General features: G+C 54.4%; 3 protein-coding genes across 3 annotated transcripts; all 3 read left to right on the top strand.

The window, feature by feature from the left end:
• Nucleotides 1–10,481: 10,481 nt before the first annotated feature.
• On the top strand, nucleotides 10,482–11,812 carry PRRG3 (proline rich and Gla domain 3). The gene is made up of 3 exons (XM_074147399.1): nucleotides 10,482–10,503; nucleotides 10,593–10,753; nucleotides 11,276–11,812. Exons 1-3 carry the CDS (start codon nucleotides 10,482–10,484, stop codon nucleotides 11,810–11,812), a joined length of 720 nt encoding a protein of 239 aa, XP_074003500.1.
• A 2,894-nt stretch (nucleotides 11,813–14,706) lies between these two features.
• LOC141464461 (mitochondrial fission factor homolog A-like) lies at nucleotides 14,707–26,381 on the top strand. Its single transcript, XM_074147398.1, has 7 exons — nucleotides 14,707–14,781; nucleotides 18,021–18,311; nucleotides 18,877–19,043; nucleotides 19,817–19,905; nucleotides 20,850–21,011; nucleotides 23,628–23,706; nucleotides 24,172–26,381. The coding sequence occupies exons 2-7, from the start codon at nucleotides 18,116–18,118 to the stop codon at nucleotides 24,301–24,303; spliced, it is 825 nt and encodes a 274-aa protein (XP_074003499.1). The 5' UTR covers nucleotides 14,707–14,781; nucleotides 18,021–18,115; the 3' UTR covers nucleotides 24,304–26,381.
• Nucleotides 26,382–29,177: 2,796 nt separating this feature from the next.
• Nucleotides 29,178–35,694, top strand: CNGA2 (cyclic nucleotide gated channel subunit alpha 2). Its single transcript, XM_074147501.1, has 6 exons — nucleotides 29,178–29,559; nucleotides 29,771–29,881; nucleotides 30,408–30,578; nucleotides 32,922–33,029; nucleotides 33,450–33,556; nucleotides 34,250–35,694. Exons 1-6 carry the CDS (start codon nucleotides 29,447–29,449, stop codon nucleotides 35,692–35,694), a joined length of 2,055 nt encoding a protein of 684 aa, XP_074003602.1. The 5' UTR covers nucleotides 29,178–29,446.
• The last annotated feature ends 32,848 nt before the right edge of the window (nucleotides 35,695–68,542 follow it).

The following is a 68,542-nucleotide window of genomic DNA, read 5'->3' on the forward strand; positions in this document are numbered from 1 at the left end:
AATTGTCAGGGTAGGTTTGCCTAACTGGGTCAGGTGTGTGGCTTGCTGTCACCTTTGTGGTCAGCCTTGGTGTCCGGCGGGTGACTGTGTGCCACCGTCCTCGTGTCCTCTTTGGGCCGTGTCACCCGTGCTGGGGTCGGAGGGGCAGCGGAACGCCAGCAGGTTGAACTCCCTGTGCCCACAGGGTGAGCTCAGGCTTTCGGTTTGCTCCTCCTGGCCCTGCTTGTCTTCCCCCGGGGTTTGTTGTTGTAAGACTCCTGGCCCAAATGAGGAGCAAATGGAGACGGTAATGAGGGCTGTGCTGGCCCCGTGCCCCCTCCCGCTCGCCGGCTGCCGCAGATGGAGAGGGGCAGGGAGGGCCCCTGGTGACAAATTGTGCTCAGAGCTGAGCAGGGTCCGGCCGGCATTTGGACAGGGGTGTTTGGATGCTGATAGCAGAGCTACAGCAGGGACCATTTGCTATTTTCTTTCCTTGTCCCAAATTGGAACCCTCCCAGGAGCAGGAGGTGACCTGTCTGACAGCGGCATCTCACCCCGAGCGCTTGGGCAGGAGCAGCGGGCAGGGACGGGATGCGTGGCAGTGCTGGGGTGGGGTTGAGCCTTGCACCCTCCTATCAAGGAACTTTTCTGTACCTGCTGGCATGGTCCACATCTCAAAAAGCCAAAGGAGAGGGCAGGGAGCATGGGCAAGCACTGCAGGAACAGGGCCTGGCAGCTCCTCAGGGCAACCCAACCAGGGGCCGGGGATGCCTGAGCAGGACCGTTGCCCTGCCTGCGCCTGGGGTCCACTCCTGCCACCCATTTTCCCCCTCTGTCCTCTCTTGAGCATGCCATCACCTGCCTCCTGGTTGCTCTGTGCTTGCCATCACTGCAGCCCACCACACTGTGCCTATCACGTGCCAGTCACCCTGTCCCCAGGGCATGCCCACCGCATGGTCCTCATCGTGCCCATTGTGCTGTCCCCATCCCAAGTCCACCACACTGTCCCCATCCCATGCCCATCATGCTGCCCCAGCACTCCCCATCCTTTCTCCACGTCCCCCCTCCCTTATGCAAATGGTTACAAAGAGCACTTAATCATCCTTGTTAATTGTCTCTGCCCTCCCCTGTTCCCTCCTGGGGTTTTTCTCACAAATGGTGTCTAACTTTTCCCTTCTGTGTTTTGTTTTTCCACCAGGGATCGCAGCCCCTCCGCCCCCAGCCTCCCCCCGACCCTCTGTTTACACAACTGGGACAAATTTCACACCCCGGGGACCGCTGTCCCTGCACCCCTAGTCCCTCGCTCCCCTGCACCAAAGAATTTGTGAGTCACTGGCCGGGGCAGGGCTATAAAGGTGTCCTCACCAAGGGTCTGCAGCATCGGAGGGGACACCATTGACTGCCACCATGGAAGCTGCTGCCTGTTGCCTGCCTTCCCACGGGCTCCGGGTGCCTGTGGCCAGTGCTTGCCCAGCCCCAGGGCTGGAGCAAGGGGGAAGGTAGCTGGGTGCTGGGCAGCCTGGGAGGACTGGGGTGGGCAGTGGGAGGCGGGATGGGGAAGGCTGCAGCTGGATTTGGGTGAAGGCTGGTTGGCTCCTTGGTCTGATGGCGATCCCCTTGATCCTGGTGGCCACGGGTGGGAGAGAGGGAGCAGAGCCTGGGGAGTGACGCTGGGCGCTCCCAGGGGTGCTGGGGGGGCTGGAGCTGGGCAAGAAGCACTGGGGCTGAGGTGGTACGAGTGCACCCGCATGTCCCCCAGCCACGCAGCCGGGCAGGGGCTGAGCTGGGAGGGTGAGACTGTGGGGCTGGGGGTGCGTGGCTGCGGGGCGGGGGGAGCAAGGCAAGGGGGGAGCGGGCCAGGGTGGGCGGCCATCGTGCTGAACCTTCTCTCCACACCTAGACCCCTGCCTCTCTGGAGACCATGGCTGCCCCAAGCGGAGGAGGGAACCAGGCAGCGGAGGGAGCAGACGGACGCCGTGAGTTTTACATTCCCTGCTGGGTGTTCCCACCCCAAGTTTCCCTCTGGCAGGGTTGGGGTCCCTGTTTGGCAGAAAACCAGCCTCTTTCCCCAGACTCCCCCAGCCCTGGCACTGCTATGGGGCAGGACCGTGCCCACCTGCCCTGGTGCATCACCCCCTGCCCCACGCTACCCTGGCCGTGGCAGGGCCGGGCAGGTCCCCCCCTGGGCAACCACGGCCGGCACAGCTGCGCCACAGGGGCCTGAAAGGGCTGCCTGTTCCCAGCCTGGCGGGCATTCCTCAGGGGGTTAGTGGGACGGCTGGGCATGAGCTCGTGAGCACGGGGGGGAGATTACGCTGGCAAAGAGCCCGTTGGGGAGGGGGGGGGAGATGCCAGCTTCCATTGCGGGGGGTAGAAGGACCTAAACCCAGGGGCAGAGGAGGGGGGAGAAGCCAGCTTCAGGGGGCTGGCAGGTCTGTGGGGATGGCAGAGAAAGGTCCCTGCCCTCGCTGCCAGCCGGGGTCCCCGTGTGCCCCATTGCCATCACGCTGGGGAGGAGGGGGCAGCGGGAGCCCCAGGGCAGGTCCCACCCCGACTCTGTCTCCTCAGGCTTGGACTCGGGAGGCGACGGGGGACAGCGGCCCCGACAAAACGCTGGCGTTTTTCCACCACCCCGTCAGGTACGTCCCCTGCTGCCGAGCGCCCCGGCCGGCCCCCGGGGGCCATGGGCAGGCGGGGGCTCAGCCCGTCTCTCCCCACACAGGCTCCTCTGGCCCAAGTCCAAGTGCTTTGACTATCTGTACAGCGTTGGGCAGAAGCTGCTGGAGAACTTCCCGGTGCAGGCCACCCTCTGCCTCTATGAGGACTCGGGCAGCGAGGAAGAGGAGGATGAGGAAGAAGAGGAGGATGAGGAAGAAGAGGAGGAGGAGGCAGGGGACATGGCGTCAGGTCCCCCGCTGCAGGCCGGCAGGCCGGTGTGAGGGCGCGGTGCATCAGGCAAGGGTGGGCCCGGCAGCACCGAGGAGGTGGCGGCCTCCTCTACCTCCATGCAGGCAGCATGCGGGCAGGCAGCGGCCACTGGCCCTCAGGGCTAGCGGTGCCCACACCCCATCCCGCCCGGCAGCACTGTCATGGGCCGGGGACTACAACTCCCAGCAGCCACCGCGGCACCTCCCGGCAGCCGCAGCGCTCTCTTATTGGCTACCAGTCTCTCCCGGGTTGGGGGAAGATAGCGTAGCCCCGCCCACCCTCCCCGCTCCGCGTTCCTATTGCAGCAGCGGGGGGAGGAAGGCGGGGCGCGCTGGCTGCGGGGGGCGCGATTGGCCGAGAGGCGGAAGGAGGCGGGGAGAGGGGCGGGGCCTGCTCCTCCCCTGCCCGTCGGCGGGAGGGAGAGGCTGCGGCGGGGCGCGAGGCGCGGGGCCGCCATGAGGTACGGGCGGGGCGGCGCTGCCGGGGGCGCGGGGCGGGGGCGGCGGGAGGATGAGGGGGCGAGGGGGGCCGGTTATGGGGTGCTGGGGCGGGAAGGAAGGGGCTGGGGCCGGGGGGAGGTGAGAGTCGGGGGTCAGGGGAGCTGGCAGAGGGGTTTGGGGGAGAGGAGCGCTGCGGAGGTGGGGTCTGTCGGTGGGGCAGGGGGTGCAGTGGAGAGGGGATGTGTCGGTGGGGCAGGAGATGTCATCAGGGCAGGCGGATGTGGCAGTGGGGCAGGGGGTGTGGCAGTGGGGCAGGAGATGTCATCAGGGCAGGGGGATGTGGCAGTGGGGCAGGGGGTGTGTCAGTGGGGCGGGGGGTGGCGATGAGGCAGGGGGATGTGTCAGTGGGGCAGGGGGTGACAATGGGGCAGGGGGATGTGGCAGTGGGGCAGGGGGTGGCGATGGGGCAGGGGGATGTGGCAGTGGGGCAGGAGATGTCATCAGGGCAGGGGGATGTGGCAGTGAGGCAGGGGGTGGCGATGGGGCAGGGGGATGTGGCAGTGAGGCAGGGGGTGGCGATGAGACAGGGGGATGTGGCAGTGAGGCAGGGGGTGGTGATGGGGCAGGGGGATGTGGCAGTGAGGCAGGGGGTGTGTCAATGGGGCAGGAGATGTCAGCAGGGCAGAGGGATGTGGCAGTGGGGTAGGAGGTGTGGCGATGGGGCAGGGGGATGTGTCAGTGGAGCAGGAGGTGTGTCAGTGGGGCAGGGGGATGTGTCAATGGGGCAGGGGGATGTGTCAGTGGGGCAGGGGGTGCAGTGTTGGGGTTCGTCAGGAACTCAAAGCCCCGTTCAGCTGGGCAAGTTCCCATTCGGGCTGATGGGGCAGGTGAGTTGGGGGGGGGATACCCTGCTGTGGGGTGGCACTAGAAGCGGGGGGTGATGGAAATAATTTGAAGTTTGGGGAAAGCAAGGTTAATGCTGGGATGGAGGGACCAGGGGCCGGGGCAGAGTGGGGTCCGCATGCATTCAGATGGGGTCCGAAGGCTGTTTTGGGAGGGCGAGGCATCCCGACACCCCACGGGGACCCCGCGGTCCCTGGCAAGCGGAGCCGGTGCAGCCTCTTCCCCTCACTGTGGATCTTGGCAGGGAAAACCCCCAATATTGCTAGGATCCTGCTGAGCGGCTGGCAGCCGCGGCTACGTGATGCCAGGAGAACCGGCAGCCTCCCTGCGTGCTGTGGCACGTCACTGGCATCTGTGGATCCCCCCCTTCTCCCCCCTCGACCCAAACCCGTACCCCCCAGCCTGGCAAGGAGGTGCCGCCTCCCGCTGTGCCCCCCAGGCCCGCTCGATGTCTGCGGGCAGCCGGCACCGTGTGCCCCCCCCCCCACCATATTTTACCGGCACGATTTCCTCCTTTGGCATCGGTGACGGGAGCGGGGGCGGAGATGGGGGGAGCCCGGGGGGAGACACAAATGTGCGACTGCAGCATCCTTACTCTCATGGCCCGCATCCCTCACGCCTCCTCACCGTTGCCTTGGCAACCTCCTATCGATGGGGTATTTATAGAGGAGACGAACGCGTACGTGTCAGAGCGGGGGGGGGAACGACGACACCGGGACTGGGTGGGCGTCTGCTAGGTCAGCCTCCAGCTCCAGGCTTCTCTCGGCTTCCATGGCGCTGCGGGGGCAGGAGGGAGGGATGCTGCTCGCCTCCTTGGCGTCAGCGCCTGCCGCGGTCCAGCTTTTCCTGCTCGTGGGAGCCGGGGGAGGTGGTTGGGGAATTTGCGGGTGGAAATAAAAATACGCGTCTGGGATGCGTGCCCTTCTCGCAGGCGTCGCTCCTGCTCGTGGGCTTGTGTAGACCTTGGCTTACTGTTGCACTGGAATAAACTGTCTCTGAGCTCTGATGCTGGGTGCTTTGGCACTGGTATTTGGGGAAAAAAAAAAGTGAAAAGGTAAAATCTTCCTGACGCATTAAATGTGTTGCCTGATGTATGACGTGGGTTATGGAGCTAGGGATCCTGATAAATCTGGTCTTGAATATCGTTATTTCTGTGTCTCTGTTCTCCTGTCTATTAAAGGAGGAGAATGCCTGCGATAATGAGCAATACAGAGGTTTTGTGTGGAAGCTGTGGCACGTTTTCCATGCCGTGTGCTCTTTTATCCTGTGGGTTTGGGTCTCTTTGTAAAAATTGATGATAACAAAAGCAGGTCGGGTAGTCCCTGCTCAAAGCTGAGGCAGCCTGTGGGGCAACGCGTGGGTCCGGAGGCCTCTCAGATGCTCTCACATTCCCCAGAGCAGCTCAGAGAAGAGGAGTTGGGCGCACAATTTCTCGAGTAAAAGTCCTCCTGGTGTGGGCTGTGGGGCGCAGAAGGTGGCAGACCCCTCCTGTGTAATCCTGGTGCTCTGCTGCTTTCCCTCAGTCCTGCTTGAACTCCAGACTGAGGTTTGCAAACTGTTGGAAAGAAGCTGCTTTCTGCCTCTGGAGACAGCTCTGGGCTTGCTTGGCCTCTTGCCACTTCTGGGGCAGGAACCTCAGAAACCACAGGAAACCTGATGTTGGCCGGAGAGGTGGTAGATTTACTGAGAGGGGGCGGCTCTAGGTGAGGTGAGGTGGTGCCTGCTGTGGTGGTGTCCACCAGCCCTTCTGTGCCTCTGGATTCCTGCCTTTTACATCAAATGAGAAATGCGTTTCTAGCCCCCGCTGTCCCTGTTCGTGGCCCCTACTGTCCCTGTTCACAGCCCTGTGCTGTCCCTGACCCCGCTCCAGCTGAGCGGATTCAAGTGCTTTTGGGATAACTTTGAATATCTGAAGTCCTGGACCTAAGATCAGCATGCGGTTTAGTTCCTGCTGTTTCTGACTGGGGTTGCTCCTTCATCCACAATAAATCCCTGTAGGTTAGTCCTGTCCACTCTGTCTCCTGATCACAAGGTGAGAGGAGATGAGTTTGCCCAGGGTGGTCTGGTCGGTGGGGCATCAAGCACAGGGAGAAGACAAAGTGTGAAAAACAAGTGAGTGAAACTCCTCCTGCGAGCAGAGAGGGCTATACTCTGCTTCTGCAGGACTTTGTTTCACTCTTATGGGGTTTCGTTTACTTTAAGTTTGGTTTTGAAGCACAAAAGGTGCTTTTCCAGCTAGAGAGCTGTTGTCCTGGGTGTGCAGGGAGCCTTGGCACTCTTGCTGCTGCCCTTAGCTTGACCCAACAACCTTTAGGAGATGCACATGCTTTTCTTTCTGGCTTTATGGCAGTGAAGAAAACAGTATGGCCCTGTTTATTGCAGATTGTGGGTAGGAGTTGCAGAAATTTCACGGCTGTGAAATTTATTTAAAATGGGATGACTGCTTTACCTGTATCCATCCATCTCTTCTGGAAGGGAAGAGCACCCGGCTGCTCCCAGCAGCTTCTGATGTGCAGGTCATCTCTTCTGCTGATGAGATACGGGGACTCTCCCTCATCCAGTTCTTCCCTTGCTGCTTCCCTTGTCTGCAACCATCCTCTGGGCTTCTTGGGCAGGGTCCTGGCTCCCCTTGGGCTGGTGCAGCACAAGGATGGCAGAAACCTGCCCCAGGCTCTCAGAGAGGCAAGGGTGCCCCGAGCCCCTCCGGTCCCTCCAGCTGGAGTCCCTGGCTCTCTGCAGAGACACTGCTTGGCTGGGGACGGTCCCTGCTTTCTGCGCGGATTTGACCCTGGGCAATGGAGGTCTTGGGCTTCAGGGGGGTGAAATTTAAGCTGTCAGTGACTCTCCTATTTTCTTCCCTGCAGGTAGGCAGGAGCCCCCCCATAGCTGAGTGAGGCAGCATGGCAAGTAAGTGTTCCGCAGTCAAGACGGAGAGGTGGTGGTGGTGCTGGTGAAGGGGGTTGTTTGGCAGCCACCTCCCAAGGAAGGGTTGCCTGTGCTTTTTGGGGGGTGTTACTCTCTGTGGGGAGCAGATGCCATCAGCCGTTATCCCTGGATGAGGTCTGAGGTCTAGCCTGACTTGTGCTTCTCTCTCCACTGTGCAAGGCGGGAGTGGAGAGGAGATGCTGAAGGGCTGACCTCTCCGGGACTCCCCGGATGCTGCAGCATATTCTTTATTTGCCTGATGCTTGCTCTGCAAGGTGGGCTTCCCTGAGGGCTAATGGCCCCTCTGCAGGGGTTGCCGGTCTGCGCTGACTTCTCCTAGCAACAGTGCTCCACATGGCCTATGACTGGCATCCCATGAGCTGCCCATCCCGGGGGCCAGACTGCCTTGTGTGGCCGGCGGCACTGGGGCTCTGCGTTCCCAGCGGATAGGCAGCTGCCTAAGTCGGCCCTGCTGGGATCTCGCTGCGTCCTGGCATCTGAAGGAGGGGCTGCTCGGGGCCAGCGGCTAAAGCCGGGCTGAGACTGGCAAGGGTGCAGGGTGGAGGATGGCGTGTGGTCTGTAAAGAGCTGGACTCAACCCCCCTCCTCCTCGCTCTTCTGGGCAGCCTGCGTGGAGGCTGCGTGCGGCGATGCGATGGGAGCTCAAGGAGGCCGGCAGTGGTGAACGGAGAGATGTCGAGATCTGGCTGGGATCTCGGGATTTGCTTGGGCTGTCGCTGGAGCCAGCTATGAAGGTGGAGGCAGCAGCCATGCTGGGCAGGAGGAGGACCCCCGGGGTGACAGGTATGCTGCCTTTCCTTCTCTGGGCTGTGCTAGGTGGGGGAGGGAGCAGATATCTTCAGGCAGTGTTTTTAAAAGGCAGTTTTAATGTTCTTTTAATGAGGAGGGTCCCTGCCTTCCTCCACTGCTGCCTTTTCTCCCTCCCAGAGCCCAGGTGCTGGCTCACCAGCACTTACTGGTTGTGGGAGGTGTCCCTATGGTGACAGTGTCCCCTGTCAAGCAGTCCCCTTCATGGTGATCCTGACGTGCAGGAAGGGGATGTGGTGGTCAGCGTGTTTGCCATCACATGCTCTCCAGCAGCGTGCAGCCCTGACTGTCCCTCCACAGACACAGTCGCATGTTGTTCTGCAGAGAATGTCATTCTGCCGGGCAACAGAGCGGTGGGGTCACGGTGTGACCAAGCCTGTCTGCCACCAGGGGCCACCAGCACCTCAGGAAACCCAGTAGGGATGCGGTGAACCCAGCCCTGCTCCTGCTCCTCCTGCCTAAAGCTCTGATCCTTCCTGAGCACCGGTTCTCCAGCTGGTGTGGGGAGACTTGGAGAGGCAAAAGGGGTCAGTACCGAGGCTGCTGGGCATGGGAAGTCCTCTCTGCCCTGCGGTTTGGGGACAGTACCTGCTCAGCTGTCCGCTTTTCCTGTCAGTTGGGGGTCCAGGCTGGTTGAGAGTTGTCAAGGCTCTTGTTTCCTGAAGGCCATTGGTTTTCCTGATCTGGTCCTCAGGCATGTGGGAGCTCTTTGCACTTTCCGTGTTAAAGAGGGGAGGGAGCAGTGACTTAGTTGCTGCTCTTCTGCTATTTCTAGGTCCCTGAGGGAAATTGGATGTGGGGGGAGGCACGTACCCCCACTCAGCATGCTCTCAGTCGGGACATTGCTTGTGATACCTGCCTGCCTGTGTGTCTGTTTTTATTTCCCACCATAGCGGCCAGTTCAGCACGGCAAAGCAGGGAAGGGGTCAAGTGACTGGTATCTGCAGGGATGGAATACCCTGACGGTGAGATCTGCGGCCAAGCTTGTTGCTCCAAGGTGTGCGGAGGAAGCTGGAAAGAGGCTCAGACGCAAGTGCTGAGGAAGGGGAGAGTTGATAGTGCAGCCTGATCAAGGCGGGAGGCAAAGGAGGTGAGGCCAGACTTCTCCACCAAAGGATGGGACGTTTGTGGAATGGATGGTGCCTTTGTAAAATTTCATCTCATTCTGGAAAGGCTCAAGAGAAGGTCAGCCTTCTCAGGTTCCTGCCAGCCTGTTCCTTCTCCAGCCAGGACAGCCCTCCTCAACTGCAAAAGCCAAGGCAAGCCGATCCCTGCCCTCCTGCGAGATGCCTTCTGTGCCTCTTGAAAACACTTTTTCAGTTGTCCTTGTAAAAAAGAAAAAAAAAAAAAAAAAAAAAAGCTTTGCATAATAAAGTCGATTCTGAGGGAAGGTCTCTGACTCACATCATTCATGCTGCTCTTCATTCACACCTCAGTGGTTCAGCCCTCTGCAAACTCTCTCACTGAAGCAAGCCATTAATAAATCATAGGGGGGGAAAAATGCACCTACACAGCACAAAAAAAGCACGGTGCCTCCAAGCATGGGATGGTGCCGCACAGTGGTAGTTGCTTACACCACGATTTTGTCCCTGCCTTGACATTTACAAATACTCTCACAGATACCTTGCTGTGTTGTTTTAGAAGGATACGTGGAAGGTAAAGCAGAAGGAAACCTGCTGGTCTCTCGTAAAAGGCTCCTAATCATAGAATCACAGAATGGTTTGGAAAGGATCTTAAAGATCATCCAGTTCCAACGCCCCTGCCACGGGCAGGGACACCTCCCACTAGACCGGGTTGCTCAAAGCCCCATCCAGCCTGGCCTTGAACACCTCCAGGAATGGGGCATCCACAACTTCCCTGGGCAAGCTGGTCTCACCACCCTCAGGGTGAATAATTTCTTCCTAGTATCTAATCTAAATCTCCCCTCTTTCAGTTTAAAACTGTTCCCGCTCGTCCTATGGCTACACTCCCTGATAAAGAGTCCCTTCCCATCTCTCCTGTAGTCCCTTTAGGTAATGCAAGGGGCTATAAGGTCTCCCTGGAGCCTTCTTTTTCCAGGCTGAACAACCCCATGTTGTGACGCGTGGGGGAGGCTGTGGGGTGATGCACAACGCAGTGTGTGTTGTGAGTCCATCTGGGTGCTGGCCTCTTGTCTCAGTGGAGAGGCCTGGCTCGGTGTCCCAGCTTGCCCAGTGGTTTCTTCCTTGCCCTGCAGCAAAGGGGCAGCAAGGCCATCAAGGGCAGGAGGATGAAAACAAGTCTTTTTGGAGACTTCTGTCTCCTCTTCAGCTGTCCAATATAGTCTGCAGCTGCCGATTCCGATGTCTCTAACAGTCTCAGCCCTGCTGGAAGGATGCTCCTGGTGCTGTATGTCCCCGGCCAGACCCCACGAGCCCTGTGCCCCTCTGGGTGTGCTCTCCCTCAACGGGCACTCTGCTGTGCTAAATGAATTGTAGCCCTGGGCTTTTGGTGTTTGGGATGTCTGTATCACCAAAAGCCTGTGGGAAGCCAAGTGGGAAAGCCTGGCCAGGCGGAGGCCAAGTGTGGGGTTGTCTCTGCTCAATGTGTCTCTGCCTTGTGTTGTTGCAGTGTTCTTGGGGGCCAGGAATGCCCACTCTGTCCTGAAGCGCTTCCCCCGAGCCAACGGCTTCCTGGAGGAGATCCGGCAGGGCACCATCGAGCGGGAGTGCATCGAGGAGGTCTGCAGCTATGAGGAGGTCAAGGAAGTGTTCGAGAACAAGGAGCAGACGGTGCGTTTGTCCTGTCCTGCTCCCCAGTGGATGTGTGAGGGCTTACACCTTAGCAAGCTGGGGGCAGAGAAGGAAGGCACGGGGGGAACAGCCTCTCCTGTTCCCTTTGTCCTCTTCTGCATGCTATGGCCTTGCTTTCCAGCGTGGCTTTCCCTTCCCAGGCAATGCCCTCACCTCGCCGTTGCCAGGACACCTTGCCCACAGCTGCAGGTTGAGCTGGCACTCCCGTGGCACGCGTGGGAAATTTGTGGTGTTGTCCCTGACCCTCCAGGCTGGGGTTGGTGTTAGCCAAATGTCTCCCTACTTGGTAATGGGGGCTGTTGGCTGCTGTTGAGGGAAATTCGATATTTTTGGTGTTGGTTCCCACAGTGCCTCAGATGCTGGCAGCCCTGGTGAGAGTAGTGGGGGATGGCTGAAAAACTGGCCCTTTTGTGGGCCGAGGGAGGGCAGTGATTATTGCTGGTGGTGGTCAGGGGGTCCCACCTGCAGCACATGATGGTTGCTTCTCTGTTCCTGCCACAGATGGAGTTTTGGAAGGGCTACACCAACTCTGTCTACTCTGTCAAGGACCCCGGGCACAGCACGGAGCGCTCAGACGCTATGTACGTGGTGGTGCCCCTCTTGGGGGTGGCTCTTCTGATAGTCATTGCCCTCTTCATCATCTGGAGGTGCCAGCTTCAAAAGGCCACCCGCCACCGCCCTTCCTATGCCCAGAACCGATACCTGGCCAGCCGAACGGGACGCAGCCTCCCCAGGGTCATGGTGTACCGGGAGCGGTCGCAAAGCCAAGGGGAAACCCAGTATCAGCGAGAAGCGAGCAATCGGGTGGCTGGAGACGGCAGAGCTGGGGGCACCCCCCAGCAAGACGGCACCCTCTGCCCGCCGGAGCATTCGGTCTCCATCCTCTCCAGACTGTCCAGTGCCACCCCTCCGCCTTCCTACGAGGAGGTGACGGGCCACCCGGAGAGCAGCAGCGGCGAAGAGACCAGCATCTCCTACAATGACCCGCCGCCCAAGTATGAAGAGATCGTGGCCGCTGCCCCCGCCGCGGGCAAATAGCGGGTCTGCCTCCCTCCTGCCTCTTCACACTCTCACGCTCACCCACCCACCCACCCTCCCTCCGCCATGCCCGGGACCCCCTTCAGGTGCCAGTCGGCACCCCGTCTCACCTGTACAAGCTGGTGCCATCACACGATAGCCTTACCCTCCTAACCAAAAAATCGCTGTCCCCAAGTGGGGTGAGGCTGGGCTGCGGGGGCGGCTCTGGAGCCAGCCAGCCTTCTCCTGCCCCTCACTCCCCGCTCACGTAAGTGCTGTAACAGCCGGAGCAGAGTGGCAGCTCCTTCCTGGCTCAACGCGGGGGTCTCCCCATGGTGCATTTGATTTCTTCACTTCCCCCACCTAGAGACATCACATTTCCCACGATTGAAACAGCCTCGCTGCCTCCCTGGGGTGCTGCTCAGCCTTACCCCGTGTCCTCACCGGGCCCTATTTTGCTGCTCGGGGCCCTGATTAGGAGTTGGGGATGCAGGAGGGGGTGCGGCGAATTTCTGTCCGTCCCCACAGTCGGTGTCCGTGCTCTGTTTGGGGAGAAACTGCCTCCCTTGTGTGGATTTGCTGCCTGGTGGGAGTGGGGAGCCCGGTCCATCCTGCGGTGCCTGTAGCAATATTTGCTGTCCAGAGACTAGGGAGGACCAGTCAGGGAGGTGTTCTCTGATCTTCTAGATCCCTTTGGAAAGGGGGAAAGGCTCGTGTGTACATGAGGTAAGTGACTTTGCAGCAGCAGGTCCTTTTCCTGATACTCTTTGCTTCCCCACTATGGGGTGCTGGGCAGCTGGAGGTCTGGCTCTGGTAGAGCTGGCCGATGGGGCCATCTCTGACCTCGAGGTGGTGGTCCCATGGCTTTAAGCAGTGGGGATGCTCCTCTTTCCTGGAGCGTGGCCTGTCTGGTGCCTGCCCCAGAGGTGGGATGCCAGCACAGGGGACTGCGGATGGGCCAAATGTCCCCTGTGCTGACCCCAAACCTCTCCTCCTGCCTGGCCTCTCTCTTTGGGGCTCTTTGTCCTCCAGAGCAGGTAAAGGGGAATGTGAGACCCCACTCTCCTGCAGACCCATCTGGTGGGCAGAATGCTTGGTGGCCATGGCCATGGCGTGGAGGTCCTGCTGACAGAGGTGGCTGCAGAGGTGAGAGCTGACTGACCATGCCACGATGTGGTGATGCTGGTGGGTCAGGAGCAGGACCAAACCCTGTTGCACCTGACCACTGGGTGGTTGTGGTGCCAGGGCAGGGCAGAACAAGGTGCTTTGCTGTGGGACCAGAGTGTCCCCTTTTCCTGGGCAGCTGCTTTTGGGGTCCAAGCAGTGGGGCTGTCCTTTCCCAGTCACGTCTGATGGGTTAAAAAGGGGGTTGTGCTCACCAGCCCCCCAGGAGTAGCCCAGAAACTCCCAGCACTGCCACCCCTTGGTGTTCACCCCAGCACCAGTCTCTCCACCAGCACTGAAAGGCTATTGTACATCCATCAGCTGCCTGAACCCTGCTCCGTCCCAGTGATGCTTCACAGAAGGTGTCCTCAGCCCAAAGCTGAGGCTTGGCCCTGTTCCTGGGGCAGGACATGTGGGGTTGGCAGCTGCTGGCACCTTGTCTGTCCCCTCCCAGGCCTTTATTCTGCCTTTCAGCCTTAGCAAATCGGGGTTATGGGAAGACCTGACAGCGAGCGTCGGGGTCAGAGCCTGGAAAAAAACGGAGGGAGACAGAAGGGCTCTCTGCATCCTCTGTCTTTGATGCTCGGTCATTATCCCTGCAGTTTGTATTCTGTAAAACTTGGTATATTTCTGTGCAAAAGAAAAAAGGTATTTATTAAAAAACCCTCACTGTCTGAGTGGCACAGGGTGGCTTTTTCCCACAGGGGGATGTCTCACTGGGCACAACTCATGGGGGTGCTGGGCGTCAGCTCTGAGGGGCGATGGAGGCAGCTGTGGGATGATGGCACCGCTACCCACGCTGGGCACGGCTGCAGCACAGTCCCCAGGGAGGAGGGGACCATCTCTGGAGGTTGGGAACGAACCCCACACATCTGACAGGAGACTTTGACTTCCCTGGGTGCGTGGTGCAACCCTAGGTGGGAGCTGGAGGGTGTCCTGTGGGCCCTGAGCAGTGGGTAGGTGAAGGGCGGAGGGATTTCCTAAGGTCTTTGAGGGGATTTAGGTGCACAAGTTGTCTTGCTGTTCCTCTGCGTGCTCCTAAACCTCTTAGATAATCCCCTTTAAATAGCAAGACTAGGGCAGCGTGGGATTTATTTTAAACCCTTTCAAAACGAGATTTTACGGTCAGGTCTTGGACTCTGTCCCCATTCAGAAGTGTTTAAAACTGTCGTTCATCCCAAACGGATCATTTTATCGCTGCCTGCTCCACTGACAGGCAGGGGAGATTAACTCTGGCGTTTGGATGGCCGCCGTCTCCGCTCCTGCCCGGGGGCTCCCACGGTGGCGTGGGGACACGCCGTGGCTGTGACCGCCCCGGGCAGTGCCAAGGGGGGCCGGGCTAAGCCCCCACCTTGAAGCGTGGGTTGGTTCGCCTGCAAACACCCCCTGGGCTGCGTGTGCCTGGGGACGGGGCAGGGCGAGGGGGGGGGGACACAACCTGGTGAAGCCCCTGGCTTTCCTTCTGTCCCCCGGTTGTTTTGCCCCTGGCGAGAGCAATCCTTGCCCTCCGGCAAACTTGGTCGGTGCTGGCAGAGGCTGACCTGCCGGGGGGGGGTCTGGGGGGGGTGTGTGTGTGTGTATGTGTGTGTGTATGTGTGTGTGTGTATGTGTGTGTGTCCCCTTTTCTCTCGGGGAGGCGCCGCGCTGATGAGCCGCATTTCGTTAATTAGCCCGGCTATGGCTTTAAGGGTGGCGGGAGGGCTGCGGGGAGGGCGGGTTGTCCCGGCCGCCCCCGTCCCGCCCCCGCTGGCAGCGGGCGCGGCTGTGGCTGTTTACAGGTCCGACAGTAGCCTTGGACTGCAAAAAAAAAAAAAAAAAAAAAAAAAGTAAGTGCCCCCCCGCCTTACCCCCCCCCCCCCCTTACCCCCCTCCCCTTTGCAAGCCGCAAAGCCGGTGGGTGCCGGAGCCGGGGACGCGATGGGGCTCTGCCGTCAGCCTCGGTCCCGGGGGGGGGAGCACGTCCGGCAGCGGGTCCCTGGGGGGCGAGGGGCGGGATACCACCCCCGGGAGGGCATGGGAGCCCCTTCGTGTCCTGGAGCCGCCCCCCGTGTCCTGGAGCCGCCCCCCAGCCCCGCTCCCGTCCCGCCTCCCACCCTGGGGGTGGCCGGCTCCCCTCACCCGCGTCCCCTGACTTGAGTTTCTCAGCGCCCCCCCCGCCGCCCCTCCCCGGGGTGATCAGAGCCGGGGTGCTGCCTCTGGGGTCCCCGGAGCCCTTTGCTCCTCAGCGCATCCCTAAGCCGAGGCCGGGGGACGCGGGGGGACGGGGAGAGCGGGAGGGGGGGGGTCACCCCGGCTCTGCGGCTTGGCTGTGGTGGGCGCCAGGACCCCAGCCGGGTGACAAAACCCGTTCCCCCCCCCCCTCGCTGTGACGTTACAGCCCCAAACAGAGCTGTGAGCGAGGTCAGCTCCACTAGCAGAGGGCTGCGCACCCCAGCACCCCATCCTGAGAGGTGAGGGGCGGGGGGGGTGTGCTGGAGCAGGCTGGTACCCCCGCCTGCCTCGTAGGGGGCTATGGAGCATCTCGGGCTGGGGAGGGAGAGAGGGAAGTTGTGAGGTTTCCCTCCCCAGGGTAGGTTTTCCCGATTTGCAGGACTTAAACCTACTCCCAGGCTTAAGTGTGCCGGAAATTCCCTGTCACTGGAAATGCGAGGAGAAGCGCCAAAGCAGAGGCGGAGAAGCCCTTTTCTTCCGCCGGCGAGGGGGGGTTGCTTGGCAAGAGCTAGAAAAAGCCCTACAGAAAGTTAAAGGAGGAAATCCTGCCACTTAAGCATTTTGTACTTACGGGTTTTGACAGCTGATTGTTTTTTTTTTGCTTTTTCTTTTCTTAATAGCTCAGTCTCTCTGAGCCTGCTTCTCTCTCCCCTCCCATCCCTCTGCTCTTTGGGAGCTGCAGCGGTTTCATAGGTGATTAGAAAATGATCCGTTCTGCCCTCTCCAGATTTATCGTTATTAATATATGCTGGTTTCCCGGAGAACAGACTGAGAAAGCAACACGGCGCGTTTGCTCCTCTAAAGCACCAAAAATGTGAAGGAGGAACCCGGTGGCCTCCATGGCTGTGGACCGTGGGGCTGGGTGTCTGATGCAGGTTTCTCCTGTTGGACTGACACCGCTTTGGGACCATTCCAGGACTTATGGGATCATCCCAGGATTTATTGTCCTGCTCCCGAGTGGGGGGTTCCTGCAAAAATCCGCTTTCTAAGAGGTTTTGGGGAGAAGCGTGGTGTGTGTGCGTTGTGACACCCATGGGTTGGTGTCACCCATGCCAGTGTTGGGTCTGGGCAGGGTGGTGGAGATGGTGTGGGGCAGTGGGGGGGCTGCTGTGCCCCCACACACCGTGTCTCGGGCAGCGCCTCTGGGGCAGACCCAGTTGCGGAGACGGGGCTGTCATCTCTGTGTGGCTGGAAGCAGGAAATCGCTGCAGCTGATGCTGCGCAAATGTGTGTCTCTCTAATTAAAAGGGTTTTAATGACAGAGGAGGAGAGAGCAGCGCGAGGCAGGTGATCACTGGAAGGGCTGGTTGTTGCAGACGTGGAGCCAGTTTTGCCACCCTCGTGTACCTGGTGTTACAGGACCCGGCTGCTGCCAGGGGATGGGGTTGGTGGCTCAGGGGCCATGTCTCCCGTGGTCCTTCAGGCTTTGGGAGGTGGTGCTGCTCCCCAAGGATTTACCCCCTGCTCCTCCCCCCTGGGTGCTATCCTAGGGGGTGGCAAGGGGCTGGGGCAGCCAAGAGGGTCCGAAGAACCCCGAGAAGCAGCAGCGAGGGTGGTGGTGGGCAGCCCTGGCTGCTGCCGGCTGGGAGCAGCCTGGTGGGCTGGAAATGTGACGTCAGAGACCCGGCAGTTAAATATAGTCCCCGGGCATGATCAAAGAAGGCAGGGCCCCTGCACGCTCCCACTTGCCTCCTCTTGTTTCACCCTCTTGAGCTTTGGAAGAGGAAAACCTCTCCTTCCTCCGGCTGTTTGGGCTGTGCTGGAGCAAGTGGCCCCTCTTAAGGTGGAGATTTTGACCTGGAAGCAAAAGGGGACCTTTTTGGGCATGGGGAGCTAAAAGGGCGGCAGCAAGGAGGGTGCAGGGGGGGCTGTGCATGCATGTGGCACGGGATGCTGGGGCAGCACTGGGGTCCGGCTGGGGTCTGGCAGCCTCAGCAGCCCTCGCTTGTTGGGGTTTTCTCCTTGGCTGCAGCTTTTTGAGAGAGAATAAAGAGTGGGAGCCAGGAAGGTGTTTTCTGGGGGGCTTCTCTCTCAAAAATGTGTGTTGATTGCCCTCTGCTCGCACCACTCGGTGAAAGCGGTGGGACGTTGGGGCCCCAGAGCACTTCTCAGAGCCCTGGGACTTGGCAAAGGGGAAAGTGAGGCACGGGGGAGTTGTCTGACCTGAGCAGCTACAAAGCCCCAAATAGTGTCCGTGTCCCATGTCCTGCTCCTGCTGTCGGCTGCACCCAGGAGCAGTGAGAGCAGGTGACTGTGTCCTCCTCGGTGCCGGTCCCTTCCTGGGAGAGAGCCGAGCCTGTGCTGGCCTGGGGGAGCTGACGTGTGCTTTCCTTTCTCCTCTGGGAGGAGGGTTCAGCATCTGGCAGCTCTGCTCGGGGCAAAGTCCATCTTGTTCAGCTTGCTGTGGATCACTCAAGGAGATGGGCGCTGGATCGGGTGGGGAATGGGGTATGGCCCTGGGGGATACTGCAGTGAAAGTGTGTGCGGAGAAAGAGTTTAGTGCTCAGTTTTTCATGTGGCAACATGGAATCTCATCACCAAAAGGCATGTTTTGTTTTTAGAAAACCTCATTTTTCCTTGAAGGTGTGTGAACACAAAAACTTTACTTCTGGATGGAAAAGAAAATTTTTTCCCACTAGTTTTTAGGATATACTGAACTGCTCTTCTCCCAGTGGTGTGCTGAACTATTGGCCTTTCCTTGCTATCAACTGAGGCAATAGGTGCTAAGCTCATGCTTTGCTCCCAGGACCTGTAGCTTCGTGTGACACCCCATTCTCTGGGAAAACTCTGATTTTTTGGGTTGTTTCTCTCTGTATTTTAGCTGTCTTGTAGCACGTGTGTTGTCCCTGTGTAGATGCCAGTTTGGAAGAGCTGCTTGCTGCCACTTGGCTTTCTTCTCTTCTGTGTGAAACCCCAGGGTGCTCAAGCAATCTGAGGAAATCAAAAAAGATGTGGCCGTTATGGGGACTGGACCTGAACCGAGTCCGCTGTGACCTGCTCTTCACAGAAGCCATCAATCAAAGGATGCAGGTTCCCAACAGGCTGAAGGTAGCAGATGGCTTCAGCCCTGTGGATGAGGAGCCAGTGACAGAGGATGTCCCTCCTTCCTTTCAGATGTACATCCCTGACAGGATTTCTCTCGCAGGTAATGTCCTGGGTTGTCTTTTGGGGTGGCTGAAGGTTGGTGGGGCTCTACAACATCCTAGGGAACAGGATCCCTTTATAAAGTCCCCAGTGGTTTGCTCTGCAAGAGGAGAGGACAGGGGCAGATATTGCAGTTAGCTTTCTTCTGGAAGATAGGACAGGATAGGGGAGAGATGCCTGGGGAGAGGTGGGCAAAGGTGACCAACAGAAGGCAGGAGGGGTCTTAGCTGCAAAAGGTGAGGAGCAAAATGTGGAAGTATCTCCGTCCACATCTCTTCCAGTTCCCTTTCGGCCTTTGGTAGGCTTCCTGCTTTGGGATGCAGACATACGGCCCTGTCTCTTTGAAAAACAGCTCCCAAACCTCACTTTCCTGGAGCAGCGTGTCTGGTTGCTTTCTGGTCCATGCCTCTCTGGGCTGTCCTGCTGCTCACACCTGGGGGACATGGTTTTTGATGTACATCTGGTAACAGACAGAGGGTTGGCTCTCCTGCATAGGTGAGTCTCTCTTCATTCCTGCCCTGAGGGCATTCAGGTTGGTTTAATTTTTCCCTCTTTCCTCTCTGTAGAAATATCAGATGCCAGTTTGAGGCCCATCCTGCTGAACCAGCAAAGGAAGGTCCCCTCTGTCGTGGTGCACATGTCCCCGGACACCTCTGCGCAGCCCACCCACCTCAGGGAGCTCCCCTTTCTGCACATACCCAGCAGATCAATCTCCCAGAAACGCAAACGATTGGTACTGTATTGAGAGCGGACGGGGGTTGCCTGTGGTGGGAAGGGGAACAATCCCAGCATTGGGTTTCTCCAGAGGTCTGTTATCAGCCCAAGCCAGAATTCATCTTCCAGAGTGCTACCTCCTGGTGGTGTACCAGCTACCTCCGCTGGTGTAGGGGTGGTGGGATTTCTTTCTGTCCCATAACTAGTGCACACCTATGTGCTAAGACATCGATTCAGCCAGATCTCCTACCACATTTTGTGAGCAGGAGATAGGCTGAGGTAGGTGCAGTCCCACCACAACCTCCTTCTGCTACTTTTGAAGTCCCTTTTGAACCACTGTTTCCCTTTGAAGTACGGGATGGAGCTATTACTGCAGTGTAACGGGTTCTGGTGTCAGAGTTGAAAGAGGATTTTAACCTTTTGTGGAACTAATTCAAAGAGAAGCCTCTGATATGGGCCAGCAGAGGCTTGGTTTGGCTGCTGGACCTGCTGATCTGCCTTCTCAAGGACTTTCACCTCCCTGAGATTCAAAAGCCATTCCTGGATATGTTAGGTTCAGGATTTTTGATCCAAATAGAGGTCAGATCAGCAGGCTCCTTGCTGGTGACTCTCACCCTGCTCTGAGGATGTCTCCCCAACCAACTCCAGCTCACTGGGGCTCATGTAGTGTTCCCACCATAGTGCTTTCCCCGTGTGCGCGGGCTCCTGATGCTCCAGACCACACAGGATACAGGGCTGGGCTCGCCCTGTGTGGTGTCTCTGCCCTAACGTGGTTGCGTTTGATGCCAACAGGGCCATCACAGCAGCAGGTCGCAGCGGGAGAGGACTCCAAGTGACTGTGCCCAGCTGCCCTTGCACAGCCCAGGCCAGCACCATGAGCGGTGAGCATAAGTCAAAGCTTTCCGGGGCGGGTGGGCATCAGCATCTCCTGATGTCTGTGCTGCTTTGATGCTCTCTGGTGTCAGTGCCCCGAGGTGGGGAGGGTATCCAGATTGGGGCAAGGTAGCGTCTGGCAAGTCCTGCTCTTCCACAAGAGAAACAAGGCTTCTGGTGTCAGAGAAGTTTGTGCCAGACAACGGAGATGGTCCCCAGGGCGATGAGCTCTCTGCTGAGATGCTTGTGGGAGAGCACGTTCCCTCTCACAGCAGGCTGGGAGCACTGTCAGTCCTTCCCTGGCCACTGAGCCAAGAGGACCTTTCTGTCTGCTCTGGCTTGTCCTGGTCTCTCTGACACTGCCCATCTTCCTCTCGGTGCTTTGCAATGTGCTCTCCTGCTCCAGCACCAGCATGGCTCAATGCTGGGGGCTATGGGCAGGTGACCACTGGCACCAGGACTTAACCGGGTTTCTACAAGGGTTGTTGAAACTTGGGGTGCCTTGCAGACAGGGTGGGCTAAGAGCACGCTTGCTTTTCAGCTCTTTGAGTGAGCAGTAGCATTGTGATAGTGACCCTCTGCTCATGGTCTTGGGCTCCAGAGTCTCTCCAATGGAGAAATTGTCTCTAACAAACCCAGAGCAGAGACGTTTTTCCCCCTAGAAGTCCAGGGTTGTCCTGAGTGGCAGGAGAGCTGCCTTCTGCAACCCCTGTGAGAGCAGCTGGTGAAGGTGTGGTGATCACACAGCTGTGGTTGGCTTTGAAAGAGTCCTAGAACCTAGGGGCAGCTGGAGGGCGTTCTCCGACCTGGTGATGTGGGGGTCTGGGTGCCCACGGCATTGCCCAGAGATGCTTGGAGTTGCTGAAGGGATGAAGGGCGCTGCCAAACACCAGGCTGTGCCCGTGCTGCAGGAGGCCAGGAAATAACAGGCGTGATTCTCTGTGCACCCCAGGCCAGATGTGTGTCCCCTGCCCATGCGCGGTGTCCCGCTCCCCCTCTTTGCGGAGACGGGCAGGATCTACTCCATGCAGAACATCTTCCAAACCATGTACCAGCTGGGCCAGGTGCTCTTCCACCGTGTCCAGAACTCTCTGCAAGAACCAGTGCCATCCAGGTGATTTCGGCTCGTCTCGAGCCACCTCCCTATCCCTCTGCAAGGACTTGCCTTTGCCTTGCTGAGGCACGAGATCTGTAAACTGCAGGCTGCGTGGTGCAGGAGCAGGATGGTCCTGCGTGGCTCCAGACTCTGCTCCTCGCCTGTCCCTGGGGCACCCAGTGCGGCCAGCCTGGGTGCACCCTGCTAACCCAGCCCAGCTTGTGTGATCAAACGCTGCCTGTGACATTGCTGGGATTTCAGCTCCTCTTCACTGCTAAGAAAGTACTAATTTTTCTGCATGTCTTGGTAGCTTGATGGAGAGAAACGTGTGAAGGGAATCAAAGTGCAGAGCAGACTGCCCGACCCAGGTCCCGTCCCTGAGACACTCTCTCCTACAGGCTCCCAGCACCCTTGGCTGTATCTTGCTCACTCTTAATTAACCTTTTCCGTGAACTGGCTTCACCGAGTTACTCATCCCGTGGCCGGTGCCTCTGGGCCTGGTGCGGTGTGGCTGCGTGCTCGCTGGAGCAGGTACGCAATGACCTCAGTCTCTCCCGATGTGCTGGAGCGACTGCCTCCACCACGTTCTTATCTGTGCAAGCGCAGTAAATTTGACATGTTCAAAGGCATCGTTGCAGCCTTAAGGTGTCCCCACTGCTCTAAGGCTGCTGAGCACAGGGAGGAACATCTAAATACTTCTAATTCTCCTTGAGCAAATCCTGCAGGCGGACAGGGAGGAGAGCGAGCATCCATCATTGGTGCCGTCAGTGGCACATAACTGCCTTCCCTCCCCAGCTGTCTGCCTGTGGATGATGCAAAGTGATGTCCCTGCTTTTAACCACAGTAGGCTGACTGTCTTCAAATGTTGCTTTTTAAAATTGCTTTTTTTTCTTTAAAAAATAAAAAAAATTAAAAAAAAAAAAGTCTGGGCATGCCAACAGATCTGGTTAATGGCTACATAAGACTTTCTCCCTCCTCCCATCAGCAGCAGAGGAGGTTTAGGCCATGGTAGCAGGAGAGGTGGGAGCTTGTGGAGCTGCTGTAACGCGGTGGGGTGAGTCCCAGACCCCTCCCCAGTTCTCGATCTCCCTTTGAATCCAGCCACCGTGAAATGCCTCTTTTTAGTGTTTTGCATCACTTCAGATGCATACGGTATCTCTTCAGTAGGACGGCTTTGTACCCCTATGCAACAATAAAAAACAACAACAACAACAACAAAAAGACTGAGCTGATTTGTTTGTCCTGAAATTTTAATAAAGAAAAGTCTGGTCTCGGACAGAGGCTGGAATATTTGCCTGAAAATGACATCTTGAAAGGTATGAGTTATTGGAAGGTAATTTCTAGTCTCGAAAGGTTGGTCACCTGTATTAACTGGGATTTTTCAGTCAGAAGCTCCAGGATGTGTCCCTTTTTAATGGCTCTGCGCTGGGGGAAATTGGATTTTCTCTCCGTTGTGACTTTCATTTTACTCCGCAGCTGCATTACGTGGAGGTATTAATCTCGCAAAAATATTTTCAGGCAGCGATTCACCGAATCGCCGCACGCTGTTCTGGCTTGTCTTCAGCGAGATCAACGTCATGTTGATTCCTGCAAATGGGAATAAATACCCTCCCCTCCCTCAGGTCTCCGAAGGAGTGGTGTCAGGTGCTCATTAACCCGTATGTATCAGCGAGTTACTGGTGTGCGTAGAGGGGTTGTGATTCTAGAAGACCTGCTGTAGGGCCCTGCTGTAGTAGCCTATAACGATAGGAACGACAGACCGAACATGGCAATTTTGATTTTTCTCACTTTATTTCGTGGCTCGGTGCTGTGGGCCCTGCAGCAAGGCTGTGTCTCCAGGGAATGCCCTGGAGATCCCTGGTCTGTGTTGCCTCTGCCAGTGCAGCAGCTAATCCCAGTGGTGGCCCCTTCGTTTCCAGGGATGGAAGAAAGTGGCACGTGCTTGGGTTGCTTGTTTATGTTTCAAAGTGCAGGTAAAATTTGCTGTAAGAGCAAAAAGTGACACTTTATTAATATTTTTTTTTTGTCAGGGGGGTAGGGAAAGTGAGCTTGTGGTATCTGGAAATACAGGAGAGAGACAAATCCTTTTCTCAGCAAACACAGGACCTTTTTCTGCTGGCTGATGCATTTGCTCAGATAGTTCCCTCCAGTTGATGGTTGCTTCCCACCAGCAGGATCCTCACCTGCTGATGGAAACGAGATCACCCCTCCATTTCGGCATTGCCCTGTGATACGTATTTACCTGACTGGCTCTAAAGATGATTTATCCAACCCTCAGTGAATTCCTCTGACTGTAGAGAATGGATGCTCGGTAAATACCACGTTTTGCTCTCTGTTGGACCTCTAAAGAAATACAAGCATGTGTTTTCTCTCGTCTGTCATGGCATGTGCTGTATGTTTCGTTGTGATCACTATGGGGTGCATGGTGGAGGGGTATAAATACGCACGATGGGGGTTAAGAAGAGCTGAGTAGATGCTGTGCAGGTGCTGTTTCCTCTCTCCTGATGCTGCACAGCACATCCTGGACATGCACACGCTCCCTGCATGGCTCGGCTCCCCGTGGCAGTGTGGGGGAAGGCAGTTGCACCTCTCGAGCAATGTTTGTCCATCTGCATCTCTCTTTTTCTTCCCCAGCTCCCAGGAAACTGTCCCAGCCCTAGAGAGCGCCTTGGAGGAGGTGGGGATGGCTGAGATGGCAGCGATGCGAAAGCAGGTGAGATGGGGGTGAAGGGCTGTGAATGTTTCCTGGGAAAGCCATGGGAGGGTGGGTGAGGAGGCTCCGGGGGTCTGTTGCTCAGTCCTGATGGGCTGGCGTTGCCAAGTTAGTCCTGGTGGATGCTGCTAATAGAGAGGCAGGGGAGGACTTACATGTGTGTTGAGCCATCAGGCTCCTACCCTGAGGCTACAGGAGACAGCCAGACCCCTCCATCTCCTGGCAGTGGAGGGCTCAGATGCTCTTCCGATGGGAAGGACCTTTTCCTGGAGCATCTGCTCAGGAGCTGCGGTACTTTTGCTAATTCTCCCACACCAAGATAGCTGTTTGCTCTAGAAGAGGAGGACCTGAAGGAGATGGCAGCTCCCATCCCTCCATACCTTGCTGTCCCATGCCTCTGGGGTGTCACCAGCATCCTGCACTTTGCTGCAGGGCTGACGGTGGCCCTTACTTCTTCCCTTGCAGTTGATGAAGATCTCGGGGAGGCTCCGTGTGCTGGAGGAGCAATGCAATGCCTGGCGGCAGAAGGAAGCCCTGGTCTACTCCGTCTTGATCTCTGCCTGCCTCATCAACACCTGGCTCTGGCTGAGGAGATGATTTCCCGTGCACTGACCTCCCCTGTCCAGCCCTGGCAGGGGGGGTGGGGGCGGCGAGAGGATCCATGCTTGCGTACTTGCAAACAGTAAAACTACGTGTTTCTTCCTAACTTGACCTGCTTTTTGCGCTGTAGGGCCTCGAGGATCCGTGTCCTCTAGGCCCTGATTGCACTTGAAGGTGCCATCCCTCTCCTGTGCTCTAGCATCAGAGGTGGGTGAGGGAAACGATGAAGCTGGACCTCGCGCCACAGCAGCTGGAGAAGGGGTGTCAGGGAGAGGTGGGGTACAAGGAGTATGGCCCAACAGGTGTAGTCCCAGGGCTGGGGCTGTGGTTGCAACTGCTCTGTGTGCACAAGCAACCACCTTGTGTGTTTGATGGGGTCAGTGCTTGTGTGGGAAGCTGCTGTGAAGAGCCCAGGTTGTCATAAAAAATTGGTGGCTGATACAGGGGGTGTCTGTCCTGCGCAAAGCAATGGGAGACCCTCTGGCCCTTGGGCTTCTGCCAGAGGAGATGCAAAACCAAGGCATTGGGTGTTGGTGGGCATGGGGTCTTGTTACAGTCTTAGAGTGTGGTGGGCCCAGTCCTCTGGCCGCTTCCCAGCTTGGATAACTCAGTTCTGACCCCATAAAAGTCATCAGCCAGCTGCTGTGATCTGTTCCTCATCTTCCACCCCAAAAAGCTTCTGTAGAGTGGTTGAGTTTGGGTTTTCTTTTCTGCCTTGTGCAACTGTTCTTTGGTGGAGGTAGTACTGCCAGTTCTCCCATGCCATAGCTCCTCCTCTAGGAGGCATGGAGCTGGAGGAGCCAGGAGCTCCCATCCCTGGGAGCTGCTGCACCACTATCTCCTCGGCTCCTGTCCTGCTGGAGGCAGTTCAGCAGTGGGTTTGCAAGGGTTCAGATCCAAAGTCACTGTAAGAGCGTTGCTGAGGCTTATCCAGGAGCTTGGCTCTTTCCTGGAGAGATTTAAATGGGAAACCTCCCCGTGGTGACTCTCTGGATTATCAGACCTTGTACCAACAGAGATAGCACCAGACAGGCCATGGAAAATTGCCCATTTGGGCAGCAGTAGTTATTAGGTTGCCAATGCCAGAGGGCAACCCAGGTCTGCTGCCAAGCTGTAACTTCAGCGATGGTGCAAGAACACAGGTGAGGGGAATTCTTGGCCCAGATGCTCTTTAGCTAAAAACAAGCCCAGTTCAACAGCTTTGCAGTTTCTTTCCTTCTGTGGAGTTTAGTAACACTTGGATCTGAGGTGACTTTGAGACACTTTCGGTGGTTCATCCAGCACATCTGCTGGGGTTGTGCTTGCAGGCTCTGGGGGCAGGTTTTGGCTTAACAGGACCTCTCTGTTCCACCTGTAAGTAATTGTAACTGGGTCTGCAGGTCATCCAGATGTCCCAATAGCTTATTTACAGATGTGGGTGCTTGGGTGTTTTCCGCCTGCAACAGCATCAAGCATCCGTGGCTGTAAATCTGGCAGCTGGACATCGACTAATAAATAAATGTCCCACAAATAATTGCAGGTCTGAACCTGTGCCTGGTAGCTGGGCTGAGGAGAGCACTGAGATTTATTGCGGATGAGAGCCAGGATGGTGTGGTGGGCTTGGCATGCAGTGCCATGACAGAGGGGGTATATGTGAGGGATGGGAGCACTGGTGCAGGGGTGGTTCCTCTGGCTTGTGGCTCAGGGATGTGGTCAGGGTCACCAGGGGACCTTACAGAACAGGTCTATATAAGGGGGCTGCTGCTGTGTGATTCGTGCCAGGAAAAGCAGGTAAATCGTTTGGCTGGTTTCTCTTTGAGAGGTGCAAATGTGTGTTGGAGGAAGCTTGTGGTGTCTTTTTATAAAGCTGTATTTTAGGGCAAGAATGGCTGAAACTTTGGGGGAGGCACCACCTTCAAAGTGTGGACTGAAGATGTTTGGAGGAGAGGTGATCAAACTGTATGTGTCCTCAAAGGCTAATTATTGTCAGGTTGTAGGGAATACAACGTGACTTTTATGTAAGTCATAAATCTTGGTGTAAATCTGGAAATACTGACGCATAAAATGTGTATTTTAATAAACTCTGTGTGTTCTGGATGTGTTTCTTCTACCGACTGTGGAGTCTGACCCTGGTATCCCCGTGCATGGGAACAGGTAAGGTTTATTCCCTTGGCAGCAGGACTCTGACCTGGAGCTGGATGTCTCAGCCACGCAGGCTTATTTAATCGGATGCTGGATTTCTGGTATCTCTAGAGCTACAGGCCGTTTGGCCCGTAATGGTGTAAAGCATGGTGTAAAACACACGTGCCAGGCACCCTGACTGGGGGTGGATCTGGAGGAGAGTTTCTGGTGAATGCTATCCCTGTTTCTGGTGAATGCCCATTATTTGTTTCCTTTCTCTCTTCCCTGCCTCCTCCTCCTGGCTCTTCTTTATCCCAGGGCAGCACATGTGGCAGGGGAGAGTGTCTCCTGGGGTCACTGCCACAACGATGTGCACGGAAAATAAAGACTCTTGTGCAATATGGTGCGAGGGAGCTGCCAGGGAGAAGCTCCTGGAGTTCCCACGTTGCTTCGTTGCGTTCCCACCAAGGCAGCTGCAGGCAAGGAGAAAAAGGAGAGGTGGAAGGGGGACACGTCCTGCTGCTGGTGCTCCTGGTCTGTGAGCTGTCCCCAGTGCCAGGGTCTGTGGCATGGGGACAAGAGCAAGGTGACGTGTCCCTTGCTGCTGGGTGCTCACCCTGGCAGCACCCAGTGCCTCCAGCAGCCCCGGCCAGGGCTGCAAAAAGTCCATTTTTTTTCCTTCAGGCTCCCTGCTGTCCAGGTTTTCAGTGAGATCAGAACAAGCGGAATTTAAGTCTTTGAAGGTAAAAAAAAAGGGAAACCTTTGATGGCAAAGGGGCTCCTGGTGCTGATGCTTTCAGATGAGCCTGCACGTGGTGCAGGACTCCCTGTGCCCAGCAGGGACTGATCCAGCCTCAGCCATTCCAAGTGGCTGGATACTGGAGGAAGCGGGTAAAAATTAACCTCTTCCTTTATTGCCTTGAGGATGCAAATTTTTTGCTAACTGGTTATCAGAATAACTTTGTGAACCAAATGCAAGGGCAGAAATCGGTGAAAGATGCGTTTCATGATCACCTTCAAACTCTGCAGCTCTCTTTGCGGGGACTCCAGAGTAGCACATTCAGTCTTCTGCTCCCTCCGTGTGAGAAGAGGCGACTGGATGGGAGGGTGTTAAAATGTGGCCACGTCTGCAAATTTTCCATCAGGGCAGTAGCTGTGGCACAGCCTGTGAAGCAGGGTCACCGGCTTGGTTTTTCCCTAGGGCAGAGGACTGGGAGGGGAGCAGAAGCAGGTGGCCTCGGAGGCAATCCCAGTGCATCCCCCCCTGCGGCAGGACCTGAGCCCAGCTGGGGGCCAGCTGTGCCTGTCCCCGGGTGGGCAGTGACCCTTCCCCAGGGTTTGCTGGGGACTCAGGAGCCACTCGACCTGGAGCTGCTCAGGTTGGCTGTGATCTCCAGCCAGGCTCTGCCCTGAGAGATGTCTGGGGTCCCTCCAGCCACCAAGGAGGTGATGGAGAAAGGGACACGTGGGTAGGAAAACAGAGCATCCCTGAGCAGTGCGTTTCCCTCCTCCCCTTTCATCCCCCAGACACAAAGCTGGCTGCTATTTACTCCTCTGAAGTGCGCTTTGCCGCTCAGGGCGTCAAGGATGCTCAGGCGATGGGCGTGCTGTAGTGACGAGGCACACGGGCACTCGCGTGCGCACCCTCCCCGTGCACAGCAGAGACCCCTTTGCCACTGCCGAGGTGCCACCCGGCCACCTCGTGGGCTCCTCTGCTTGGGCAGGGGAGAAGGGCAGGAGCTCAGGCAGCTCCACTGGTGCTGGCTTTGCTTTAAAAGCCTGAGTGCTCTGGAGACAGCCCAGGAGGCTCCCGGGGGAGGGATGCTCCCCAGCCACCCTTGCTAGCCGTCGTTAGGCAGCAGCCAAGCGTTGAAGGCTTCGGGGGACGCCAGGCTCGTAAGTGGACAGTGGTGGCTTCTCAGCAGCGGCTGTGTTGCCCTGGGGAGGTGGCTGGGCTGTGTGTGCGTGACTGTACCCGTGTGTGCACCGTGGATGTAGTCCCTATGCGTGTTGGTAGAGCTGCACAAGGCATTGCCTTCCCCCAAGCAGAGCCTTGGCTGTGGGAGAGCACAAGCGTGTCGTCTCCAGGAACCTGCCTCAACCGTGCGATGTGGGTACGGAGGGTGTGCTGTGCCCTGGAGGGAGCGGGCAGGGTGGGAATACGTGGTCTGGGCAGGGGCTGGGCAATGGCTGGGTGCCTTCGTGTCCTTGCATGTGCAAGTCTGAGTTTGTGCGAGGTGCTTTTGCACGGTGTGGTCTATGCTAGGGTGCAGCAGAGCAGTGACGGCTGCGTGTGATGCTGGGGAAGCCCCGTGGGCATCTCTCGCTTTTTAGATAAACAAACCCCAGAGAAATCCCACACTTAACAGCTCCACAGCAGCCTCCGCATATTAATGCAGGGCCTTCTCTTCTGCTCTCTAAACCCAGATGGTATTTTTAAACAGCAAACTTTAATTTGCAGCACAGGGGAGACTTCTGCTGGGACGAGAGGTGGGGCTCGCTGGGCAGACCACCAGCAGGTTGCTGTGCCCTGGGGAAAGAGGGCAGTTGCTCGGATGCAAACACCTTTGTACACACAAAAGTCTACCCCATGCTGCTGCACGACAGCATCTCCCCACCAGGGCTGGCCTTGTACTTGCATCTCTTACAAGTCTATTTTCTTCTCCTTGGGCTGGAAGTGGTGCCGAGAGCCATGGTCTTGTTGTTATGGCATGGATCGCTGGGGATGCTGTTGCCCTGGCAATGTCTGAGGAGCCTGAACGAGAAGGAGAGCATCTTTCATGAGCCATGGGCAGATGTGGGATCTCTTGGGGAGGACAAAATGCTCTGCAGGACTCTTACTGCAGCATCAGTGATGGCTGGCAGTGGAAAACATGGGGTGGGCACATCCCATGGGGTTTGACCTTCTCTCTTTTCATGCCGTGCCATATCTCTGTGTTCCAATCCATGACGTGTCCTGCATAGCTCTTCTTGTGGCTGTTTTCTGCTCTTTGCAGGTCTCTGGGGCAGGGTGTGTGCCCGTTCTCTCCTCACATGGAGGATGATGGCCAAGAGTAATGGTCCGCGCAGCTCGCCAGCCAACCACCACCCCTGCCCACCCGCCCAAGCCCGAGTGGAGGGTGACACGGATGGGACGGGGCTTAGCACCAGCAGGTCAGGCTGGTCCCTGGTTTGGTTGAGGGAGGTAGCGGTGGGGCAGGAGAGGGAAGGACCAGCTCAGTGCGTCTGCTGAGACCTGGTGTGGGCAGGGCTGCGATGCCAAACCCTAGCTGCCTGCTTTCTCCAGTTCCTCTGGCTGTAGGCAGGTGCCAAGGTGGCATGGTGCGGCTGTGACACTTCCCCCCCACCCCTTTCCCCACTGCAGGACCTGTTCAACCCAGGATGACACCTTCTCAGAGCTGCGGAGAGGGGCTCCCCTGGGTCAGGGGGAACAGCCGGCTGCCTCCGCTTTCCAAGGCAGGGGAGCCTTGGCCAGGTATCCATGTGTGCTGCCGGCTCGGGGTTAGCCCATGCCTTTTGTGCCTGGCTGTGACACTGGGGACTTGCGTGGGGTCAGGATTCATTCCCTCCTTGCTGTATGGCATTCAGGGGTTGCAGGGACCAGAGTCTGTGAATGCTCCTCTGGGTGCCCCGGTGCCCATGGAGAGGGCTGCGGGAGGGGACGGCTCCATCACCTCTGGAGCCCTGGGCGGGCTCAGGGGCTCCTTTCCCTTGCTGGCAACTTCAGTCTGCCCCAGTCACCCACACGTTCCTTGTGTCCCTGTGGGAACGGCAGCAGGACTGGGGAAGGAGCTGGGGGTCTCTTCCAGGCTGGGCTCTCTTGCATATATATTCTTGGTCCCACATGTCACTACAAGGCAGGGGGCGAAAGGAAATGTTTGGGCTTGAGAGGGAGCTGTGAGAGTTTTCTTCTCTGTTGTAGCCCCCCTGCTTGCTCTCATGCTTTTGCTTTCTCCTTGCTCTGCAGACACATCCTGACTCTGCCTCTCTGCCCCATCCAGGATCGTCCGGCTGGTGCTGGTGCTGAGGGACTGGGCCAGCAAGAGCTTGCATGAGGAGCAGCAAAGGCCAGACCCCTTCCTCGAGCGCTTCCAGGGCCCTGAGCTCCAGACAGCGGCTGTAGGCGCTGGCAACGATCTGGAGGATGAGGAGACGGAAGAGAAAAACAAAAAGTAGGGTCCCTTCCCTGTGGTCCCAGCCATCCTTGGCTGGAGATCAGTCATGCATGGTGCTTGGGGGCTCCCAGCAGTGACGGCTGATGGAGGTGGATGGGGATAGGAAAGCAGGAGGTAGGATGCAGTGATGGAAAGGGTCCTTCCTGCCCTCTCCAGCCCCTGTCCTGGCAGCCAGGCTGTTGTGCAGGCACACAAGACCTGCTAGTCTGTCCCTGTGGAAAAGAGCTGGCCTGTCCCTCACCTGTGGGGCCTTCTCTCCCCTGGTCCGTGCCCTGGTAGGACACACACATTGCATGGCTCATGACAGCTAGCAGACCTCCCCATTTCCAGAACAGTTCAACACTTGGGTTGGCATTTGGAGCCAGCCCTGGGTCTGTAAAGAGATGCACCTTCAGGTGGGGACAAGCCAAGGGATGCAGGGTCTCCACCCACGAGACCACAGCAAGCACAAACACGTGGGATTTGCCAGTCTCATTCATCATCTGCAGGATGAAGGGAGATGAAGGGAGCGCGTTTGCTGTCCGTCTCTCCCCAGGAGGAGACACTGTGATGGCAGCTTTCTGAAAAGGCTCTTTCAAATCCAGCCCTTTCATCTCCTCAGCTCACACTCCTGGTGAAAAGCAATAACCTGGCTTTTCTTCTGCTGGCTAATTAAAGGGCAAAGCTCATGGACTGCTCTGGACCCTACCATTATACATGGTAATTAAACCACCGAAAAATGATTGTTTTCTGTAGGAGAAAAATATCTGAGCCTTGTATCTGGGTCTTTACTAGTCGTGGGGAAAAAACCATTCTGCCCTGTGAGGTTAAGGGGAGCTTGTTAATTATCAGAGGGAGCTGAAGCGTGCCGGGAAAAGGCTGCTCAGCGCCAGCGGGCTCCTGGGGAGAACGTGGTAACTTTTGGTGTTTTCTAGGTCCTCGGCTCCGCAGGTGAGAAGAACCCCCAAGTCTGGTAGCTCCAAACGTGAGCTGCTGTTCATGTCCATGGGAACCCCCACTATTACGGGCTTGGGTGCAAAGCCCTCGGGAAGAGGCAGATGATTATTCTCTCTTCCTGGGTTAACCCAGAGCCCTGGCTTTTCAGCCCTGGCCCCGCTGTCATCATAATGTCAGGGACTCTGGCAACCTGCTGTGGGCAGCACTGGTGATTTAAAGCTGTAATTACCGACGTAATTAACACCGTTATTGAGGTTATCAGTGCTTGTGGGTGTTACAACACTGCTGGCTGGCTGCAGGTGAGTCAGTGCTTGCCGCAAAGAGTCCATTTCTCAAAAAAACATACGAGTCGCACGTTCTGAGCAAAAGATAAGAGTTTTTAACGGGGAGGCTGGACCACCTGCTTGCCTGTGGCTGTACCCAGAGCGAATGTGGAGGACCGCCACTGGCTTTGTGCCCAGTGCCGGTCCCCATGCTCCGGGCACAGCGGGTGCCGCTGCCTGTGCTGCTGGGGAAGGAGACTTCAAGGCAGAGGTTTTGCTTTTGAAGCTGTCGGCAGCAGTGGGGTGGGCACGGGGAATCTGTTGGCAAGTGGGTTAGGTTTTTTTCCTATCACTGGAGGGAGTTTTGCATGTTCAAAAGCTGGAAGGGAGGGAAGGAGGGGAGGGGGAGAAGGAGTTTTGCCCTACCAGGCTGCAGCAGCTCAGCCTATCAGCCCAGCCGCAGAGTTTCTCTTCCCCAGCTTCTCCAGCGAGATCTGGCAACTGGAGCATACACATCTTATCTCAGAATCCCAAGATGAGCAGGACCAAACACTTGGGAGCGGTTCAAAGGCTGGATCCCAGACTGGGCAGACTGAGGGCAGGCAGCTGGGAGCAGCACAGTGATGGCAGCCTTGCAATGCCAGCTGCCCCCCGTGTCGCTGCTCTGGGGCTTGGACATCCCATCCTGGCCCTCCCACTGATCTGCAGCATGCTTTCCCTCCTGCTCCAATTAATCGTCTCTTAAGATCTGTCTGGCACCAATCCATACCTCATCTGGGAGAGGCAATGTCATGGAACGAGAAGTTTTCTGATCACCCTCTTCCATACATCTGTTTCTGGCTCTGCCACTGGGATGCTGTGTGCATGTAGGCCACCTGCTCTGCCTTACCATCCTGCAGTTTCCTCTTCTGGTACATTACTGAGCCCAATTCTGGGGATAAAGGAGCTTTAACAGTGCTGGACATTTTTGCTCAGCACTGCTGGGATTGGTTCTAGCTCAGAGACTGGCACTCAAGCTGCAGCTTGAGCCAGTCTAGTGCAAGGGATGAAGGATGTGGCTTGAATGGTTCCTTCCAACCCAATGTTCTATGTTTAGCCCATTATCCGTACGTTGCCAGCTCTGTTTTCTCTCTGCTTCCAGGAAGAAATGGCAGATCTTTGTGGTGGACCCTGCAGGGGACTGGTATTACCGTTGGCTGGCTGTCATTGCAGTTCCTGTCCTCTATAACTGGTGCTTGCTCATAGCCAGGTGAGCTGGGAGGCTGTAGCATCCCCGTCTCCTCTAATCCTCCTCTTCCCCTGGTTGTCGTGGCCTAGCCAGGAGCAGACAACTGACACTGGTGGTGCTGGGGCTGGTGGGAACCTAAAGGAAAGGGACCCCCACTATCACTGTGGCTTCTGTGGTGCAAAGGCAGAGCTTCCATCTTCTGGCCCAGGTTGGAAAGGACCATGATTTTGGGATAAAGCTGCAAGGTGCATTTGGGAGGTGGGTCAAGGGAGGGAAGATTTTCCAGACAAGGGGGTTTTAATTTCTCAGAGAAGAGGGGCAAGTGGCCAAGCTCTGTTGCAGAGTTAGGAGCCTAAGATGCAGCCTATATTCAGCTGTAATAGTGAGAGATGATATGGAGATTTGTTGGTCTCACCACCCTATTTTATGACCATCCTCCAGGGCTTGCTTCAGTGACCTGCAAAAGACCTATGTTGTCCTCTGGCTGGTGTTAGACTACGTCTCGGACTCTATCTACATTGGGGACATAGTGATCCGCCTGCGCACAGGTAAGCAGAAGCAGCATCCTGGCTTGTGAGGGCTTTGCTTTAATCCCCTAAAAGTGGAGATGAGCTGCGAGGAAGAGGCCTAATCTACAGCTCCATTAGAAGGAGGGTTTTGTCTACCTTGGCACTCGCTAGTACGAAGCAGTCTCCAGAGAAAGAATCTAATTAAAAGATCTGTGAAATGGAGTAAGTTTCAGAATGAAAGATTAATCATCCCAGCTTTCAACTTCACCTTTGAATAATTGTACAAAATCACCTGCATTAGTATTAGTATTCGGGCATAGTTGAAGGTCTGTATCTCTGATTTTGCATCAGTTCAGCTAATGAATTATCTACATGGAAAAATGGTAGAATTTAATGTTCTCGGAATGCAGCAGGTGGCTGTACATTTTCTGTTGGAACTGCAATAATTCATGATGTGGAGGATGGAAACCTTTGTGTCGCCATTTTTTCATGGCAACAGAGTAAATCCCTAAGTGACATCTTTAGGTGACTTTTGCCAGATGAAGGGCTTGAGTGATAACAAAAGCTTGTAAACTGAGTAGATGAGGTGGACCTGGTACTATTTGGATGACCCTGTGTGTATATGCACATATGTGCATGGCATACCATAAAATGTTTCTCAGAAGTGCTTACAAATCCTGCAGAAGAGTTGAACATAAGCAAAGTTAATTCTATCATTTGCTTCTCTGCTAGGTTTCTTGGAACAGGGCCTCCTGGTTAAGGACCTGAAGAAGTTACGGGATAACTACATCCACACCTTACAGTTCAAGCTGGATGTTCTCTCCATCCTCCCCACAGACCTGGCGTACTTTGCTGTGGGATTGGACCATCCTGAATTGCGTTTCAACAGGCTGCTGCGCTTCTCCCGCATGTTTGAGTTCTTTGATAGGACAGAGACCAGAACCAGCCACCCCAACATCTTCCGCATTAGCAACTTGGTTCTTTACATCCTGGTCATCATCCACTGGAATGCATGCATTTATTATGCCATCTCCAAGGCCATAGGCTTTGGAGAGGACACTTGGGTCTACCCCAACATCACAGACCCTGAATTTGGGTTTCTGGGCCGGGAGTACATCTACTGTCTCTACTGGTCTACATTGACTTTGACTACCATTGGGGAGACCCCTCCCCCTGTGCGTGATGAAGAGTACCTCTTTGTGATCTTTGATTTTCTCATCGGTGTCCTCATCTTTGCCACCATTGTGGGGAATGTGGGATCCATGATATCCAACATGAATGCCACCAGGGCAGAGTTCCAGGCAAAAATTGATTCCATCAAACACTACATGCAGTTCCGCAAGGTGAGCAAAGACATGGAAACCAAAGTCATCAAGTGGTTTGACTACCTGTGGACCAACAAGAAGGCAGTAGATGAACGGGAAGTCCTCAAGAATCTCCCTGATAAGTTAAGGGCAGAGATTGCCATCAATGTTCACCTGGAGACACTGAAGAAGGTGAGTATTTTCCAGAACTGTGAGGCAGGTCTGCTGGTGGAGCTCGTGCTGAAGCTTCGCCCTCAGGTGTTCAGCCCAGGGGATTACGTTTGCCGGAAAGGAGACATTGGGAAAGAAATGTACATCATTAAGGAGGGGAAGCTGGCCGTGGTGGCAGATGATGGAGTAACACAGTATGCGTTGCTCACTGCAGGAGGCTGCTTTGGGGAGATCAGCATCCTCAACATTAAAGGGAGCAAAATGGGCAACAGGCGCACAGCCAACATCCGTAGTTTGGGCTACTCTGATCTCTTCTGCCTGTCAAAGGAAGATCTTATGGAAGCAGTCACAGAGTATCCCGATGCCAAAAAGGTCTTGGAGGAGCGTGGCCGGGAGATCTTGATCAAGGAAGGGCTGCTGGATGAGTCAGCTGCAGAGGCAAGCACAGAAGAGCAGAGCATAGAGGAGAGGCTGGACAGGTTGGTCTTGAATCTGGACACGCTGCACACCCGCTTTGGGCGGCTCCTGACAGAGTACAATGATGCCCAGATGAAGCTCAAGCAGCGCATCACTGTTCTGGAGTCCAAGATGAGGCAGCAGGATCTGGAGGACTTCTTCTCTGATAGCTCGGACAGTCTGCTTGAGGATGAGGAGAAAGCTGTATCTGGTGTATCTGAAAGGGTGAAGAGGTCAACTAGATGATGTCTGGCCTTGTGCTGAGACAGTGTTTGCTGTTTCACAAGGCAGATCCTGTGGCTGCCTTGCCAGGAACTTCTCTCAGGTCCTTAGTGTTGCTGCTGCCACTGCCTTGATGGCAGCTCCTGAGATGGCTCCAAATCGAGTGATTGTCCTAGCTCTTCCTCCAGCCTGTCCCTTTTCTTGTTGCCTTGGTCTGAGACCTTGGACGTGGATCACTAAAAAGAGGAGAATGGCTAATGCCACTGCTAACATTTCCTTCTAGCTTCTGCAAAAGATCTGTGCTTATCACACCACCTTCCTCCTCTTTGCCTTAACAGAAGGTGGGATGTGAACCTTGCATGGAGGGGTACCTGCATGTGCTGACCTCCCATGTATGTTGAGGAGACGCAGAGTCATGGTGAGCAGAGCCTGCCGTGTGCCGCCTACCCATCCACACAGGGACCAAGGAGGAGAAGGGCTTTGGAAGGTTGCATTTGGAAGGCTGCATTCCTTGCAGATAACAAAACCACCCCAACGAGAGAGACCAAACACAAGCCAGATATTTACAAATACATTTTGGATTTGGCCTTTATAACTCACTTTAGGTAAATAGTCTCCACTGAGTGTCTGCAGATGCCCAGTCAACACCAAGAGACTCCTTACCTGCAAAGTACCAAAACTCAACTAAGACAGCCCCATCTGTGCCTCTTACATCTGCAAATGGAGAGGCTGGTCTGGGTCAGTGTCACTACCTAGGTCATCTCCACCACCCACACGGAGGCTGGACATCTAGCTGGAAGGGCTGGCAGCTGCTGTCCTCCTGCCCATCTCTTTTCCCTTCTGCTATAATTTGGTGGCCACCTGGTGTGGGTGGCTCGGTACCCCGAGCACTGCACCTTCCTGAGGGATGGTGTTCCTGAGCTCCCCCCCCCACCCCCAGCTGCGGAGGCAGCGTGATTTCCATTTGGGCTACGGATTTCTCAGGTGGCAAGTACAACGTAGAGGTAAAGACCGCGGCTGGCTGGCCTGACAGCGCCTGTTGTGCTACGTGGAGGAGGAAGACAGTAACTGTCTCTCTCCTCTATCTAATAACAGCCAGATGTGCCAGGAAGGGTTTGACTGAAATGACATGTTTTTAAGGAACGAAGCAGTGGTGGAACCCAACTGTGCCCGTATTTGCTTTGCCATGGGTGGCTCAGAGAGAGCGCAGAACACATTTATTTTCTTAGGCAGGAGGTTTTCCTGTACTCGGTGGGAGTTTTGGAGCTTTGCAGGCCAGTTGTCTTCTGGACAAATGAAATGAATGGCGGAGCCACGGTGTGGGGGAGAAGATGTGCAAGGGTGAAAATGTGGCACCATGGCATGTGCCAGCAAAGCTCTGCCAGGCTCTTGGTGAGGGGTACAGTTGCAGGAAAGGCCACCAAAACCCTGCAAACAACCTCAGTGCAAGCAGTAATGCCACCCGTGCCTAACCATACTGTGCTGGTGCTGGGACTTGGGGGATGCAACCTCATTTCTTGCTTATGTCACAAGCCCTGACCCTTGTGTAGGCATCTGGAACCTCCTACTCCTGCCCACTGGGTCCATGGGATGGGCTGGGGCTGGTTTCTAAGGAGGAGAATGTTTGGTGGAGAAGGGAATTTTGAGGAATTAATGTTCTGGGTCAAATTTAGCCAATAGTTTGGCTAAAATAATGGGATGACAAATATCATCCCAGAAAAGTTCATGGTGGAAAATTGAGGCTATTTGCTTTGTCCTTTTCTCTCCAACATAAGACTGCCTCTCTTCATTTTGTGTGAGAATTTTCCATTTTAAAAATAACAGCCTTGCTTTTTGGGAATTGGTGGGTGCGGGAAGGTTAAATTATCAACAATTAGAATTTGGGATAAGATAAAAAGTTTTTTGTCATCCCTAAATTAAATTGTAGGGTTTCTGGGTTTGGTTTTGTTTTTTTTTTTTGTTTGTTTGTTTGTTTTGGGTTTTTAATTTTTATTACTAGGATGGTTTTGGTTGAAGATGAGGTAGTAACTGTTCGGCTTTTTCCTATAACACTAAGATCCCTGGCTCCCGGCTTTCCCCTTCCCTATGATTTATGGCTCCTGAACTTGCGGCTCGTTCTTTGCCTGCGGCGGGCGGGCAGAGCATCCCCCGCCGGGGGGGGAGGGAGGGGGGTCTGAGGCGAGCACCCCCCCCCCTCCCCACCGCCGCTGTCGCCCTGCGGAATGCGGCGAGGGAGCCAGGAGAGGGTGCTGTGAACCGCGGAACCGCCGCGGTACCCGGGGGCCGTGGGGCTGGATGCGGCCCCGCTCCCGGCCCCCTCCCTGCGGGTCGTGGGCTTCGCAGCCACCCGTGTTCCGGCAGGTTGCGGGGAGCCCGGCGTTTGGCAAGGCAACCCTGAGTCTTTCCCGATGGAGCCGCAGCTCCTTGGAGCCTCTTTCCATCACCCTCCGTTCCCTTTTTGCTAGCCCCACGCACCCAGTTCCTGCCCCTCTCTCCGTGGGGGACGCGTTGGGAGCAGGTGGGCTTTGGTGCTCTGCTGCTTGTGGAGCAGGGCTGGCCCAGGACAGCAGGTCCCTGTCCTCCTGCCTGTCTCTGGGACAGGGTGACTCCTGCCTCCGGGTTGGGGAGCTGTTGGCAGTTTAGCGGATATTCTGGTTTATTCCAGGAAAAAAAGCAGCAAAAAACGTCTCCCTCCCCCAGTTTTAATCCGAGATAATAATCCACTCGGGAAACTTTAAGCCTTCAGACAAATTACCCCAGAGGATGGCTTTGAGAATTCAGAGCAGATCCCGCTTGTTTCCTCGCGGCGGCAAGCCAGGAAATCATAGATTGATGAACCGCTTGACGGGCCTGCTAATGAAATTAGCAGCAGCTCCATGATTTTTCCAGTGAGCAGGACAGGCAGATGTTGGAGAGAAGCGCACGAGGGCACAGCTGCACTTGCGGGCTGGCTAAATTCCCGGCAGAGCGGACACGGGGCACAGCAGATGCAGCTTGGGCTGCTGCTCGTTTTACAGGTGGTTTCCCCCGTGAGGGTCTCCTGGAGATGGGGAGCAGAAGGCTACCGAAGGCTGCTCCTCGGGGCTGGCATCCAAGAGGAAAAGCTGAGGGTGCTCACTGTAAGGTTCTTCTAAGCACCCTGCGGAGATGTGCCTACGCACCAGCATACATTAAACTGCTCTTTCTATACGTTATCAATTGGTTCCTCCTTTCAGATCTCTCCCATTGCAAAAAAAAATAAATAATCCCCTATACAACAGAAGCTTTCTCAGCTGTGTGTTGTGGGTGGGAGACATCACACACGGAGCAAATATCTTGACCTCCACAGGGGTCAGAGCAGGGGGAAACGTGAGCTCCTCACCAGGCAGCCACCCCTTCCAGTGCCACCCAACCAGGGAAGCCCCCTGACATCCGTGGCAGATGTTTTCTGCAAATCTGCTGCTACCAAAAGGGTTTATCCTCGAGCCCTCGCCTGCCTCTACCAGAGCTGCAGGAAAAGGGCTGGGATTCTCGGGTGAATCAAGCATAAATGCGTTGTGTGGTACTGGGTTTCCCTCCTTCTCTCTGAGCACCACTTCTAGGAATGAAATTATCATCGCTGGATGATACCCAGAAAAAGCTCTCTCATGGGCCTCTGGGAAATGTAAGTACCCATTTTGCAGCTGGGGGAAATGGATGGATGGAGCTTCCCAGGACACAAGGGTGGTAACTCCTGCCTCCTGGCTGCCTGCTTTTTCGGTTTTCTTAAGATGTTCATGAAAAGGTCACTTGGTGATTGCAAGCAAGCCCCCAAATAACCCCTTCTCCTTAGGCTGCTGCCGTGGTTTAACCCCAGCTGCAACACGCAGCCGTTCACTCCCTCCCTGTCCCTGGTAGGGTAAGGAGAAGAGGGAGAAAAAGGAAAAAAAACCAACCTCCTGGGTTGAGATAAAGACAGTTTAATAGAAGACTAATGGAAGAGAAAATAATAATAATGACGATAAAAGAATATACAAAATAAGTGGTGCAATACAATTGCTCACCACCCGATGATTGATTGCCCAGCCCACCCCGAGCAGCGATTGCAGATTCCTGCCCCCCCGGCCAACCCCCATTTCTATACTGAGCATGGCGTCTATGGTATGGAATATTCTTTTGGCCAGTTTGTCCTGTCTCTGCTCCCTCTCAGCTTCGGTGGGAAGCTGAAAAAGTCCTTGACTGAATACAAGCATGTTAGCAACCAATATTGTGTTATCAATGTTATTCTCATACTAAATCCAAAACACGGCAGCTGCTAGGAAGAAAATTAACTCTGTCCCAGCTGAAACCAGGACAGCTTTGGCCAAGGCTGGAAACTGCAGCAAGGAGACCTTCTGGCTTTGCCCCTCCTCCAGAGGTAAGTTAGCTGGTGTCAGGTCAGCAAGCTGCAAAGGTAGGTTCATGTGAGTTTGGACCACTGGATTTTGGGATTGCAGAGTGGGTCTGGATTTAACCTCGGGGTCTGGCATGAAGCCTCTGAGTCTCGCAGCACATCAGGCTCACCCTGGTGAGAAGATGTGTTGTGGTGCACGCAGTGCCAGGGGAGAGGTGTGAAATGCAGTTTGTGGGGGTGGTTGGCTCGCTGGGATCCCCGATGACTGTTGTGCTGATGTGTGGCACAGCAGGGGCAGCTGACCTTGGTGATGGTCTTCTCCATAGTGCTGTGCAACTGCAATAGTCTGCTCTGCACTATGAGATGGGGTCTGGCTGTCCAGTGGGCAAGTTCCAGTTTTGTTCTTTCTGATTGCATTGTGGGCTCAGCTGGACCAAAATAGCTTGAAAATCAGGAAAGTTTGGAGGCAGCTCCAAGCCCTCCAGCATGGGTGCCTCTGAACACTCTCTAGATGGTTTTGCCTCCCCCAGTTTCTGCCTCCTCTGCACCCAGGGGAACCAGAACTGCCTGCGTGCTGCTGGTGCTGCCTTCCCAGGAGTGAGGCACTGCATGCAGAGGGCTGCCACAAGCAAGATTTCCACCCGGTCTCCAGGGGCTGGGATGTGGGGGTGGTGTAGAAGGTCACCAAACTGCCATGCAGCCCTTCCTTGGAGGGAGGATGGCTTTTTCATGATCATATGGATTCGGTAGCTCTGAAATCAAAGCATTGCCTGCTTCTGCTGTAGGTATGAGTGGGGTTTGGAAGAGAAGGCTCTACGCTCAGCTTGTTCTCATGGTCCATGGGCAATGCTGGATGTGCTGTGTCCTGGGGCAGCTCCTGGGAAATGGCTGGAGAGGAGAACGGCTACCACCAGCCAGCGTAGGAGCCACTGCAAAAAGGGGACTTGGTGATGCTAGGCAATGTGTGTTTTCTTTGCAGTCCCTGATCAGTATCTGAGGACCTTCCTGGGGTGTTCAAAATACCAGGGTGCTACCTCCTCCTTGGTTAAACAACCAGAAGTACCCATTCCTTCCTGAATCAGAGGATGTGTTGCCATGACAGCAGCTCAGGGCGATGGGTGAGCATGAGGTCAAGCCACGTCAGCCGTCTCCCTTGGATGAATGGAGAGAAAACCCTGGAAAGCCTTCCCAGCATGAAAGACAGTTTATGAACTTTGCAAGAAGGGACAGGCAACTCAGGAGGACTACAAGGAGACCTTATCGCTCTCTGCAACTACCTGAAAGGAGATTGTAGCGATGTGGGTATTGGGCTCTTTTCCCAAGTAACAAGGGATAGGGCAAGAGGAAATGGCCTCAAGTTGTGCCAGGGAAGGTTTACGTTGGATATTAGGAGAAATTTCTTCACGGAAAGGGTTGTCAAGTATTGGAACAGGCTGCGCAGGGAAGTGGTTGAGTCACCATCCCTGGAGGTATTTAAAAGATGTGTAGACATGGTGCTGAGGGACATGGTTTAGTGGTGGACTTGGCAGTGTCAGGTTAACAGTTGGACTCAGTGCTTTTAAACATCCTTTCCAACCTAAATTATTCTATGTTTGTAGACTACAGGTCTCCTTCTTGCCATTCCTTCCTCTAGAACTTTAGTCACCCTTGTCCCCTCCCTGCTCCAAGCGTCACGTTTTTCCTGAACCTGTCCCTAAACATTGCTTTTTGGTCTTGGCCACACATCACATTACATCTTCTGGACTAGTGGGTGGAGGGGAGGGAGGGGAAATGCAGTAGAGGATTTAGGCTTATCCTTTTTGGAGCCAGATAAAGTCTGCAACAGAGAGTGAATCCCTCTGCCTTCCTGCCTGCATGGATCACCTGTGGTTGTAGCAGGACCTTTGATCTCCTCCAGCACTGTGATCCTTGCGTGTGGTGCGGGATGGGGAGAGACACCATGCTGGGGGAGTGGCCGCTAGCTGTTCCTGTGTCTTGCTGTGCTCTAGGAAGAGTTGCCTGGATGCTCTTCTAGGTGGGATGGTCTGCAATAGCCTGGGTAGAGCAGGATGCTGGCTGGGGAAAACACAGTAGGCTGGAGGCAGCGGAGAAGAAGGAGCCTGAGTGTGCACCTGCAATCCCCTACGGCTTTCGCTGGAGCTCAGAGGAAGCCTGGAAAACACACCAGGTAGAGGGTGAAGATCCTACGAGGGTCCATGCACATGATATGGATGCAAACCTTGCCAAGGAGGCTGCCAGGGCAGTTTTGAAGGTAAGAAGTTTTGATGGTATTCTGGCACTTCCCTGAGAAGCTTTTGGAACATATCCAGAGCAGAAGTCCTTGCCTGCAGGAGCATCCTTGCTTCTGAGTCCTCAGATGGTGGTGCTGCACTTGGGTACCCCGCTCCCTTCATAATCTAGGCCATGGTGGTGTCTGTTTGGTGTGTGTGAACAGAGGGATGGGGAGAAAGATTTCAGTCCCGGTTTCTGGCTCTCTTCCCACCCCATGAGGACAGCTGTCAGTAGCTACAGAGGGGTGGGAAGATGATGACATGGGTAATGCGGAGCAAGAGAGCAGCAGTTTCTCGCCTCATGGGTGGCTGTGGGTGCTTCGGAGTCTATTCATAGCCCTGTCACTGGCAGAGCACTGTCTAGATGCTCTTCACTTGGCTTGTGTCTTGAGACACAAAGTTTTTGCTCTTGTTGAGAAGCGAGGATTCAGCAGCCACCTTCCTCTCCAGGCAGACCCACACTGGCCAGGCACAGGCAGTCTCAGCTCCTGTCTTGTCATAAGCACCTTCCTCATCTAACGAACCGTGTGTTTATACTGAGAGAAACCTACACAGGAGATCTGAATCCCTGGTGATGGCGTCCATCTCCTCCGCTCCTGTTCTCATGCAAGCTGTAGGCGCTGACTTTGAGGCTAAAAACTGTCTTCTTGTAGCAGGTAGGATTCAACAGTGTGCAGAGTGGATGAGCTGTGGAGCATCTGGACTGGAAGTTGTCTGGATTTGCTGGCCCCAGGTTCCCTCCTAGTCCTGCATGTACCTGAGTCACAAAGACAGCATATTCTGTGTGTTCACAGAATATATGGCTTGGCAGACGTGAAGGTCAGAGGGGACTGCAAGCGGCAACCTTTGAGCGAGCTGTGCCCTTGCTGTAGAAACACATCCCAAGTGTTCTTCCCCCCCATTTCAGGGTTTTTCCCTGCCTACCATCAGCTAGTCTTAAAAATATTCAGGGCATGCAGAGCTTCAGTGAGGGTTCACATGGACCTGCTGTAATGGGGGTCTTGGAGACTCCTCTGGTAAAGAAAAGACCCAGTATCTTGGGGACAGTGTGTTGTAGGAGCAGGATTGTTACAGAGGAAGAGTCTTCCCCATGGTAAGAAATCACAGGGAGCAAGAAAACACCAGGCTGGAGCATTGCAGCCCCGCTATTCCCTCTTCTTCTTCCCAGGCTCCTCATCCCTCTTTCCCTCCTGGCTCGCTCAGGATCGTTTTGAATGCCACATGAATCGATACTTTTAATTAACTGCCATCCCTCATTTCTGCTTTATTGCTTGGGTAAGCAAATTAAAAGCGAGCATGTTGTGGTGAGCTGTTACCCTGGGTGGGCTGTAAGCACAGGCTGTTTCTTGCCCCCGGGAAGGGACTGGGAAGCTGTCAGGCATTGGGACAGGAGCTGGGAGAAGGGGCAGGCGGGGGGTGGTGGTGGTGGAGGAGGAGCACGCAAAGGAGCTGGAGAGAAATGCCTGCCTTGTTTGGGGTGCTGGGGAGAGCTGGGCAAAATGCCCCTGCTTGAGACGAGGGCCCTGGGGCCACCCAGCTCTCTGTCAGGTGGCCAAGCTCCTCTGTATCTCTCTGCCTGGTTTTCATGGTGGGGAAAGCCTCCGGACTCGGAAGGTGCAGCCGGTGTGGGCACATGGAGGGGTTTTGCCAGGGTTAAGCAGCCCCACACAAACAGGTTTTGGGATTGCACAGTGGAGCAAAATCTGGTGGGCTATCAGACCCATGTCAGCCTTCAGGACGGTGACATCTGCTCCCAGGAGCATCCCGGGGAGGCTATGGGGGATGGAGCAAATGGGGATGGACACTCTTCAGGGTCGGTGTGGGGCTGAGCTCTTACTTGCTGGCAGAAACCGTGAACTCAGCCCTTTCTCATCCCCACAGCATCCTTCCATCCCTGCTCAGTGCCAGGTTAATGCTGTGGTCAGATCTGTGATGTCTGCAGGTGGGAAGCCCCAGCAGGATGTCCTCCACCCCAAAAAGGGATCCTGCTGATCCCCACGCACAGGAGCAAAGGGCTCCCTGCTGCTCCAGGGACTCGGCACGGTGTAGTACTCTCAGAAGCTTACATGAGTAGGTAACACGCTGCCGTCTGCATGGGTATAGAGATGCTTTCCTGTGGGCAGACCTGTCCTTCACAGAGATTTAAATCCTCCCTCGGCTGCCTCTGGCCGGGGCTGCTCCTGGGGAGGCAGCTCAGCTCCTGGAGCACGACTGATGTGAGCCAGGCGCTGCTACCCCCTTAACCTGCCTCTGCAGCCGTGTCAGTGACAGGCTGAGATTGAAGCTCTGTGCTTTTCCTCCATGCCTCCGTGTGCTGAGGCCTTTGAAGCACGGTGGGGACTCGTAGCTGAAGGGGCTTTCAGAAGTCACAATGGTTGCGGTGAGCAGCTGTGCGAGGTGAAGGTGGTGAGTTAGCCTGTGTCCTCACCCACAACTGTTGCTTTGCAGGGGTGGGGGGCTGCAAGGTGTTAGCTCTGACTTTGCCCCCACGAAGGGTGTCTGTGAAGGGATGGCAGCTCCCTGCATCCCACCCACCCCAGGAGGCAGGGCAGGACCCAGATGTGTTAGCTGAGCTGGGGGATGCTATCCACCAAAAGCCAAACACACCTTCTTATGCCAAACCAGGAATTTGTTGTTAGGCTAATTAAAACTTTTAACAATATAACCAAAAATGCAACGAGCAGTTGTTATTATTAGTCCAGTTAAAATGATACTAACGCTGACAGCCTATCGATTCTGCAATCAATACTTAACTGCAGTGCTGCTGCTGGCATTTGTTACAAGCTGCTGTGCAAGTAAAAGCTGGTATTTCGCCTGTGCCCCTGGCACGGGGCTCCCCCCCGGGTACCTCGGGGTGCAGGCAGCGGGGGCAATGAGCCGTCGTTCTCCAGGAGCTCTTTGCCAGGAGCAATGTGCCGTTCACTGTGGGGTTTTCTTCCTCCTCTCGCTTGAGTCCGCTTGGGTAGCCCCAGGGTCTTTTGCATCATCTGTGCCCCAGTCTTCGAGGCTCGGTCTCATCACGCTGCCTCTGCAGCTTATTCTGGGGCCTTAGGTAGCAACCTAGCTTAACTAAGGACTTTTTAATCTTTTATCTATACCGCAGTTATGAACAACAGGTGATATACTCCACAATGAGCCTTCTCTGCTCCCCTCCTTCCCTGGCACTTGGTCTCTGGTCCCTGGCTGACGGTTGTCCCGAGCAGGTGTCCCTGGGCCACCCCTTGTATCCTCAGTGGACTCAGGAATCTGAGCTAGCATTAGTTCCAGAGCTCGGGCATGGCTCGTGCCCACCTCCCAGCCCCTCAATGAAAGAGAAGTGTAAATGATTATTCTTACTAATGTGTGCTGATACAAACTCTTCTTGAAGCTGGCCCCCCATGATGCTGGCTTGCGCGTGGTTTGGTCTGGGTTGCATCAGCTGTAGTCCCTGCTTGGGTTCCAATCTCCAGAAAGACTGGCAGGAGCAGAATAAGTTCCTGGTGGAGTTTCTTCACTGTGCTCAGGGCTGGAGGGCATCCAGAGACAGATTCCTGCCCTCCTTGAGAAGAGGCTTCAGGAGCCCTGCCGTTTCCCAATGCTCTTCCCTGCCTGCTCACCCGGGAAACAGTGAGTCTTATTCCTATTCAGTTCCCTGTGATCCTTGCAAATCTCACCATGCTCCTAAATTTGGGACTGTTCCATATCCTGCTACCTGCATAATCTCCGCTTTGAGATTTCCTACTGTGGCCACCTACTGCAGCATCTCCCTGGCAGTAAATTTGAATTGTAAGACTTCTCCCGTGCGAAGTTCTGCCTTCTGCTGGTGCTCTTGTTTCTGATAGTGTGCTGGCCTTGGAGGGAGAACTCCATTAGGAAAATAAAAAAACATTGAATGCAGAACCTTGAATGTAGCCGGGAGGCGAAATGTGGTCTGACAGTTCCTTTGGCTTGTCAGAGCCTCTGAGTGATGGGCGCCAGTGGGCTGCTGTCTTTAAAAATGACCTTTTGTGAAAGACAAATCGAGGGAAAATGTCTCATTAAAAAAAAAACCACATCAGTTTATGGAAATCTTTCTACTGCGGAGCAATGGCAAAGGTTCCCTGTAAGCTGGCCTTGGCTTGATTGCTTTCTGTCAGACGCGAAGGGCATAGCTTGTGCTTTCTGCGAGAACTCAGACTTGTGGACCTGTTTGTGTGGAGTAGTTGGCTGTTGTTCCTTTTCCCTTCTCCAACCTTGGTCTCGGGCCAGGAGGATGGTGAGGCTCCGTGGCTGATAGACCTCGGGCTGAGATATTTCCTAGCTCCTCATCAGCACAGGTCGTGTTATCTCCGAAGATGAGCAACAGCCCAGAAAATTTCTCATCTGCCACGTCCAAACCCTGCCACCTTCTGGGCAGGACTGGTGAGTGCTCTGGTGACCTACCCAAGCTGACTGTCGTGATGCCATGCATTGACCCACCAAAATCTCCCTCTTGCTCCAGCACAGGGTATTCTGTGTTGGTTTCTGCCACAGCAGCTCATGACTTTGCCACGCAGCATTTGTTATGCTGGATGCCACCGTGCTCCCCAGCTGCTGGCTGGTCCTGTGACCTCCCAGCTCCACACCCCTATGTGCCAGCAACTGGGATACAGGGGAGGGGGATTATGTCAGCTGAAGGGTCCCAGGCAAGCTCGGCATCTCCAAATCCTGGGGCCTCCCATCCCCACAGCACTTCACTGCCTGCTTAAACCCATGCCCTTCCTTCCCAGCCCGTTCTCTGTTTTTGGAGTGGGTTGGCTTTACGCTGTGGGATCTTCAAAGAGTCAATGAATCGTATTGATGTTGTTAACATTCTCTGTAAATTCAGCGAAATTACCAGATGAATATTTGATGAGGCTAATTAAGCCTGAGTTACTGCCACACTCGTCCTTCCCTTCCTTTCCCTCTGTTCCCTCCGCAGCATGAATGAGTATTTGGTTCCCTAACATGTCCTGTCCCCAAAGCCCTGGTCTTCTGGTGGTCAAGAACCAGCTGTGTTGGAGCACAGCAGCTTTTAAATCAAACAAGTCAGCCCGAGAAGTCCTTGAAATCACAGTTTGCTGGGGGCATGGGGCAAGTGCCTGTGCCTCTGTTCCTATTCTCACCCCGTTTTTCTCCTGGGGCTTGTTAGAAAGCCACAGATTTTCAGGGTCCTGGTTCCGCGCTGGTGAGATTTAAGGTTGTGTCAGCCTTTGGCTGCTGCAGCAGTTAGTTCAGACAAGAGCCGGGGCTTTTGGGGAATCCTGGAAGGATTTCCCCACCACGTGGGAGCTGCACTTACACAGTAAAGCTGGAGGTTACTTATGACAACCACGGCATTTAACATGCTGTGAACTTGGGAGGCAGGAGAGGGAAGAGCTGCTGGGACCGTTTTAGTGAAGGCGAGACTTGTCTGAGAAAGCGAGACTCATGCCTCGAGGCTGTAGAGCTTTTCCACTCCAGCACATGGCAACATTGGAGGTGCCAACAAGCTTACAGTGGAAAAAGTGCAGTAATGAGCTGCTCAGTGCCAGATAAAGGAGGAGGAGAACCTGCACTTGTGCACAGCAAGATCTGTCTCCTCTCGCCCCACTCTGCTGCTGGATATGGCTCAAGGAGAGATGAGAAGAGGGATCTGGTGAGTGCCTGGCTCCTGCTGGAGGTACTGGGAGTACCTACTGCTGTGTAGCCTGCTGAAGCCTGGATGGAGCATCCTTCTGGGACAGCAATGGAGTCTAGTCACCATTACCTGCCCAGGCCTCAGTTTCTCTGCCGGGGAGCGTGTCAGAGAGCACCAAGCAGGGCTGCGGTGAAACTCTTGCATAGGAAGCGCAAGCATGTACCTTCACAGCCCACCAGCTTGCAAAGAGCATGGGAGTAATTTGAACGGCTGATTTTGAAGCCCTGGACTGCAGACTTACACTAGAGTACACAAACCCAGAACATAAGCCTTCTTTGCATCCTAGCCCTTTTTCCTGACCTTCCCAAGAACCCAACAGATGCTCTTGCAGCCTCGCTGTTACTGTCCTTTTTCTGTGAGAGCCATTTCCAGCTGAAGTGCTGGGACTACAACACGGGGGTAGTTTTTTATTGGAGGCACGAATCTTCTTCAACCTCTGCCTGCCACTGGTGGCCGTTTCCTCATCTCTCTCATTCGTGGCTTTGGCAGAAGGGCAAAAAATGGTCTTTGCATCAGTGGCTTGGTTGTTGCTTGCCCGAGCAGGGGTAATCTGGTAGTTCAGACAGAGAAATGGAGATCAAAGCTTTTCTGTCCCTGAGCTGCTATGGGCCATGAAGTAAGCCAGGTTTATTCCCAGGATTTCTAGCGCACAAGGCTGTTGTGACTCAGGACACTCAGTCTGCAGTGCTTTGTCCTCCTGGATACCATCCTATAGGAAAATCTTCAGTGAAAACCCATAACTTTTCCTGTGATCATCACCATGATGTGTATCTGTCCCCATTCCTGAGATGGGTGTCTGGTTTGGCAGTTCCCTTGGCTGTATTTTCATGGAGCTGCATGTTCCCACTTCAGCATTTATCAGTGCCCCTGGGAGCAGTCATCTCCCACTGCTTGGTGGGATCACGATTTGGGGATTCCTGGGGATTTTCTGAGGCCTCGGTCTCACTCAGGAAGGGCACTGGTCTTTCTGCTGGCTTTCCAGGTGAGTCCACACTCTGTGTATATACTTGCTTAGCTTTGCCTGGAGAACAACAGGGAACTTTACAATTATGAGCCATCCTTAGGAAAGCTGCAATAGACACAGGAGACTGACGCTTGCTGAGGACCCAGACTTACCTTCTGGCCAGTATCTAGATTTCCAACCCCATCTTGTTCACCACACATAGCTGTGGTGGCTGTTGATGAGTTTGAGCCTCTGTTGGTCCTCCAAGCCCAGTTCCTCAGCAGAGGGTAAGCCAGTCTCTTATTTCCACCCTTCACGACAGATGGTTGTCCCAATGGTTTTGGATGTCACTCTCGATATGCTATGTACACACTAAACACGTGCTTCAGTGGTGTCTAGAGATGGGGCCTCCAGCATTCTTGGTCCCACAGAACAACATGAAAATGTGGACCACAACCTTTGTGAGGGTTTCAGCCCTGCCAAGCCCTGGGGAGGGATGGCTGAGCAATCTGGGCATCCATCATCTTAAGTCCTCTGAAAAGTGGCTGGCTGCTGAGTAAGGAGGAACTTTATTCACCTGCTCTGAGACAGAAAATCCTTCTCCTTTCCCTTGTTCTGCTTGCCACAGCATGGACCACATTAAGGATAATGAGTTAACGAGCCAGGGTAAGTGATAGGGCTTTGTTCTTGGCCTCTCTTTTTCCCAGTTCACCTTTAAAGACATGAAAGGTGAAAATAAAACAAGAGCAACTCTGAGGGCACACCTCCATCCTCCCCCTATTCTCAGTCTTCCTTTTCTCCTTTTTATCTGCCTTTCCCTGTCCCCTGCTTTGCCCTGCTATGCCCTGATCCAGCCAGTGCCGAGAGCTGAAGCTGCTGTCAAAGATGCCCTTATCTCCAAGGGTATGGCCGGTGTTTCGGATTCAGAGACAGCGTTAGGATCGAGATTCTGACTAATCTCCTTCCGATAAGGTGTGTCACAGCAGGAGTCGCGGGGCAGAGGGTCCGACATCGCGGCTCAGGTGGCTGCTGCCTGATTTATATTTATCCCCTTCCCAGGCACAGTCAAGGGGATGCTCCAGCCCTGCCAAGGGGGGGGGTTCTTCTCGACAGAAAGCAGCTCTGGCTGCTCTTCTCCCAGCCGTGTGGGCACCGCAGGCTGCCATGCCGTTCCCTGCTTGGTGTCCCCTCCTCACCGGGGAAGGGGAAATGGGAAAAAGGAGGCTGACATGAGCTACACATTGTAAAACAGGACAGGTGTACTGCAGTAAAATGAGTGATAGGCAGAAATAAGCACAAACGAATTAGATGGATAGATAGGAATGAGGGATCAATAAACCGAGACTAAAGATAGCAAGAGAGATGCACTGAGGGCTGTTGACAGAGAAATAGATGTTACAGCCAGAAAGATCCTCGAATAAGAGAAACATCAAATGAGAGAGATGAAGCTTAGAGAAGGGTCATTTTAAGTGCACTTTGCTGCTGGGCCAGGATTAGCCCAGGCAATACATGTTTAGTGCTTCTTTTTCTCTATCCTTGCTTTAAAACTCCTGAGTGGTGGGATGGGAGCAGATCCACAGTTCCAATCTCAGCTGCTGGATCCAGACCTCCATGGTAGAGCCAGCGCGTTGCATGTTTTGAAATAATCCTTTCTCAGGCACCAGTGTAGCCAGTAAAAGTCTCCTTGGAGGAATCTCATGGAGCTGGGCTGTGTAACTGCTGCTCTTATGGTCTCTTGATCAAATCTGTGTGCTGTATGTTCCTGATTTAAATCAAACTTAGCCATAATTGAAACTTGCCTTTCTCTGGAGCCTGCTGCTGCCGACTAGAAGTGGCACTTTTGGAAAAGGAAAAAAGTGTAGAGCAAGCAGCACTGGGGTGCTCAGGTACAGGGTGTCCCGGAGGACACAGCCTGAGAGAGGGATGTTAATAGGAGGGGATTTTGGTGGGGTAGGAGTAAAGGCTTCCCAGGTATTGATCCCTGGAAGGTTGATTTGTTGCACTAAGCCTGGATTTGTCTGGGTTGGGTTGTTTTTCATCAATCTAAAGATCAATGAGCTTTTTAGGGAGTCCCTAAGGCATCTTATAATACTTGTCCTTGTGGGATCCTGTTCCCCAGGTATTCCCAGCATGGCTTTCTGCCTAAAAGCTGACTGAGTTTTAGGAAGACTCATATTCTGAAATTGCTTTACTTCTTAAGGGCTGGTCTGAGAATGAAGCTGCCAAACAATTTTGGTTCTGAGCAGCTGTTAATTTCCTCTTGTTTTTATTAATTAGGTGAGCTACTCCCCATCTCCCTTTTTCTCTCTGGGCATTTGCTTAAACCCTGTGAAGCCACTGAAGACGACTGAAGTCCACCCCTTCTCTTCATGTGTTCTGGGAGCCCCTGCCAGAGCAGTCATCCCCCACTGGGAGCTGTGTTGGAGGCATCTTCTCTGGCTTTGCAGACTCCCTTCTCAATCATCTCCTCCACAGCAGAAGACCCAGAGCCCCCAGCTCTGCTGACCCACAGCCTGCCCACTAGACAGAAGAGAATGGCCATGTCTGGGGCCAAGTGACAGTGAGCCATGCTCTGCAGAGGTGGGCTTCTTTGCACTACCCTGCAGCTGAGAGGGTGCCCTGGCTCTGGGAGGGCGAGAAGCGGTGGAGTGACCAGCACTGGTGCTACTCCAGGGGCACTGGTGCTGCTCCGGGAGCACCTGAGTCCCCTGTGACAAAGGATGGGGGAACAGGGGACCAAAATCCTTTCTCATGCCAAAGATGCCTTTGCAGAGGTGCTTGGGAGAGATGATAAAGGGTGGCGAAAGCAAGTCCTTCTCTGCCAAGGCTTAGGAAGTTTGGGGAAGCCTCCCGTCCATCAGAGGCTTGGGTGCCCTCCCAGAGCTTGCCCGTGTCTCATGGTCACAGTCCCTGGAGCCCTGCACCCCAGCTGGCATCTCTGCAAACCTACCAGGGCTGAAAAGCAAGGAGGACTCGGAGGGGTTCACCTACTCCAAACCTGACCTGAAAAGACCCAGGGCAGACACTAAGCAAGAGCCGGAGGGGACTGATTTATCCAAGGAATGCTCAGATACCATCTCCAGGAAGGTGTCTCTCTTCAGTGGTAAGAGCAGGGGATGGGAGGAGCTGCAAGAGGGGAGGGAGCCTGTCCTGCCTGGGAGATGCCTCCCTCCCCATCCGCCTCTGGTTCAGCCCAGCACAGCCCTTCTCGAGGGAGGTGTCCATGCTCAGAGCGCTTTGCTCAACAGGCTCGTGGTGATCAGCGTGTTGGAGCCATTTATCAGTCCCGATGCATATTTAATGCCGAAATGGTGAGCAGAAGCGGAGCGGTGTTTGCAGATGGGTGAGCTGGGGAGCTTTGCTGTGGCCGTTAACAGTCCTGCATTAATTATGGTAGAATAAATAATTCACAAGGCTAATAACAAAGGCTTGTTTTTAACGGTTATGGAAATCCCAGCGTGCTCCTGGAAGGTGGGGGTGAGAAAGCAATGTCCGGCTCTGCCTCTGAACCAAGTGGGCAGCAGAGCACACGGGATCTGCTGGGGATGCTGCGCTGGCTGGTGACATTTTGGGGGATCTGTACCCCTTGCTGGCCCATGCACAACCCAGGGGCGTCGCAGCTCTCCCCAGCACCTGCCTGTGCGTACGGAAAGCCTGGGGGGATGAGGACAGGAGGCATCAGCTTCTCACGGGGGCCCAGGCACTTGTTTTCCTGCTGCTCGTGTTGGGGAGCAGGGCAGCAGCCAGCTTGTTCCCCAGCACTCTCTGCGCACCCTCCCCTTCTTCTCCCACCTGGTGCCAAAGATTGTCTAATTTTGCCTCTCCATTTAACCTTGTCAGGTGGGAAGCGTGTGGACCCTGAGCTCTGCAAGGGCATTGATCCCATGGGAATCCTCCCCTGGGAGAGGCAGCTCTGTGGTTTGTCCTGCCTGTGTCTCTCCTGCCTTTCCTTCAAGCCATTCATTCCTCCTTTCCTTCTCCTCATAACCTGCTCTTTTACTTCTTCAGACATTAATATGGATGGATGTTTTATTGTACCATTATTGTCCTTCAGCTTAAATAGCTTCCCCCCCCCCGCCCCCCACTGGTGTTTACCCTCCAGATACATTTATAGAGAAAAAAAATCACATCACTGCCAGTTTGTTTTACCAAGGCTGAGCAAGCTATGTTCTTCTATATCGCTTTTATACCATGTGCCCTCTGTTCACCAGTTCACTCAAGAGCCATTCTCTGCTCCTTTTTAACCTTCTTTAACATGGATAGTCTTCTGGCTTAGCCGCCATGTGCTGAGTGACCCTGGGCAAATAATTTCACTTTTCCTGCCTCAGTTTCCCCACCTATAGAGAGAAGAGATTGACCCCATCCAGTGGCATGGGGTGGGTTAGGTGCTGTAGGAGGTATAGGAGCTTTCTCCTTCCCAGGCCTGGTCTCTTATGGGGGCTCATTTCAATACTCTGTGAATTTATATCTCAACAGAAACATAAACTGAAGTCATACGGGACATGAGTCCTATCCCAGACCACTGCAGATGGCCTCAGAATAGCGGAGTGGTCCAAATGAGCATCCAGAGTAGGCTGAATGCTGGTCACTCACCCACATGTGACAAAACACATCCTAGGTCCTGCCATAAACCTAAAACTTGGAGGGGGGAAAATCATGCTAAAACAGTTTTCCAGGGAAAACAACACCAGGTGGGAACTTGAGTGATGCCACCTCTCCAATCTGTTGATGCTGGAGGGTTTTCCTGAGGGCCTAACTAGTGCCCCACAGACTGCTGTGAGTAGGATTGGAACACCTCCCCTTGCATTTCTCTCTTTTGGGGTCCCATCACACTCATAGTTTATCAAGGCTTTCCTGGACTCATAGATATAGATCATTGTCTTCCTTGGCCTTTCCCAAAGGATGAGTCCTTGATGGGTGGTGCAAACAGCTCTTCCTAACCCCATGCTCATGAGCCTGAGCCCTGCACTCCTTATGCCTCCTGGTGGGCTCCAAGCTGTCTTCTGCTGGGCGATGGGCTGTGCACCCTCCCTCTGCTCCTGCTGTCTGGCTTTGTACCAGCGTCAAATGTCATCAGCATGAGGTCACAAATGAGAAAATTGGTATGGGTCACAAACCTGCTCTGCAGGGACTTCTGCTGGTACCTTCCCTCCAGCCTCGTTCTTCCAGGAAACACTTTTTGGCTGTTATGGGGTTCTCCCACTCCCTGCATGTTCCTGCTTTGGTCACCATCTCCCACAGAGCACCAGCACTAAGACCAGAGAGGTGAGACTGCACTATTCCCTTTGCCTTTCTCTTTCAAGACCGTTATCACATTAGCTTGGAAGGATAAACCCATTATGTGTTTTACCTCCTTTTTCTTTTGTGTCTATGCTGTTCATCATCCTCATCTTCCCACTCTTGCTTTGCAGCCCCATCTATTCAGGTGGCACAAGGAACAGAGGGCACCACGGGGGATGCATTTGCATGGAAAAATAGCCATCCTTGGACTGTTCCAATCCAAGAGGTGTTTCAGAGGAGACCAGGACAGCCCCAAGCACCGGCTCTGTTGACACGGGAGAACGCAGCAGATTTCACCTAGAAAGTGGCTGTTTGAACAGAGGAGTGCAGCACAGCTCAGAAGTGCTTATGTCTGGAGAGTGGATGTTTACACAGGGGAATAGCGCGCTCACCTTGCTATTAGAGCACAAAACAAATGTTTGCCCAGGTAAGTGCAGAGCCCGCGCTCAGGTTTTGTGTTGGGTGTGCGGCTTTGGAGCGTAGAGGCAGGGAGGCACTGCCCGAGCGAGCGTCGCAGGTGAGGTGTCCTGCTCGGGGTGTCTGAAGGAAAAGCAGCGGCATGAAGAGCTCTGAAGGTCTCTCCCCTGATGTGCAGATGGAGCAGGGCGAAGGGCTGGCCCTGGTCGGCTTCATTCACAACCAGAGCAGGGCTGGGGGAGGCAGGACCCAATCTCCTGCTCAGGAATTATAGCCATAAAGTATACACTGGAGAAATATTGCTTTTAATATTATTTTTATTAGACAAATTCTCTGTCCCTCTCTTTTTCTTGTTCCAAGAGGATTTGGTGAAGAAAGCCCCTGATGGATTTCCTCTCCTCTCCATTTTAATCCAATGGACACACTTTCACACCACCAAATTCCTATCAGGCTTAGCCTGAGTCTTTGGAGAAAGTTTTGGGGCTGGCACCTGGGATTAATCGCAGTGCTCCTGTGGAAGGTGGCAGCTCCTGCCTCTTTGCATTCAGACATGGATGCAGATGCTCTGATAATTAAAAAAGATCCATCCCCGTTGTCCCCACACTGCCTGCACATCGCGGTGCGGATTCTGTGCCTGTATCGCCGAGAGGGGCTCTGGTGGCTGAGCGCTTCTCCCACAGCACGGAGACGAGGAAAAGAGGAAGAGGATGGGAAGTGGGGTGGCCTGTGGCTCGGGGTGGGCTGGCGGACGTGCTGTGTGGGGCAAGGGCAGGACCCGCGGCAGTGGGGATGCATCCCGGGGAGATGCTCTGCTGCAGGTGGGAAGGGCTCATGTCGGGAGTGCTGCGAGGCAGCACAGCTGGCAGGGCGGACAGATTCCCCGTGGCAGCCGTTGTTTTCATTTCAGAGCAAGCATTAGTTCTTAGGCTGTTAAGAGGAAAGGGAGTGGACTCGGCTCTTTTCTGTCATGGGGGATAACAGGAACAAAAATTATCAAACAGCTCCGTGAGAGCCAGGTGGTTGCAAGGCAGCCTGCCATCTCCTTGGCCCTAAATGTGGGAATCACTGTGGTCCTTAGTGGCAGCAGCACCTCCCGGGAGCTGAAAACTCCCTCCCCTCTGTCAGAAGTCCCTCTCCTTCACAGCAGTGCCGGGGAGGCGTGTGGACCTTGGCAGGCAGTGTGTGGGGGGTCACACACAAGGTTGGGGGGTTCGGCCCCAGCCAGGCAGGTGAGTTTGCGTAGGCTTTTGTTGCAGCAAACATCGGTGACTGTGGGGATCAGGGGGAGCTGATTGCCAAAACGGCTGTGATGAGGGCTGCTGTTGTGGTTTCCGTGCTGGAGCTTGTGGGCTGGAGAGGAGGAGGCGAACCAAAATATTTATACCGTAAAATGTGCACTTTTTTTCAAGCTGAAGCTTGGGCAGCATCCCAGCCCCTCCATATGGGCTTGTAGACATTGCTTACCTGATTTCTTTCTCAGGCAGAGCACAATCTAAAGGGGAGGCAGGCAGCTCCCACGGCCGGACTCTGGGGATGCAGGGGCTGCAGTGACTGTGGCTGCTCTTCCCTTGTCCCCTTGTGCCTCAGTGTTCCTGCCTGGAGCCTGGGGCTTCCTTCCTTGCTGTTGGCCTGCAGGAGGTGGCAGTGACTCATCTCATGTGGACCTCAGACTCGGGAGGAGGCTCCTAGGTTTGCCCCTTTGCTGCTGAATCCATGTTCCCCAAGTTCTTGCCATGAAAACTCTACCCAAGAGCTTGCCAAGCTGTGCGAGGACCAGAGGGCTGGGATGGAGGGGAGAGCACATGTGGGGTGCAGGCAGAGGGGGGTGTGTGCACCTCAGCGTGGGCTCTGCTCAGCAGCACCCATGCGATGCAGAGACAGATGAGTGGCTCAGAGAGGGGCCAAGGAAAGGATCTTCTCAGGATCTGGTTGTCTCCAGCCTGGGAAGCTGCTGCAGGACTGTGTCCTCTTTCCCACAGCTGGGACAAGGGGCACTGCAGCCTCCGGGCTGGAAATGCAATGCCATTAATCAAAGCTGTAGGAGTAAGGATGTGCAGGGCTGCTGGTGTGTACCACCGGATGGGACCAGTGTGATATTCTCGGTAGCTGAGTCTTTTGAGCCTTTGAGCTGAGCCTTTTGGTGCATCCTGCATTCGGGCTGCAGCAGCCTGGCGGCGTCCTGACCCTCCTTGGTCCCCGGGAGAGATGCTGAGCCTCTCCGCAGTGACTCCTGTGTTATTTAACCTCCCTCCCTTTGCGGCTGGCTGAGAGCTGGCCCGCTCTGGCCGTGGTGGCCGGTGCTCAGCCCTAACCAGCTCTGAAAGTGCGGGCGGGAGCGTGAGCCCCTTCCCACGGGGCGGCAGCCAGTGTGGGGGGGCTCATTTTGAGATTGTGCTGCGGAACAGCGGCGATAAATCTCCCAACCTGTCCACCGGAGACAGCCCCTCTCATCCTCCCTCTGACAAGATTTAAGATGGTCACGGACAACTGGCTTTCATTATGGCTGTGCTCATAAATCCTTCCGTTATCCTCTTTCGGGCAGGCTCCTGCCGTCACCCACGCAGTGGCCACTCTCCGTCTCCAGCAGTGGGGTAACCTCCCCTGGCTCCCCTCACCCCACGGTCCCTGCCCATCTCCGCTGCCCCCCACTTCCATGTCCTGTTGTGCACTTGGTATCTCCTCCTTCCCACCCATTTTTCCCATGACGGGGCCAAACTCTCTGCAGATGCCAGAGCTCTGGCTGGGCAATTTTCCCTGTTGTTGCTCGTATGGTTTCCCATTGCTGCTCCACGCTTGCATCCGATGTCAGACGCCGGTGAATTCCCCTCTCCCAGGCACCCGTCTCACAGCTCCCTGTTCAGCCAAGCAGGGTATGATTCGGCCCTTCATCACGCCTTCAGGTTTTGAGTGACATCTGTTACTTTCTTCCAATTCCCCACTCATTTTTGACATGCTTTTGGCTCTGCCTGCCCAGTGGTATTGATTAGACTTTTTATGGGGTGAGTGCTCTTCCTGTGTTTATTTATCATGCAAGGTGCATTTCTGTGCTACTAGAGCTATACGATTAAAACAAACCGAAAAAGAAAGAAATAAAAAAAGCCTCCACATAAAAGCAGACCTTATGTCCTACTCCTTTAATTGCCTGTGAGTAGAGATGGCAAATAAAAATTCCTCAAGGCTTCTTATTTCATTTTTAAGAGCATTGCTTTCTGCAGACCTCCGGCCCTAAACGCAGGCTGATGAAGGTTTCTTTTGGCTATATAGAGAAGACCATAATGGTTTCCTCATCCCTTAAGAGCACGGTAACCCCACTCCTTTCTTTTCCCTAGAAAGGGGAGAAGTATGGACCGGTGATGGGAGTTTTACTGCCACAGGGACTGGCTGCGTGCAAAGCATATTACAGGCTTGTGTAGGGGGGAGACTCTGATTTTGGTTTCTAGACCTGGGGATTTAAAGGGGGCAGTAAAACCCCTGCAGCCCCTCCAAGAGCCACCTTCGGCAAAGCAGCACTGATTGTGGGGCTGAAGGGTCTCAGCTGCTGCCTGATCCTGTAGCAGGATGGGGGAGTACATGGGGGGTTTCCTTCTCAGGACACAGGAGAGCACGTGTGGTGATGGGGCTCCTCACCTCCATTACGCTTGTGGTGAAGCAAAGCTTGTCCCCCCGCCCCGAGCTCCTGGGTCACCGGTTTGCATCCAGTTTTAATGGTTAGCTCTGGTGATGGGATGGGGATGCGCAAGGCTGCCTGGCCGTGGGCTCGCAGCTGACCTTGTGAGCGCTCCTCCATCCAAGGAGGTGCCAGATTTAAAAGAAGGGGTGAAAGAGGCACTGAAGGGATCAAAATGAAAGACAGCACAGCAGAAAAAGCCAGAAAACACCCACAGCTTAATGAATGGCAGCCAAGAGTTGATTAGCACTGAGTGCTAGCTATGGACCATAGCGAGACCTTGGAGCTCAGGGGTCAGCGGGGGAGGAGATGAGGTGAAACAGCCATGAGTCACGGAGAATGGTTTCAAAGAGGGACCAGTGGGGAAAATGCAGAGAGTCACGGCCAATGCTTTGGGATGCTGCCCTGGGAGCACGGCCAGCCCTGGCCAGAAAGCGTGGGGCCACCGATGCCTGAAATGCAACTGAGGATGGGAGCCAGTGGAGGGAAGAGCTGCTGAGCATCAGATTTGGTGCATCCAGGTGAGGAAATCCCATGAGCTGTTGTGGGGCAAAGCCCCCCTCCCCGGCCTTGGTGGGGAATGCAGAGTCTCATCCACTCGGCTCACAGCAGCTCCTGCCAAAATATTTGCATTTGGGGTACGGACACCTGCCAGCCAAATTTGGGTTGGCCTGAATAGCTCTCTGTAGTGGCCAAACAGCCACAGGAGATGGAGCTGGGCTTGCTCACCATCTGTCTGAGCTAGTGGCAGGTCTGTGACACCAGCTCCAAAGGGATCTGAGTCTCATGCCTGTGCCAGGGCAGAGCCCCCCAGGTGCGGGTGTCCCCCCAGGCCAGCTGTGCCAGACCACGAGGCAGCAGGGCGGCCCCATCCCACCACCAGTGGCACAGGTAGAGACAACTGTGCCTGGCAAAGCTGCTCTCCCTGGCTGTCGCCAGCTGAGCAGGGGGCTGGTTGGGATGCCAGGCTGAAAACAGAGAGGAGTCCTGCGTTCCATGGGTGCCAGTTTGGAAGGAAAACAGTGATCCTGGGCCAGTTTTCCAGTCCATTTGGTTTCTCTCTGGCTTGATGGGGACATTAAATGGCAGGTGTTATGTGCCAAGCTTGGGCATCACATTCCTGCATGGAGAGGCCAATGATGAGCAGATCTCAAGCATGGATGCAGCGATAATCATTAGCAGAGCTGACTGTAGTCGTGGAGAGGAGTCTATCTGCAGTGAGAAACAGAGCCAGTGTTCACCGCAGGAGCTCACGGTCCAGTCCTTCCCCAGTCCTGGCCTGGGTTATTTGGGCTGGAGACAGAGGATTTGATTTGTGGACTGCAGCAGTCGGGGGAGAAAAAGCTTCTTCAAACAGACTGTGTGTTGCTGAGCTACAGGTGGGCCATTGTCTCGGGCTGCACATCCCCAGGATGATGGTGAGAAACCCAGGGACAGCAGAGCAAGGACTGCACATCTCTGGTCTGCCCCAGTCCAGCCCCAGTTTCTCTCTGCTCCCAGCAAATGAACTTTAAACAAGGTATGCTTTTCCCCTGTACTTGCCTGCTCATTGACTAGATTTCCTATAGGATCACTGCAGGTCTTAAGCAAAGTTTCCTAAATTAATCTCCCTGAACATAATCATCAGAGAAAGCCTTGTTTTCACAGGGCTGTGCCTTACGCTTGTTAGAAGGTGAGCAGCAGCAGCTGTCACTGAATAATCGTTCTCATTAACTCATCTTTGTACCTTTCTTTTGCCTGATGAAACCCTCTCTCCAAAACACAGCCTTGAGGGCTGCTCAGAAACAAAGCAGACAAACAAAATGAGCTAACAAAGCAGACAAGGAGACACAGCACCAGGGAGGTTGGAAACTCTTCCACTTCCTCATCCCATAAAGGAAATTTATAGGGAGAACGTGCCCCAATTCGTGGTCCCTGCTGGGCCCCAGAGGACAGATGGAGCCAGCTGCACAATGGGGCATGGCTGAGGTCACCATCTCTCCCATCCCTTCATCCCCCCACCTGCTGCCAGTGGCTCCAGCAGAGACCTGGTTAGCACTGCCCCTATGCTGGCTGGCTGCTGCTGGGGCAGTGGGCTGTATTTCTGGCTGTGACCCAGACGTAACACTCAAGGTTGAAGGAGATGTGGTCGTATGAGAGTAATGGAGAGAGCAAAGGGACTTGGCTGCCAGAGGGATCCCTGGGAGATCTGTGGGAACAGAGCTGTGATGGAAATTGTGGCATGTCGAGGATGTTTTGTGGTGTAGCCAGAAGGACCCTCTCCTGCCCCTACACTGCAAATTGTTTCCAGGCATTTATATACCTCTGGGGACCTTCCTGCTCTGCCAGTCCTCAGCCTTTCAGAGAGCAGAATCCCCGGGAGCCCATTATGAAATGAAGAGCTATCTGCCTCCTATTGCTCTTCTTGCTGCATATCTCTGGGACACTGAGCAGTTCTGACTTTTATTTGACCAATGGTCTCCTGCTGACAAGGACCATACGGCCAGGAAGGGTGCAGAGGGAGAAGCGATAGATTATTCTTAATTGACTAGAACAGCCGAAGCTGACCTTCAGAGAACAAAGCCATGAATCTTCAGACAATGGAGTGAGTGCCATGTGGATTTACTGTCCTCTAGCTTTAAAGGCCTGACCTCCACCACCCCTCTCCTGCTCTTGTAAGAGAAGAAGGACTAGGAGGATCTGCTGGGTAAAGCCCTGATTTACAGGTGTCTCCCAGGCACAAGTCATGAGCACACATGAGCTTTTAGGCTTTTCCCTGCAAGCTGCTCACAGCTAATGGACAAGAGGGAGGGCGGACAGACAGCAATAGATGGAGGGACACAGTCTTCACCAAGGTTTTCTCTAGCTTTCTCTGGAGAAAGAAAATCTCTCAAAGACCAGGAACCTCATTAAAGAGCTCTAGAGGAACCTGTTATGTTTCTGTTGGTGATGGTGCCTTGATAGAACAGCTTGGGGGAAGGCGATACACCTTCCAAAGAGGAGTGAGAAGTTGAACAGCAAGATTTGTTAAACCTTGTGCTGTTGAAGGGAAACTTTTCTACAAACCTTGCAGTGCTCCATCACTGAGGCAGCAGGGACCAGTTGAGCTGGAGCTAAGTGCCACCTCCAGGGTGACCTGAAGGATCCCAAATCTCTTGCTGTCTTTGAAGCTGGGTTCTGTGCTCCTGCCAGGACAGAAGGAGATGGTCCCTCTGTCCATCCCAAGGCAGCATCTGCCTTTCCCTCTGCCTGATCAAACCTCGTCCTAGATGTGGCTGGGAGTGGTGGACATCGCTGCCTGTCTCTGTGGCTCCAGGGCTCGAGCTGTGCAAAGAGGGATGAGAAGTTGAATGTGATGGTAGGGTCTTTCTGCGTGGTTTCCACTTCTGCCGTGCCAGTAGTCACCAAGCACGTGTTGTTGATGTGGGAGGATTCCTATCAGATGCTTGGTCACTCTGAATCAGCAAGGCTGTGTTGATGTGTACCAGCTGCAGCCTGGCCCCTCCTGCAGACTCTTGGTTGTGCTCAGTACCAGCTAAGAACCAAGAGAAGAAGATACAAGTAGAAAAGAGGAGGGGAAAAAAAACCCAACAAAACAGCTTTGCTGCCTGAGAGCAGCTCTGTGAATATCAGCCAGTCTCTTTGTGGGCAAAGCCAGAAGCACAGCCAAGGTTTGTTTGACTAGCTCAGCTTTTCAGGGAAGAGCCAGTGTGTTTATATCTCTTAGAACACGGGAAACGCACGTTCAAGCCCTGGGCATCTCACAGGGGCTGCCAGGGCCAGGAAAGCAAGTGGAAAGAGGGGACAATGTGTCAACAAGGGACCAACCAGTATCTCAGCTGCAGTCTCAGCATGATAGTCTCTCCGGGAGCTGTGCATGCATCTGGTTTCCTCATTCCTGCATTTCTATGTCTTGGTGTTCACCTCCTCTCTCTGCTCTTCCTTGGGGCAGGAACGGATCCCATGGAATAAGAGGGAAAAACTCTTGCCATGCTGCTTGGTGTCAGTGCACTGACAAAACACATCTTCTGCAGAAGGAAGGCAAGGTTTCCAGAGGGAGGCACTGCTGGATTTGCTAGTAGGCAAGACAAGCTTCTGCCTGGCAGCTCCATCGTTTGCCACCTGCAGAGCATTAGGGAGGGAGAGGAGATGGGGAGTGACAAGTCGACCCATTGGGTGGTAAGTATCTCTGCACAGAGGAAGCACCAGGAGAGAACCAAGGAAACCTTGGGGTGATCTGCAGTGCTGGAGGGTCTCCTTATGGCAGGAGGTCCCCTCCCATCTCTCTCTCACCTTGAGCTGCTACATGAGATGCCTCAAGACACATGTGGGAGTGTTAGGGTGTGATTTTAATGGCCACTGAAGCTGTGTTTCAACTGATGTGCCCAGAATGTCCCCTGTGGACCGCCTGCTCACTACCACATTTCCAGTGAGCCCATGACACCTGCAGCTCACTGGTGCCCAAAGCTACCCCCATTTGCAAGCTGCACCGTCCCTTTTCCATCATCTTTGCTACAACAGGCTCATTGCTGGGCTGCCCTCCCACCCTTACAACTCCCTTCCTGAGCAGATCCTCCTTCCTCCCTTGGGATCCATTACATCCCTTCCCATCCTGAGCCATGAGGATGTGATTCCAGACACAGGACTGGGGCTCCAGCTGCCGGTACTCAGCCTCGGGGAGCAGCCCCTCTCCCTTGCCGAGCAAAGGAGTTCATCCGAATGATGGGTGTCTCTAAAGCATTTGATCATGCGAACACAGGGCTGTCTCTGAGTGTCATTTCCCTCAGCGGGGCAAGGTGGGCTTTGATCATAACTAATTTGGCTACGCGATCACTCCGAGTGTGTACAGGCTCAGGCTGTGCATCAAAGAGGCTAATTAAAAGCCAGAGCCTTTGATGCAGGGTGGTGGGACAGAGCGTGGTGGGACAGAGTGTGACTTCCGCTGGCACTGGGGATATCAGCACGCTCTGAGGGACTGCTGCTTTCGAGGCTGCCTGCAGTCCTGGCTGGGATAGAGTTGTGCCAGAGGGGGGCTTAGGAGAAGCAACGCTGGCAAGGGCTGGGCCAGGAAGAGCAAAGCGGCGCCATGCCTTGGGGTAGCACATAATCCGTGCACTTCCCTAGCTGGTGGGATGCAAAGGTGCTTTCGGGTACTGTCACACTGATTCTTTTTTGCTCTCTGTCCTCTCTAGGAAAAAACCCCAAAACTTGACTGTGGACCTGGAGCATCTGAGCTGAATGGATCCACCTAACAGCAGCTTCTGTCTTGTGGCTTCTTCACGGAAATCAGGTTGGTACCATCAAGAGATGAGGGCAGGAAGCATCCCCTCCTAAAGTGGGAGGATCTACACACAGTGGATCTGGAAAATTATTCCCCTGCATTATCAGTATTGCCTGGATCACCTTTAGGTGCAAAGGGAGACATGGCTCCTGGCTTGTCTAGAGTCACCTGTGTGTAGGCACCTGATGTTAGGAGAGATGAGTCCCACCTCCTGTGTTTGCTCTGCAGTGGAAGAGCAGCCTCTGCAGAAGATGTGGGTGCAGAGGCCACATCCACAGCTGTCACTTCTGTGATTGTGGACTGTGAAAACCCATTCTGTGGGAGAGGCCTTGAGGAGGCAACCAGACACCCTGAACTGGTAGAGCAGACGCAACAACAGGCGCTTTGGAGTAAGACTTCAGCCCTTCACTGCTGCAGCCTTAGCTGGGTCATCGGTGTGGTGGGCTTGGTCTGGGGTCTCTGGGGAAGCTGCCCTAGGACAGGACTCTCCTTCTCAAGCCATGTTTTGATGCAAGTAGTTCCAGCTGCCGGGAAACTGCATGTTCTCTCCCAAGAAAGAGCACTAAGGACTTTTTCCTTGGTCCTAGATAGAAATAGCAGCAAAAACTACAGGGTTCAATCTCTTGCACTACATTAGCGTGGCATAAGGGGAAGGAGAGAAGTGTAGCTGTTCCAGTGTGACACAGCCTTTCCCTGGCTGGGTGACATGCTCCCTGTGTTATCAAACATAGAAGGCACGTTGTCTGGCACTGCCGAGATCAGAGAATGCAATTTTGCAGAAAGGTGAGTGAAGGGATCAGCCCTTCTAGGGATGAACAATTGAATCCTGTGGTTCCAGCTCCATCCAGACATATGCACCAGAGTTGCTGGGACTGGCTGAATGGGTAACCTTTCTATCACAGTTGTGTAATCTTTATATTCTGATCCTGCAACACCTGGTGCTCGGAGGGACTGCTGTCCCCAGGCAGGCAGAGCTGCAGTGGCCAGTGGGGCACTGCAGAGGCTTCTGGTACCTGGACACAAGGTCCAGGCTCAGGCACTAACTGGCTCTTTCCTCTTGCTGTCACATCTCCCTCAGGTCCTGCTTACGCTGCCAGGCACAGCTCTGCCTTTGCAAACTGATTTAATGCTGCCGTACCTGGGGCTCATGCAAAGCACGGCTCTGGGGAAAAAAAAAAAGCATCTGTAAATCACCGCGGTGGTGTTGGATTCCCAGGGTGGGCAGCTCCAAGGACTGCGGCAGCGGGGAGACAGGCACGGACCCGGCTGATGGAGCTGCTCTGCGGCAGAGAGGTACACAGCAGCTCTGTGGTGTTTGCTCTTTGTGTGTGGCTTGTGGATCTGACACAGCCACCTACACGTGCTCAGCTACAGCCTGCAAGTGGGACTAGCAAAGGTCATCTTCTCCAAAGGCACTGGAGGAGTGCTAGGGTGGTTGGGAGCACCTTGAGGATGGTTGGGAACCAATAGTGGCAGGTGCTGAGAGCTCTCCTGGGGAATGAGGTGATGAGACCCATCTAAGAAACTCGAGCCCTGCTGCTCTGTTTGGACATGATTCCAGATCTTGCTGATCCTCCAATGCTAGGCTGCATCTTCCTTGGCAGCACGCTTTTGAAACCCAGCTCTGTGCCACAGGGACCCCTTCCCCGTCATCCCCACCGTGTTGCACATGGAATTGTGCACAGAGGATGATCACAAGGGCAAGCCCCTCTGTGAGAAGGAAGAGTGTCTTCAAAAGATAAGTCTTGGATCCTTCTGCAATTTCGTGCTTTTCCAGTGGTTCCAGCAGTGGCTGCTGCTTATGTATTTTTCCTAGGCTTTGGACAAGTTTATACAAACATGAATTAAATTGTGGACTTCTGGGTTAAATCCTCCAGGTGATTGTTATTTTACTTCTTCCACTTGGGATTTCTGGAAGAATACAGTTGCTAGCACACATTTAAATGACAAGAAAGTTCAGGAAACATTAAAATCTTTTCTACTTCTATTTCATTAACGTCTTTGCTTTCTGAAGGACCAGCAGCCTCATAAGAGAGCAGAGTTTCACAGTACAGGGTACTGTTGTCATGCCTGTCAGGAAGTCCCACCAGAATTCAGAGACTGTCTGTTTCTACTTTTCACATCCTAAATATTTTATTTTTTTTATTATTATTGGTGGGCCTGGCCACCTTTTAATTCATTTCTTCCACTTCCAACTGATGCTTCATGTTGAAGAAATATCCACAGAGAAGACCTCTCCCTCTTGATTTCTGACCCCCCAACAGACCCTATAGCACATCCACTAACCTTTGAAGAGACCCTCAGAGTTTTTTGCTCTGTGGTTTCCTTTGCCTTGACAGTGGTGGGAGTATTTCTCCCTTATTTGTATCCCATTCTTCCCTGCACAGCCCCATCAGTCTTGCCATGGTTTAGGTTTACCCCCAGTGTTAGTGCAATTATGTTTCACAGAATCACGGAATTGTCAGACTTGGAAGGGAGCTCTAGAGATCATCTGGTCCAGCTCCCCTGCTAAAGCAGGGTTGCCCAGAGCACATTACTCAGGACTGCATCCAGGCGGGTCTTGAAAATCTCCAGAGAAGGGGACTCCAGGACCTCCCTGGGCAGCCTGTTCCAGGGCTCTGTCACCCTGACCATAAAGAAGTTTTTTTCTCATATTTGAATGGAACTTCCTATGTTCCAGCTTGTGCCCGTTGCTCCTCATCCTGTCACTGGGAACCACTGAAAAGAGTCTGGCTCCCTCCTCCTTCAACCCACCCTTTAGATACTTATAAGCATTAATAGGGGCCTCAGCCTTCTCTTCTCCAGGCTGAAGAGTCCCAGCTCTCTCAGCCTTTCCTCATACGGGAGATGCTCCAATCCCTCAATCGTCTTTGTTGCCCCGTGCTGGACTCTCTCCAGTAGTTCCCTGTCTCTCTTGAACTGGGGAGCCCAGAACTGGACGCAGTATTCCAGTGGTGGCCTCACCAGTGCAGAGTAGAGGGGGAGAATGACCTTCTTCGACCTACTGGCCACACTCTTCCCTATGCAGCCCAGGATTCCATTGGCCCCCTTGGTGACAAGGGCATATTGCTGGCTCATGGATAATTTACTATCTACCAGGACCCCCAAATCCTTCTCCTCAGAACTGCTTTCCAGCAGGTCCACCCCTGGACTGATGGTTTATCGTTATACTGTTTATATAGTGACCGTGTTGGGTTTTTTCTCCTCCCCCATCTTGCTAAGCAGCAGAGGTGATCTCACGTAAGCGCAGTCTTCTTGCAAGCAAATAAGGTATTCTCAGTCCTGTTATGCTTTTTCGCCTGTTATCTCAGTGCTGTACTAACTTGTAAGTCAGGCTTCCCTGAAGAGTTTCCCTACTAAGCAAGCACGGCAAAGGAAGGGTAGGAAGGAGGGTGCAGCACGTCTAAGTGAGGATTTTATATTTTGGTGGGGGTGGAAGTTCACTGAAGATGATGAACGATTGGGAGCGATGCTGCATTTTCAATTATCTGCCATCTTTTCCAAAACATACATATAAAATAACAAACTCGCAGCAGTCTTAGCTGGAAGGATTGGGCTTGGAAGCAGTTATTAATTCTTAATCACCTGCATCATGTAATAAGCCTCGCGACTGCTTGATTATTCGAGGCGGATGAGATAGCAGGCAGCGAGACAGCAGGAGAAGCGTGGCCCCAACAACAGATACCGAGAGCTGCTGTGCCCTGCTGAATTTGGGAGGATAAAGCTTCACAGAGGAGTTAAAAGGGAAATACCGATAGGGAAATACTGATAAACCCAGCTATTCTGGGAGCAGCAGAATGTGTGCAGCCCAGTGACTCCAGGGCTCCTCGTGCCGTGAAGCATCTCCAGGGTCTGCAAGGGGGGGGTTATGGCGAGGCTCTGAGATTGCTCTGGGGTGGGAAAGCGCAAAGTCGGGTCTCTCCTCCTTCTGCCCACCGCTCTTTTTTCATCACACACGTGGGACGGCTCCCTGCTGCCGCCTCTCCCAGGGGTTCGCCCACACACACAGCTTGGCACATACTCGCCGAGACAGAGGAGAGGATGGAGGAGTAGAGGGAGGTAAGAGGAAGGGAGCTGGAGAAGTTTTCCAGTTTGGAAAATTGTTTTAAAGCTAAAAAGTAGAAAACTAAAATCCCCCACTGGGAAACCCCTTGGAGGACATCAGAAAACGAGGCGGAGTAGTTTCTTTGGATCCTGTGGAATTTAACACAGATTTGTCATCTAGCTGTCAAACCCACCAGAAATGTCTCACTCTCTATTAATAGTTTCATAGATTTTAGAGATTTTCCAGCTCAAAAGACCATTCTGCTCATCTCTTGCATAAAATGGGCTATTCCTGTATCAAGCCCATCCACCCTGGCCAAACAGAAGCTTATCTTTCCAAAGGATCTCCGCTGAGATTTAAACACTTCCAGGCACAGAGAATCCATCACGTACTTGGTGAATTCTTGCAGAGGCTAATTGCTCTCACAATTAACTGTGTCTTTCTGAACGTATCAAGCCTTCCAGCTGCCGCCTTTGATCCCGCAGGCAGGGATTCAGCTAGGTTAAAGAGCTCTTAATCATGAGGTTCCCCGTCTAGGGACTTGTTCGCTTTCAGCAGCTTTTAGTCTGTGGTCTGCTGACCCACGGGACCTCTCTCAAAGGGTTGTGACAAGGAACCTGGGAGCAGGTGACATATCAGGAAGCTTCAATTAACTGTACATGGGTCACCACCAGAAAAATAACAGAGGTCCGTTAAAGGGAAAGAGCTGAAACTGTTGGTTTTGTGGGTCTTTGGAGAAATAGAAATGGGAGGCGGTTGCTGCAGTGTCTGCACCCATGTGTGGGAAAGTGTGGGAGCGGTGGGGAGCTGCTTCTGGAGCTGATGGAGGTGGCACAGTGCTGAAGTGCTTCTCCTTGCTGTTTTCCAGAGAAATTGGCTGCGGAGAGTTGTGTCAAACCTCATAATTAAGAGCCAGTAAAACCTTCCCCTTGCTGCCACGGCTTCTGCATGTGGCTTGTTATGGCTGCATCCCGAGAAGATGA

The sequence above is a fragment of the Numenius arquata genome, chromosome 5, assembly GCF_964106895.1.
Source record: "Numenius arquata chromosome 5, bNumArq3.hap1.1, whole genome shotgun sequence".
NCBI classification, from domain to species: Eukaryota; Metazoa; Chordata; class Aves; order Charadriiformes; family Scolopacidae; genus Numenius; species Numenius arquata.

Bases quoted from the DNA above. Each gene is read 5' to 3' on its own strand.
- CNGA2 (XM_074147501.1), top strand. From the start codon at position 29,447: ATGATGGCCAAGAGTAATGGTCCGCGCAGCTCGCCAGCCAACCACCAC. The intron at 30,579-32,921 runs GTAGGGTCCCTT...CTCTGCTTCCAG, and splicing joins ACGGAAGAGAAAAACAAAAA to GAAGAAATGGCAGATCTTTG. The intron at 33,557-34,249 runs GTAAGCAGAAGC...CTTCTCTGCTAG, and splicing joins AGTGATCCGCCTGCGCACAG to GTTTCTTGGAACAGGGCCTC.
- PRRG3 (XM_074147399.1), top strand. From the start codon at position 10,482: ATGTCTGTATCACCAAAAGCCT. The intron at 10,504-10,592 runs GTGGGAAGCCAA...GTGTTGTTGCAG, and splicing joins GTCTGTATCACCAAAAGCCT to TGTTCTTGGGGGCCAGGAAT. The intron at 10,754-11,275 runs GTGCGTTTGTCC...TTCCTGCCACAG, and splicing joins TCGAGAACAAGGAGCAGACG to ATGGAGTTTTGGAAGGGCTA.
- LOC141464461 (XM_074147398.1), top strand. From the start codon at position 18,116: ATGTGGCCGTTATGGGGACTGGACCTGAACCGAGTCCGCTGTGACCTG. The intron at 19,906-20,849 runs GTGAGCATAAGT...TGTGCACCCCAG, and splicing joins CCAGGCCAGCACCATGAGCG to GCCAGATGTGTGTCCCCTGC. The intron at 21,012-23,627 runs GTGATTTCGGCT...TTTCTTCCCCAG, and splicing joins CAAGAACCAGTGCCATCCAG to CTCCCAGGAAACTGTCCCAG.